Below are 54,913 nucleotides of genomic sequence, written 5' to 3' on the forward strand. Positions count from 1 at the left end.
GTCCAGTGCCTGGACACCTACATATATATATAAACAGTGAGCTAAAACCCAGTGAACAACAAATGCATAAAGAGGTTAAGAATGAATGTCCTTTCAGTAACATATCAGTCATATTAGTTATATGTGGTACATCCAATAACAAACAGTATAGTAGGTCTTAACAGACCAACAGTCAGTTGATGGCCATTATAACAGTAAACAGTAGTGGTTCCAAACGTGGGAACCGACAGAGATCTCTGTGACAGTAGCAATAACAGTGCAGTAACAATAAGTTGCTAAAAATACCACGAATTCAGTTTACAAATAAGACAAACATTCGTTCATTAAACAATAACGTTTCAGTAAACAAATCAGTTGATCATTCAGAAAATATTCATAATTAAATATATCTTTACAACATTGTTACTCACAGAGCACTGGGCTATAAGCAGCTAATGAGCGTCCTCGGATGCCAACCCTACACAGTTACAGAACGAACGCACACTAAGTTACACACTTGGGAATCAACAACTTAGTCCCTATCTTGAATCGGTGTAGTTCTACATCGATATCCTCATTAAGATGCCTTAAACATGGCCTAGGAATGCCTAGGATGGAAAGATGATGCAAAGATGCACTCTAAAACACTTTTCAAAATTTTCAGAAAACAGGGGTCTCGCTGGAATGTGGCTTTCTACGCTTGAGCGGACATGCAGACAAAGGATCTCTGCTAGAGCATGACTTCCTTCACTCGAGTGGACTATAAACTTCATGAAAAGTACTGGATGCATGCAATTCACGCTCGACGGACGCTCGACCTCCGCTCGAGCGTGAGACTCAGGTCCTCGCTCGAGCGTGAACTCTCTCGCTCGAACGGACTGCAAAACACGTGAACTTCTGGGCATATGCATTTCACGCTCGAGCGCGACTTTCCACGCTTGAGTGGAAGTGCACGACTCAAAGGGTACGCTCGAGCGTGAAGTACTATGCTCGAGCGTGGGTCCAAAATCTAGAATTTCCAGATTCATCCCCAAGCATAAAACTCAAGCATTTAAGCCTCAAACTCGATCCTTTTGGGCTAATTTTCTGGAAAACACTTAAAAACCCATAATACATGTTTCAAAGATCAATTTTGTAAAATCAAGCCCAAAGGTAAACCAATTGAACACCAATTCAAATGTAAGTATGAAGAACAATGCAAAATCATACATGCATGAGTTCCCATGAACTCTTATGCCTCAAAACATAGCCAAATGTAAGATTGAGCTCAAAATCATGGTGAATTCATGAACTATAACAAAAATGTGGACATGCATGTGGAGATTCATGAAGAACAACTCCAAAATTCAAGAATATGTGCATGCATGCATGAATTAGCTCACAATTCAACTCTTACAAATTAATTATTGACTTAGATCACCAATTTACCATGGACCATGCAATTAATAACTTAAATACACAATTGAGAGGTTGAATTCCTTACCTAGGTCTTGAATTCTAAGTATGGAGATCTAATTTTGCAATCACTCATCAAGTCTTCTAATTTTCCAAGCTAATTCTTGTTGAAACCAAACTTCTCCTACTTTTCCTCTCTTGCTCACGGTTTTGGGGTCAAGAAGATGAATAAAAGTGGTGCATCAACAAATATAGGGTGTGAGGAGTGTTGGTGAATTAGGCCACTAAGTGGCAAAAGTGTAATTAACTTGAACTAATGTAATTTAGCTTTATTTAATCTAATTCAATCATACCAAACCACATTTCAATTAAATCCACCATAAAATCACATGAATTCTAATTTAACATGAAATACTAATCAATTTCAGATTCAGCCGCCAATAAGGCCTTTAATTTATAGTATAAAACTTAAAATATGAACAGATCAATCAAATGACAAATAGATAGAAATGCAAATAAAGCGATATAATCATGCATTCAGTTCAGAATTTCAGTCTGTTCGATTACTTATCATGCGCAATCAAAGATTAGCACTAATCAAAGGTGAGGGTTGTCACAGTCTTCCCTCCTTAAAAAGAGTTTGGTCCTCCAAACTCGGATTACCTTCATTCTGGAAGAACACTGGGTCCAGTGGGAACAGTTCAGGATATCTCGTCAACATATCGTCTTCTCTTTCCCAAGTGGCATAAGTGCCACCGTGGTTTTTCCAATCCATTTTCACTAACGGAATTTCTTTGTTTCTCAACTTCTTGATTCGTCAGTTTACAACCTGAATAGGCCGTTCTTCATAAGTGTAGTCATCACTTAGCACTACACGGGTAGGCTCAATCATATGGAAGGGATCCCAAAGGTAGTCCATCAACATTGAGATGTGGAAAACATTATGCATATGCTCCATTTCAGGAGGAAGCGCTACTTGATACGCCACTGGATTAATCTTTTCAATGATCTCATACGGCCCGACATATCTCAACGCTAGCTTACCCTTGACTCCAAAACAAGTCTGCCCTTTCATTGGTGTCACTTTAACAAAAACGTGATCACCCACTTCATATTCCCGGTCTCGCCTTCGGACATCCGCATAACTTTTCTATCGGCTTTGTGCGGTTTTCAATCTTTGTTGAATCAGTTTCACTTTTTCGGTAGTCTCATGTATAATTTCGGGCCCAAGCAAAGGCCCATCTCCAACTTCTGCCCAGCAGATAGGAGATCGACATTTTCTGCCATACAAAGCCTCGAAAGGCGCCATACCAATGCTCGAGTGAAAACTGTTGTTGTAGGCAAACTCAGCTAAAGGTAAATGGCTTTCCCAATTTCCTTAGAAATCAAGAACACACATCCGTAGTAAATCTTCTAGAGTCTGAATGGTTCTTTCTGACTGACCATCTGTCTGAGGATGATATACACTACTCAGTCTCAGTTCAGTACCCAATGCAGTTTGCCGACTTTGCCAAAATCTCGAGGTAAACTTCGAGTCCCTGTCAGAAACAATAGATACAGGCACTCCATGCAATCTAACAATCTCATCAATATAAATTATAGCCAATTTGTCCGCATTATAGATTGTTTTGACAGGTAAGAAGTGAGTAGATTTAGTCAATCTATCAACAATAACCCAAATTGAGTCCATACATTTACTGGAGCGAGGTAAACCAACAATGAAATCCATAGTGATATGTTCCCATTTCCACTCCGGTATCGGTAAGGGCTGCAGTAAGCCTGCGGGTCGTAGATGTTCAGCTTTAACTTGCTGGCAATGAAGACATTTCGATACAAAGTCAACAATCTCTTTCTTCATTCTCGGCCACCAGAAATTTAGTTTCAAGTCTTGGTACATTTTCGTATTTCCTGGATGGATAGACAGTTTCGAATTATGGTCCTCTTGCAAAATTCGTCTTTTCAGTTCAGAATCATTCGGTACACACAACCTTCCCTAGAATTTCAACACATTGTTCTCAAATTTAAAGTCCGGCCTCGGTTTGGACTCCCGTTCATGAATGACCTTTTTCAAAAAGTCATCCTGTTGTTGTTTCTCTTTAATCTCCTCAATCAGTGCCGGTTGAGCAAAAATAGCGGCTAAGGTTCCACCTTGTTCACGCAAAATAATTTCAACTTCAAATTTTTCAAGGTCACATAGCAATTCTTTCTGCCCAGTGAGTAAACAGGCTAAATTTCCAACTGATTTCCGACTCAGTGCATCGGCAACGGTGTTAGCTTTCCCCGGATAGTACTAAATTTGCAAGTCATAATCTTTTATCAGTTCTAACCATCTCCGCTGCCTCATGTTCAATTCTTTCTGTGTGAAGAAATATTTCAAGCTCCTGTGATCTGTATACACTTCACATGTTGCCCCATAAAGGTAGTAACGCCAGATTTTCAATGCAAATACCACTGTGGCAAGTTCTAAGCCATGGGTCGGGTAGTTCTTCATGCGGTCTCAGTTGTCGGGAAGCATATGCAATAACTTTACCATTCTGCATCAAAACACATCCCAAACCCTTATAAGAAGCATCACTAAATATGGTAAATCCATCTATACCTGAGGGTAAGGTGAGAATCGGTGCAGTCACAAGTCGTGTTTTCAATTCTTGAAAAGCTGATTCTCTCTGATCGGTCCAGTCAAATGATATTCCTTTTTGAGTCAACTGAGTCAACGGTAGGGCAATTTTGGAGAAGTCCTTCACAAATCTTCTGTAGTATCCGGCTAAGCCTAAGAAACTTCGGACTTCAGTAACATTAGACGGTCTGGGCCAATTCACTACTGCTTCAATCTTCTGTGGGTCAACTGAAATGCCATCCTTACTGATCACATGACCCAAAAACATTACATTGTCTAGCCAAAATTCACACTTCGTTAGTTTTGCATACAGTTTCTGTTCTCTTAAGGTCTGTAAGGCAACGTTCAAATGATGTTCATGTTCTTCTGTGCTTTTGGAATAAATCAAAATGTCATCTATGAAAACAACTACAAATTCATCGAGGAATGGTTTGAAAATTCTATTCATAAGGTCCATAAATGCAGCAGGTGCATTAGTAACTCCGAAAGGCATAACAAGGAATTCGTAATGTCCATACCTCGTTTGAAAGGCAGTCTTTTCAATGTCCTCTGGTTTGACTTTCAACTGGTGGTATCTGGATCTAAGGTCAATTTTTGAAAAAACCTGAGCACCCTGTAACTGGTCAAATAAATCATCAATACGAGGCTGTGGGTACTTGTTTTTCACTGTTACCTTGTTCAGTTCACGGTAGTCAATGCAGAGTCTCAATGAGCCGTCTTTCTTTTTCACAAACAAAACTGGAGCACCCCATGGCGAAGTACTAGGCCTGATGAACTTCTTATCCAATAGTTCTTGCAGCTGAATTTTCAATTCTTTCAGTTCGATAGGTGTCATTCTGTACAGAGCTTTGGAAACTGGTTATGTACCCGAAATCACATCAATGGTGAACTCAATGTCCCTGTCAATCAAATCCCCTGGCAAATCATCTGGAAAAATATCTGGGAATTCTCTGACTATAGGAATACTGTCCACATTAGCTTTAGCATCAGTAGGTACAGTCAATATACAACATAGATACCCTTTATATCCCTTCTTAATCAGTTTAAAAGCTTTCTTAGACGAAACCAGATATGGGGGAGGCACTACACCAACTCCGTTAAATACAAATTTAGGCAATCTAGGTGGACAGAAAACAACTTGTTTTGTTACACAGTCTATGGTAGCATGATATTTTGTTAACCAGTCCATTCCCAATATCACATCGAAATGATCGATATTCAAAGGTAGTAAATCAATATACAAATGCACATCCCCAACAATAATTTCACATGCAGGGTACATATAAGCACAAGTCATGGATCCCCCAATAGGTGAAGATACAGCTAACAAATAATTCATGGGTTCCAATGGTGTATTTAGTTTTCGCGAAAAAAGCATGCGAGACATATGAATGTGTAGACCCCGAATCAATCAGAACATAAGTATTTTGAGCACAAATTGAGAGTATACTTGACACAACGGTCTCGGTATTCTGCACATCTCCCGGCACAAGTGCAAATACCTGACCTTGCCTTAGAGGCTCCTTTCTGGTAGCTTTGGGGTTGGGTTTCGGTGGAGCAGTTGATGCTGCGGCGCTTGCTGCAGCTTTACTATTGCCTTGAGAAGTGGAAGGGCAATCTTTAACCATACGGCCTACCTTGCCACACCTGTAACAAGCATCAGAAATTTTATAACAAACCCCTTTATGTCTTTTCCCACATTCGGAGCAGGGTGGTATGGAACCACTTCCCTGACTAGAACTGGTCGTTGACCTTGTATTTTGCTTCTTATTCGATGAGTTATTTCGGCCTTTCTTAAACTTAAAACCCCGTCTCTTACCACGCCATTCAGACGTTGGTGTTTCGGTCTGTTTTAATGCCTCGATGTTCGACTTAGCTATTATCGCCCGGTCAAGAACATCCACATATTTCAGTAACTTCAGCACATTGATTCTGTCAAGTATCTCTACATTAAGGCCACCTTCAAACTTCCTGGCCCTTTTGTAATCAGTGTCCACCATATGTGGTGCATATCTGGCGAGTTCGGTAAATTTTGATTCATACTCTGCCACCGACATAGTACCTTGTTTCAACTGTTCAAACTCAATCACTTTACGATCCCTAACACACTGAGGAAAGTATTTTTCAAAGAAGGCTTCTTTAAATTAAGCCCAAGTCAAAGCAGTATTGGTGTCACGAACAAGCATCCACCACCTTCTGGCCTCTTCTTGTAAAGTAAAAGTAGCCAGCAATACCTTGTGTGCTTCGAAACACGGAAACACTTCAAATAATTTCTCTGTTTCTAGAACCCATGCTTCGGCCTTTAACGGTTCAAGGCCTCTTTGAAAGGATGGTGGTTTCATTTTACTGAACTTCTGTGTCAAGGCAATTATATCCTCATTAACATTTTGCTCCGGGTAAACTGGAGGAGGTGAGGGCTGTTGGTTTTGTTGCAGCCTCAAGGCCTCAGTCAACAGTTCAACTGTTCTTTCTAATCTTGCCATTCTGGCATCAGATGATTCCGTTTCATCGGCATTCCTTGCATTGTCCATTTCACTATATGCAATACAGTAATAATAAACATAGGAATTGCTTACTTAAACATATTAGCACATTAGCACATATACCCATGTCATGGCCACACATACTTTTTCAATGCTCATGCAATGCCCTATTCACTTTTCTAGGACATCCTATAGCTCATTTGGACACATGTGTGCGGTACAACTCGTGGTTTGATATCGCTCTGATACCACTCTGTCACGACCCAAACCCGCCCCTATGAGTTTAGCACCGTAACCGGCCAGAAATCCGTGATTACCAAAGGCCTGCTTAACAGTAATGACAGCAATACAGAGTAAGGGGCTGGCAGAAGTCAAAACAGTAAATAAAAGATGTCCAATGAGCTGCGACAGTCTGAATGCAAAAAGACTTTTTCGAACATATTCACATTCAAAACCAAAACAGTATATACATACATCATATACAGACATTCAGGTTAGGGACCAAATCCCTACCATAACGGTACCGTGCAAGTCTTAAACAGTCAATACAAAACAGAGACAAAAAGGGGGTGGATCTAAAACACCCCAACACAGTCTTGGCTTGGTAGCACTTGGAACCTCGAGGTGAGGCACGATGGTTGACTTGACAAAACAAGAGCTAACCCGATGCTCCTAGCTCCGGTCTGGTGCCTGGACACCTACATATATATATATATATATATAAACAGTGAGCTAAAGCCCAGTGAACAACAAATGCTTAAAGAGGTTAAGAATGAATGTCCTTTCAGTAACATATTAGTCATATCAGTTATATGTGGTACATCTAATAACAAACAGTACATTAGGTCTTAACAGACCGAACAGTTAGTTGATGGCCATCATAACAGTAAACAGTAGTGGTTCCAAACGTGAGAACCGACAGAGATCTCTGTGACAGTAGCAGTAACAGTGCAGTAACAGTAAGTTGCTAATGCCACGAATTCAGTTTACAAATAGGACAAACATTCGTTCATTAAACAATAATGTTTCAGTAAACAGAACAGTTGATCATTCAGAAAATATTCATAATTGAACATATCTTTACAACATTGTTACTCACAGAGCACTGGGCTATAAGCAACTAATGAGCGTCCTCGGATGCTAACCCTACATAGTTACAGAATGAACGCATACTAAGTTACACACTTGGGAATCAACAACTTAGTCCCTATCTTGACTCGGTGTGGTTCTACATCAATATCCTCATTAAGATGCCTTAAACATGGCCTAGGAATGCCTAGGATGGAAAGAGGATGCAAAGATGCACTCTAAAACACTTTTCAAAATTTTCAGAAAACAGGGGTCTCGCTGGAGCGTGGCTTTCTACGCTCGAGCGGACATGCAGACAAAGGATCTCCGCTCGAGCGTGACTTCCTTCGCTCGAGCGGACTGTAAACTTCATGAAAAGTACTGGATGCATGCAATTCACGCTCGACAGACGCTTGACCTCCGCTCGAGCGTGAGACTCAGGTCCTCGCTCGAGCGTGAACTCTCTCGCTCGAGCGGACTGCAAAATACATGAACTTTTGGGCATATGCATTTCACGCTCGAGCGCGACTTTCCACGCTCGAGCGGAAGTGCACGACTCAAAAGGTACGCTCGAGCGTGAAGTACTATGCTCGAGCGTGGGTCCAAAATCTAGAATTTCCAAATTCATCCCCAAGCACAAAACTCAAGCATTTAAGCCTCAAACTCGATCCTTTTGGGCTAATTTTCTGGAAAACACTTAAAAACTCATAATACAACATTTTTCAAAGATCAATTTTGTAAAATCAAGCCCAAAGGTAAACCAATTGAACACCAATTCAAATGTAAGTATGAAGAACAATGCAAAATCATACATGCATGAGTTCCCATGAACTCTTATGCCTCAAAACATAACCAAATGTAAGATTGAGCTCAAAATCATGGTGAATTCATGAACTATAACAAAAATGTGGACATGCATGTGGAGATTCATGAAGAACAACTCCAAAATTCAAGAATATGTGCATGCATGCATGAATTAACTCACAATTCAACTCTTACAAATTAATTCTTGACTTAGATCACCAATTTACCATGGACCATGCAAGTAACAACTTTAATACACAATTGAGAGGTTGAATTCCTTACCTAGGTCTTGAATTCCAAGTATGGAGATCTAATTTTGCAATCACTCATCAAGTCTTCTAATTTTCCAAGCTAATTCTTGTTGAAACCAAACTTCTCCTACTCTCCCTCTCTTGCTCACGGTTTTGGGGTCAAGAAGATGAATAAAAGTGGTGCATCAACAAATATAGGGTGTGAGGAGTGTTGGTGAATTAGGCCACTAAGTGGCAAAAGTGTAATTAACTTGAACTAATGTAATTTACCTTTATTTAATCTAATTTAATTATACCAAATCACATTTCAATTAAATCCACCATAAAATTACATAAATTCTAATTTAACATGAAATACTAATCAATTTCAGATTCAGCCGCCGATAAGGCCCTCAATTTATAGTTCAAAACTTAAAACATGAACAGATCAATCAAATGACAAACAGATAGAAATGCAAATAAAGCGATATACTCATGCATTCAGTTCAGAATTTTAGTCTGTTCGATTACTTATCATGCTCAATCAGAGATTGGCACTAATCAGAGGTGAGGGTTGTCACAAGTTTATAGCATGCTTTGAAGCAATATCACAGGTTATTTGGTTAAGGAATTTTATCACAGAGCTTCGAATTGTGGATTCAGTTTCTAAGCCATTAAAGGTTTACTGTGATAATTCGGCTGCAGTTTTCTTCTCTAACAACAACAAAAGTGGCAGCCGAAGCAAGCATATTGACATAAAGTATCTTGCTGTTCGAGACCGTGTTAAGAAGCAAGAAATCAGCATTGAGCATATTAGTACCGATATGATGGTTGCAGATCCCATGACCAAAGGTCTTTCTGTAAAGGTGTTTTCAAAACACGTTGAAGGCATGGGACTGATTGGTTAGCTCAATAATTTTTGTAGTTGTTGTTTTGTTTTGTTTTATTTTTTCATGAAATTTTGATTATTGTTAGTGAAAAGTATCATTTGTGCACCTAAAGTATTTGTGATTCTATGCAGTCCATTGGGACTATTGATCCATAGGGATTATCAGACCCAGAATAACTTATTATAAGTTATTCATAAAAAATGGCACTACATAAAGTTGAGAGTATCATATAATGTAAAACATGAAAGAAAATACTCATTTGATAGAGTATACCCGCCATGATTCGTATATTATGACTCTTATAAGGCTTGGGTATTTTTTTTAATGGGCATAATTAGTTTGTTGGTTACCCAAAAGTTAGCAAAATGTGGCACATGTGCCAAGTAGGAAAATATAAGTATGTCTTCATAAAGTGGCCCACATGCCACATTAGTTTTATTTATTATTATTATAGAAATATTATTTATATTTTTATATATATATTTAATCAGTATTATTTGAGGAACTAACGTGATACCCATTATCCAATATGGTGGAGTCATGGGAGTTACAACTTCCCTGATAGTGAGAAGTTATTAGGAGTTACAATGGATTATGGGTCCAAGCCTATCTATATATATATATCTGTGATTGTCATCAAATACAGACATTGTTTTGGTAAATAGAATAGGCTTGAAACTCTTTTCTCATATGATTCTGTGAAAGTGTTCTGCGAGTGTATTTTGCATTCAAGATTTGACCATTTAAAAACAAGATTCAAAGACTTAAACATCATAGCAGGAAATATTCTTCTTTACGAATTAAAATAATTTTAATTCTCACATTAGTTTGTATGCAATTTCAGAAAGCATATCAGTAAAAATGAATATGCCGTTTTGGTATCTAATCTATTCCCATGTTCCGAAACTTTGTCCCAACCAAGTGAAATTATCGGTCTTCTTATCTCTCTACGTTTAAGAATTCCTTCATGAACCACTGGAATGGCGCAAAAATGCACTTTTTCTATGCATCCAATTACTTCAATTGATTAGTTGTTATCACGAAAATCACATCGCCCGGTAATAGAAGAGCATGCATGATGTACATCTTAAAAGGGATATCTGTTAGATAATGTCTCAATGGGACCACATAATTAAATGTGGTGTTATCATTTATAAGAAGCCTACAATTTAAGTGATTCAATTTAGTTAATAGGCTTAAGGGTATATGTGTTATGGACCTAATGTGTAGATACTAGTTGTATAATTTCTATTTCTATGAGGGGCAGAAATAGAAATTAAAACATATTGGTTAAAGTTGGTTTTCATTCCTTTTGAACTTTCACAACCTTTCAGTTTTGAAAACCAATAAATATAAATTAAAACCAATAATGGTTAAAGTTGGTTTTCATTCCTTTTGAACTTCCACAACCTTTCAGTTTTGAAAACCAATTACAACCTTTAAAAGGTTATGGTCCCTACTCCTTCCCAGGTGGAAAAATAAGAACACTGCCATTTTTTTCTAAATCCTCTCAAGGAGAAACATAAGGCACCAAAGGGGAAAGGATTAGAAGGCAATAACATAATCAATAACAAAGAGTTCATTGATAATCACGCTTCCGTTTAACCGTTCATCAATGGATTCAGGTATGTCATTTTGTCTTGATTTCTTGATAATACACATGGTAAATGATCCAAAGTGTAAGGTTTATGTTCTGAAATTTATGTTGACAATTGGTATCAGAGCATGCATATCATGTGTCTTATCAGAATTGATATGCTATATTCATTCTATATAGTTTCCTGGAATCAGATTCTGAATTTTCTTATGGATGTAAATTCTATTTTTTCCTGTTTTGTTCTGTGAAAATGGCAATCTGTTTTCTGGAATTGTAAAATGATTCGGTGGGCAGTTTTTTTTTTTTCTCTCAAATGGATGAACATCATGTATTTATATATATAGATATATCTTTCGATTTGATCGGTTTAATTTTGAACTTCATAAAAAAAAAACTATTTGTTTTTGGACCCGTCAATTCTATTTATATATGTATATATATAATTGGAATTGCTGCAGATTATATAACATATACGGGGTCACAAATTTAGAAATCTTTAAATTTAATGTAATTTCATACAACGTCTACAGAAATTTAATTTTCTAACATTCTCAATATATGTCAATTCAAACAAGATGTCACAAAAGCGATCTCTCTTGTCTAGATTGTTTTATATGGAATGTTTTGAAGTTCATGTCTGTGTATCTGATGCGGGTATTTATCGGTCCAAAGATATGATTAAGACTTGGTAGAATTACACACACATTTTGTGGTGATAAACATGTGCCAATTGTCAAGAAAACCTAATGTGAATAATAAATCCATCAAAAGATAGATTTGTTATTTGACATAACTTATTGTCAATGTTTGATCATTACAACAAGAATACCACTTACAGTTAATATCACTACGCAAAGGCTTGGTATTAATGTTGTGCTAGGTATCTTGAGATGTTGTCATTAAATTAATTTATTTAGAGATTATCTGTTTGGTAACTTAATGTGAACATGAGGTAATTGCAAAATTTTTTTGAGGATGTTGAGTTTGGGGGGAGAAATCCAGTTAGAGGCATTGTCTTTGAGGAGGAAGCAGGAGTAATCCCACTTCCTACTACTACTTTTGACCAATCACAGGTTCCTATGCCTGTCATTGCTCGAGAAGTAATTTCGGATCCTCAACCAGACAATGTTGTTCAAGATAATATAGTTCAAACCCCCGTTCAAGATGAGGTAATTGTTCTTGAGGAACAAACTCTACAACCTCAACCTCAAGAATCTGTGCCATTAAGGCGATCCACCAGAGAAAGGAGATTTGCATTTTCAGATGATTATATTGTATATCTCCAGGAACATGAGGTAGAAAATGGAATGTCGAAAGATGATCCAATCAACTTTCGTCAAGCCATGGAAAGTTCCAACTCTCATAAGTGGATAGAAGCCATGAATGAAGAATATAAGTCTATGCAAGACCACTTCAGTTATATTGTGACAATAAGTCTGCAGTTTTATATTCCAATAACAACGGGAGCTCAACAAAATCAAAGCATATTGATATCAAGTTCCTAGTTGTAAAAGAAAAAGTGCAGAGTGGACAGATTTCCATAGAGCACATTGGGACAAACTCCATGATAGCGGATCCACTTACGAAGGGACTACCACCCAAGGTCTTTCATGAGCACACTGCTCAGATGGGTGTTGTTCTATTTGAGAACATTCTAGTTTAGTGGGAGTTTGTATTTATATTACTGCCTTATGTCAGCCTTGAGTTTTATCTATGTAATTAGATTAATTTCTGCAGAAATGAAATATTCAGTTTATTATGCTCTGTTACGTATTGTGAAGTATTGATCTCAATAAAGTTAAGTAGGACCAGTTGGAAATAGGCATGTATAGATCACATCACATGTAATTTCCATGCTACGCATCCATGATTGATCTATGTCATTTAGCTGTATTAGTATGCGTGACCATTGGTGGGTCGAGTTACGATTGATGTAACGAAGACCGCTTTGATTCTATATTAATATAGTTAATGGATAAGATTGTTTGGATACCCTCAAGTTATGATAACAAATTTCTGAGCTCACTAAAGTTAAGCACATTTTTTAGGATACATATGTGGTCTAGTGGGAGATTGTTAGATAATGTCTCAATGGGACCACATAATTAAATGTGGTATTATCATTTATAAGAAGCCTACAATTTAAGTGATTCAATTTAGTTAATAGGCTTAAGGGTATATGTGTTATGGACCTAATGTGTAGATACTAGTTGTATAATTTCTATTTCATGAGGGGCAGAAATAGAAATTAAAGCATATTGGTTAAAGTTGGTTTTCATTCTTTTTGAACTTCCACAACCTTTCAGTTTTGAAAACCAATAAATAGAAATTAAAACCAATAATGGTTAAAGTTGGTTTTCATTCCTTTTGAACTTCCACAACCTTTCAGTTTTGAAAACCAATTACAACCTTTAAAAGGTTATGGTCCCTATTCGTTCCTAGGTGAAAAAATAAAAACACTGCCATTTTTTTCTAAATCCTCTCAAGGAGAAACATAAGGCACCAAAGGGGAAAGGATTAGAAGGCAATAACATAATCAATAACAAAGAGTTCATTGATAATCACGCTTCCGTTTAGCCGTTCATCAATGGATTCGGGTATGTCATTTTGTCTTGATTTCTTGATAATACACATGGTAAATGATCCAAAGTGTAAGGTTTATATTCTGAAATTTATGTTTACAATATCAACCACATACTAACATGTTTGGTAATTCTTTGATTGATTGACTAACTTGAGGTCTTATTTGATAATTCTTTGTCAAGTTCTTGCATAGAAATTTAAGCCGAAACCAAATGATGTGTATAGTTTATCACACTGTACGATTCAAAGAGAACACATTAGTCACGCCTCGTTTGGTAATTTTTTAATTAAAAAATTAAAAAATCATTATAAATTCATCTTTTAATAAAAAATTAAAAAATTATTAAAATAATTTATTTTCAAATGATTTCAAATGAGATCTTAGTTTAAATTTTAAATGTGGCCTTAAAACTAGTATTCTATTACCAATCCATCTTTTTTTTTTTTGGTTATCCACCCGGTATCCGACCCACTTTGGGCCGACTAATCCGGATTCGGGGGAGCAGTTCTGGATGGTTAGACTCTAACCCCCTCCCAATTGGCGTTGCGGGGGATCGAACCGTAGTCCTCCCTACCAAGTCGAGCTCCAATCGCCACTCGACCAACAACCAATTGGTATTACCAATCCATCTACCATTGCAGATGAAGACATTTTTGGTTGGTGCAACCATGTTGTCTCTGGACTAAATCAAGATATGACTTGACTACCAATTTAAAAAGTCTGGATTGCCATTTTGTTAGGGTGCCTTTTTGTTTTCTTGAAGGAAGATGACATAGATGACAAAGTTCTCATAATAAATTTGACTAAAGAGCACCCCTAGCTAGCAATTCTCAAAGTGAATAAACTAACCTCTATGAAGTGTCCAAAACCCATGAACCTAATAGACCTCTACATTAGATGCGAATTATAACGTTGCTCATGCCAACGTCACTAGGTGATTACAACCTACCAATATGGCTTCATTTTTGTTAGATAAAAATTGGACAAAATAAATAAATAAATACAAATTAGATTGTCAAAAAAAGAAAAAAAAAAAAAAAAAGAAGAAAGATTCTTACTAATCTATGTAAGTGTTTTCGATCTTCCATGCTAAAACGTTGTTTTCTCTTTATTTTTTACTAAAAGGACAATGTTGTAGTCTATAAGTGACATTCTCAATTAATGCTATTTGCGAAATAAGTAGTTAGAAAATTCTAGAAAAATAGAGTGAAAAATTATCAGAAAAAGTGTGGCTTATTTTCAAAATTAGTTTGATGTGAATACTCCCAAAATAAATATAATCCACATACTTCAATTTGACTAAATTTTGACTAATTATTTGAAGTGAAAAATATTACATACATTAATAAATCTTATAAATTTTTCTCCCTTTTTTTTTTTAATGTCATGCAATAATAAAATTTTAAAATTTAAAACAATAAGCACTTTAATGATGTGATTATAATATTACTCAATTTAAACATCTATCATCCCTTCTATGAAAAAATAAATTTATTCGCACATTTTTTTAATATATAAATAATATCTGTGGGGATATATTTTCTGAGTACCAACACGTGGCAAGGTGACGCCGACGTGTCAGCCGAGGTGCCATGTGTCTTGATCGTTGTGCCGAGGTCATCTCGGCTAGGCCGAGGTTGCCTCCGAAGATATCGGAATCCGAGATAAGCGGATAAGGGACAAGAGTCCTAGAATGAAGAGGGAACTCAACTTGGATATGGACAAGAGTCCTAGATTGGGAGAAGACTTCAGTTTGGGTAAAGATAAGACTCTTAGAGAGTTTATCCTAATCCCACTGGGAGTCCTAGATTAGCAGTAATCCTAAGTCCATTAGGGTCAGGCTCCTATTGGGACTAGGATTGTATTGGCTATAAAAGAGAGGCACCCCCATGGGTCTAAGGTATGCTTTTGATACTCAAACTTGTGAGTTTAGTACTTGATTTATTTTTGAGAGATATACTGACTTGATCGTCGGAGTGTCCCGGGTGGTTAAAACCACCGCGGGATTCTTATATTTCTGTTGCAGGTCAGTCAGATGCCATCTATTCTGCCAGTGCTCTCCAGCTGATTACTAAACGGATAGTGTGATCGGAAAATTACCTACACAATACCCAAAATAAAATGTGATTAATCTAAATGTACTGCCCCATATCCAAAAAGTGAATGCTGAACATCAACACTTAGCCAACCAACGGTGGTCCACCACTTCACAAAACCAAAACAAAATAAGGTCACTTTAATCACTCCAACAACTACACTCATCATTTTGTTAGTAATTTGCTTCTAATTTCCAACTCACATTCACACTTGGTAGTCTTCCGCTACAAATCCATGGCCTACACGAAAGAAATGGGTTATCATAAATTCCACCACACCTCCCTTCCATGAGTATTTAAATTAAAGTCACTCCTCGCCCCCCTTATCTCTCTCTTCCTTCCTTGGGACAAGAAACTATTAAACTAGTGCCCCTTCCTAGAAAAATAGGAGTCCTAAATCTGTAGCTTTCTTTTTCCAGATAGTCCTTAAATGCTGACCCGCATGTCAGGTTCGCTTCCATTTAATGCCTTAATTTATAGAGAAAAATGAGTAAGAGTATTAATTAGTGCTATTATTAATGATGTGGTAATGGGTTTCACTATGAATGATTTGATATTTTGACCTTGGTGTTGTATTTTTTTTCTTTTTTTATTGAGTGTCATGTCATTAGTTGTCTTTTTAGAACTCCAAAATTAATGGTCTCTATCATTGTTGATTTATAGAGTAAGTTGCTTTTTTTTTTTTTTTTTTTACAGCAATAATTTATTTTTTTAAAATTAAAATTTTAATTGAACTCTAGTAAATTAAAAAGTAAAAATAAATAAATAAAAGATCAAAATATCATATCAAATAAATCTTATATGCACAATAAAATTATTAAAACTTTCAAATTAAAACTCTAAAACATTTTTGCTTGTTTTTATAACCCATACCTATTGCCTACTATCTTGTCTCGTAGTGTAGTTTTATACAAACAAAACAGAGATTAATTATGTTATATTTATTAAATTTTATAGGAAGTTTTTTTTATAAATTCCGTTTTTAGCACTTTTATATCATAAAATTTAAATTATTTTTAATTATTCTATTAGCTCTCATTCAGTGTAGTAAGATCAAAGTACCCTCCCTCCATTCGAAAAAACAAAACCATTCCTATTCTCTATATCTTCACTCTAAAAAAATGCATTATACCACTAAAAAAAAGAACATATTGCAACGTTTGTTTTGTGGTGTTTATGGAAACGCCATTATAGATTCATTAAATTACATAATGACAATTAGTACAGATAACATTTGGATGCATGAGAACTATTAAAATATAATGACAATCAATAAAGAATCATGTTTAATTTTTTATATGTAATGTATATCAACATTAAATAGTAGTGTGTAGTTAATGCATATCAACATCAAATATAAGGGTATAAGAGTCTAAAAAATAGTGTAAATCAAAAAAAAATGACCTTATGGAATAAATATATAAATACACAGGACTAAGTATGTTATAAATTTCTATCATAAACTTTTTGAGTTAGAACACTCCTAAATAGTATAATGCATTTTATCATCTCACTTGTTACCATCTCACTTGTTACCATAATATTGATCTAATGAATTTTATCATTAATATCTTCTTTATTGTAGTCTTGAAATCTAGACCAGATAATTACAGATAATCGTTTTAGCATTACTAACAAAGAGATTTTACATAATTATTATACAAAATTGTGTCTTATATGGTAACTAGTGTATACTCGTGCTTGAAGGCACGGTACAATTAATGATGAAATTAAAATATAAATGAAAATAGAATTATTAAATTAAAATGTAATTTATTAAATGTGTTACTAAAAATTTTGCAATCAAACTATAAATACTGATCCAGTTTCGACTTTAATGAACAATTGAGATTAATAGTAAACAGATCAATTACCAAACAAATTATCAAATTTTTTACCACTCGCATTACAACCACGGAAATAGCCTCTCTGTCTCTCCACCTTAGGAAAATGGTAAACAATGTATGTTTTTATAAGTTATTTGCTACATTAAGTGGGGTTGCCAGTATCATCTTGAATTGGCTCTGCTTCCCCTAATGAAATTCTAAACAAATCCCAAAAATTCTATAACTAAACCTTTGGATCATACAGAAAAGTAAAATTTTTCATAAACTACAGACTATCTCAAGATGCATTATGGTCCAAAATGAATTAAAATCGATGAACTTTTTTTTGCTTTTTTATTTTTTCTTTTCAAAGAGTAGGGAGTGAATTCACAAGAAGGAAAAAAAACTCCTAAATAAAGACATGAAATTCAAAATGAATACAATACACCAATTTATTAGTAACCTAAATAAACTCCAAATTCAAAAAATTTATTAACCGATAAAAAAAAATTATGTGATTATCAAATCCACCTTCAAACCCTAATAAAAAAAAAAAAAAAAAACTCAACCTAACAATGCTAAAGATCAATTTATTATAAATCAATCAACTTAAATTTAACTTGTATAACAATAAATTAATCACACCTACATCAAACCCAACAGAGCTCTTTTTCTCATCATCTAATTCTGGAAATTACAGAGCTCTCCTTCCACTATCCACTGCAGTGACTGTCAACACAAACAAAACAAACCCATTGACACATTTAATCAAACACTTGATGTGCATGAAAATGGATGCGAAAAAACCAACTTTATCAGCACTTCAACTAAACCCTCAATTTTGCCAACAACTCCACTCAAAAACTTCATAAAAAAACTATCTAATTCTAACCCAAAAATAGAACATTTCACAACACCAATATTTCAAACATTTCCAAAAAAAATAAAAATAAAAAAAATAAATCATGAAATTGATCAAAGAAAATCATACATATACAAATAAAATATCATGAAATTGAACAATGAATTTGAAAAAAGAAGTCAATGAACTTCATACCAAAATCGTCACTCAATTACTCAATTACTCTTTTTTTTTTTTACTTTCTTTCTCTCTCCAAAAAATGTGAACATAGCTAGGCTTTAGAAATATGGAAAAGGAGAGACAAAAACAAATAGAGATAGAGAGAAATGGAGAGAAAGAGAAATCAAACTACCTGGTGGTCGTGTTGATTGAACGGTGGTGGCCACTTCCAGCGGTACAAATGAAGAGTATCAGAACAAAAGAGAATTCAGTCTCGAAGAATCATAAGATTTGTCAAACTTGAACATGAAACGAATAATGAATTTATTGTAAATAAAATGGAGCATCGATCAATCCTTCAAACATTGGCATTCACCGACACACAGATCTAACATACAATAAACAAAATTCACCAATTAATCGACGTCAAAACACACATTCAAATGTATCTAGGGTTTTTCAAATTCTAACAACACAGATGCAAAAGAAAATGCATGCATAGATACATACACACACACACAGGGGAATTTACCTGAGGGAGGAAAGAAGCGAATTGGGGTGTGAGGATAAGAGAAAAGCAAATCTGTGTAACTTGTTCTGGGTCTCTCTCAACTTTGTCTCAAACTCTTTCTCTCTCTTCTTCACCCTCCCTCCTCAGAATGGCAATAGGTTTGTCCTTCACTCCAGACCTCAACCCAACAAACAACAACGGTAGAGGAAAATAAGGGACTGATACAATACACCAATTTATTACTAACCCAAATAGACTCCAAATTCAGAAAAATTGAAATCAAAACAAACAAAACTAACAATCGAAATCAAAACAAACAAAAATCGTACCTTGCCAAACGTCGGTAACAAAGAGGCTGGTAAGATATCAACTATATCAGATAAGGATAGCTGCAGCATTACTTCTACTACAGATGCACACACAGTATGTCATCCATCAGTCAGTTAGAGTTTGTTAGAGTGTATACCAGATTTAGTTTCTAACTCTGTTAGTTGTAACTGATTGTAACTGGCTCTAAAGGTGTATATATACACCTTGTAAATGTGTTTACAGTATTGTGGATTTGAATAAAATAATACAATCTTTCATCATGGTATCAGAGCTTTGAGCTCCTCCGAGCACAGGCATCCATGGCTGCTTCGAATTCTGACTTTACACTTCCTCCAGATCTTTCTTTGCTTCTTTCCAATCTATCCTCTTTTGTTACAGTTAAACTTGATACATTAAATTTCGTGATTTGGAAATCACAATGGCAGAAAATTCTGCGAGCTACAGAACTTCTTGGATATGTTGATGATCCAAGCTCATGTCCACCATTAACTGTTCTTGATGATTCAGGTAAGAGTGTTTCCAATCTGGATCGAGTGAAATAGAATCGTGTTGATGCACATCTGTTGAGTTGCATGACTGCTACTCTTTCTCCATTAATCTACTCCACGGTTTTACACTGTAATCATTGTTCTGAAGTATGGTCTGCCTTGCATCAGCGTTACACTTCATTTTCTCGGTCTCATGTTCATCAATTGAAGAACAAATTGAATAGTATTTCTAAGAAAAATGATTCAATGACTGTATATCTTGCAAAAATCAGAGAAGTAATTGATCAGTTAGCTCTTGCTTCGGTGTTGATTGACGATGAAGATTTAGTGTTGATAACTCTCAACAGATTACCAGATAAGTTTGATGCATTCACTACTTCCATTCGAGCCAGATCTGGTTTTATTACTATGGAAGAGGTGTCTTCTTTTCTTTGTTCTGAAGAAATCCATATGGAGGCTAAACTCCAGAAGTCTTCTTCTGATCTAGCAGTTGCCTTCTCCTCTATTAAAGGCAACTCTTCATCTCGTGGTTCTGGTTACAGAGGAAGCAGATCTCAGTCTCGAGGTAATAAAGGTGGACGGTTTCAGTCTGGAGGCTATCATTATAATGGTAGAGGTGGTGCTAATCGCGGATGAGGCAAATCGTTTTTTCCTCAATCTCAATGCCAAATCTGTGGAGGTTTTGGTCACATAGCCATTGATTGCTGGTATAGAATGGATTCTCAATTCCATTCTTCTGCTAGTTCCTCTTCCTCACCATCTTCTCAACACTCCAAAGCATTTGTGGCTTCTTCTAATGCTTCGGTTACAGATTCATCTACTGCACCAGTGCCCTGGTATCTTGATTCTGCGGCCACTGATCACATTACCAATGATATGAGTAATTTGAGTTGCTACCAACCTTACCAAGGTTCTGATCAAATTACTATTGGCAATGGTAATTCTATACCAATTCACCACACTGGTAAAGGGCTTTTACCTACTCCTCACCATTCTTTCAAATTAAACACTCTTCTTCACACTTCTTCTATTTCTTCAAATTTGCTTTCTGTTCACGAATTAGCCAGAGATAACAATTGTTTTATTACATTTGATGATGCTAACTTTGTGATTCAGGACAAGCATTCGAAGAGAGTGCTTCACAAATTAACTAACATCAATGGTCTCTACCATTTCCTTCCATCTTCATCTGCTGCTGCATGTTGTCCACAAGCTCATCTTAGTTCTAAGAATTCCTCAACCTCTGCTACTGAGGACATTTGGCATAATAGACTTGGTCATCCAAGTTCACTAAAATTGTCTCATCTTAGGAAGCATTTGAATTTTGTTTCTAATAATGTTGCATATAAGACAGTCTCTTCAAATTGTGTTGACTGCTGTGTTGCTAAAAGCCATAGGCTTCCATTTCATTTGTCTAATTCCACTAGCAATCAACCTCTTTCCTTAATTCATAGTGATGTATGGGGGCCTTTTCAATCTGCTTCTTCTTACAAATTTTATGTGCTTTTTGTGGATGATTTTTCCAAATTCGCTTGGATTTATCCTTTATCTTTTAAGAGTGAGGTTTATTCCAAATTCATTGTTTAAAGCATATGTGGAAAAACAATTTCAGACTTCTTTACAAATTCTAAAAACAGATGGTGGAACTGAGTTTTTTAATAACAAAATGACTCATTTTCTTGCTTTAGATGGTATTGTTCATTAGCATTCTTGTCTTTACACACCATCTCAGAATGGTGTTGCCGAGAGAAAGCATAGGCATATAGTTGATACCACTATTGTATTATTACATCATGCTTCTATGCCTCTTAAGTACTGGTTTGATGCCATTGCTGTGGCTACTTTTTTAATCAACAGGTTGCCTTCTTCTCAGCTAGCTCATAAATCTCCTTTTGAGTTGTTGTTTCACTCCATTCCTGATTACTCTCAACTTCGGGTTTTTGGATGTCAATGTTTCCCTTGGCTCAAGCCTTATGTGACTCATAAACTTCAACCTCGATCTGTGTCTTGTGTCTTCTTAGGGTATCATCCATTTGCAAAAGGATACAGGTGTTTAGACCATCTTACAGGTCGTGTGTATCTTTCTAGGCATGTTCATTTTAATGAATCTTGTTTCCCTTTTCATACTCTTTCTCAGTCTGCACCTAAGCCTTCTTCTTTGTCTTCTTTACATCAATTTTTTTGGTCTTCTCCTACTTTGCCTTCTAGGCAGCTTAGTTCTGTTTCTCATCAAACCAGGTCTGCTTCTCTGCCTTCTGTTATTTTACAGCACAGGTCTGCACCCATCCAGCCTAGTTATGTTCTTCTACTTTCTCCTACTCTGCAGTCTGGCCATGCTGCTTCTCTCTTACTGCCACACAGGTCTGCTGCCCAGCCTAGCTTTGCTTCTCTGCATTCTCCTGTTCTGCAGCCTCACACTGCTGCTCCTCCTACTGCCTTTCCTATGCAGCCCAGTTCTGTTCCTCTGTTTTCTGCTGGTCTGCAGTCCAGGTCTGCATCAGGACAGCATCATGCTGCCCTAGGTTCACATGTTTCCTCTGTTCCTTTGCAGCAACCTATTCCTATCCAGTCTATTGCCATTCAACTTCCTTTGCATCATCCCCCTAAAACTCTTAATTCTCATCCTATGATCACTCGATCTAAAGCTTCTTTTTCGGCCTTCACACCAGCCTCAAAGCTTACTTTTTTTTTTTCCTTTGACGATACTGAACCACCCTCCTATAAAGAGGCTCTTTTATCCCCCATTTGGCTTCAAGCTATGCAAGAAGAAATGAATGCCATGCATGCTCAACATACTTGGTCTTTTGTGTCTTTGCCTTCTAAAAAACAAGCTATCGGTTACAGATGGGTCTTTAAAGTTAAGAGAAATTCAGATGGTAGTATTGCCCGACACAAAGCTCGGTTGATGGCTAAGGGTTATCTTCAGCAACATGGTATTGATTTTCAAGAGACTTTCAGTCCCTGTCACGACCCAAATCCGGCCCTATGGGTTTAGCACCATAACCGGCCAGTAATCCGAGATTACCGAAGGCCTGCAGATCAGTGGTACAGTAAAACAGAGTACAGGGCCTGGCGGAAGCCAATACAGTAAAGAAGCAATGCCCAATGAGCTGTGATAATCTGTATGCAAAAAGACTTTTCATACATTCATACATAAACGGTACAGAACAATATGCACAATATTTACAATCATTCAGACTAGGGACTTAATCCCTGCATAACAGAACGGTAAACATTCAGTCTATACAAAACAGTAAGACGGTACAGAAGGGGGAATCTAAAACACCCCTAAGCCTTGGCAAAATAGGCTTGGAACCTCGCAGTGAGGCACATAGGCTGGCTTGACAAAACTGGAGTAACCTTGACGTTTCTAGCCGCGGTCTGGTGCCTGCACACCTACATATATATATGAGCAGTGAGCTAAAGTCCAGTGAATAACATAATGCATAAAGAGGTTAAGAATGAAATGTCCTTACAGTAATGAAAGCAGTTCATTAAACAATACTTCAGTCTTTCAGTCAGAACAGTTATTCAGTCGTATGTGGTACATCCATTAGCATAGCAGTAAACAGTAGGTCTTAAAGACCAAACAGTAATGATGGCCATCAGTCAGTAAACAGTAGCGGTTCCGCGAGGGAACCGACAGAGATCTTTGTAACAGTAACAGTAACAGTAACAGTAGATGCCAAGGATGCCACAGTACAGTTTAGAATATAGGACATACATTCATTCGGTAAACAATATCAGTTCAGTAAACAGTTCAGTTCAGTATCCAGAAGATAATCATTTGAACATATCTTTACACAATTGTTACTCACAGAGTTCGGGCTACAGTATGCTAGAGCGTGTCTCCCCAGTCGCCAACCCTACACAGTTCACAGATTGAACACACACTAAGTTACACAGTTGGGAAATATCATAACTTAATCCCTAATTTGCCTTGGTGTGTTCTACATCTATATCCTCAATAAGATGTCTTAAACTAGGTCTAAAAATTCCTAGAATGAGATGAGGATGCAAAGATGCACTCAAACAGCAGTTTCAGAAAAAAAGAGTCCCGCTCGAGCTCAGGTTTCCCCGCTCGAGCGGACATGCAACAAAGGTACACGCTCGAGCGTCAACTTTTCCGCTCGAGCGTACTGTAAAAGTACTGGATAGATGAAATCTCCGCTCGACTCCCGCTCGAGCTTGAGACACAAAACTCCGCTCGAGCGCCCAGTCCTCCGCTCGAGCGGATAATAAAACAGTGCAAAGATGCTGGATGCTCAAATTCCACGCTCGAGCGGAACTTCCCCCGCTCGAGCGGAAGTGCAAAATCTGGGAATTCCAGATTGCACCTCCAAGCCAAAACTCAAGTTTAAAAGCATCAAAACCGATCCTCTTGGGCTGAATTTCCAGGAAACACTTGTAAACGTATAGAATATCATGGTTCAAAGCTCAATTTTGAGAAATCAAAGCCCAAGGGTGTTTAATTGAAACTCAATTTTAAACCATTTTCATGAACAATATGAACATGCAAACATGCATGAATTCAAATCATTTTGAAGCTCCAATTTGATGCTCTAAGGAGCCAATTGATCCAAAAACAAGTTGAAAGCATGGACCATTACAAAATTATGAACATGCATGTACCATTTTACCATGAATTCAACTCAAAACTCAACAATTCAAACATGCAAGCATGAAATGAGCTCTATATCAACATGTATGAACTAAAACAAGACTTAACTCTACAATTGAAGCATGAATCATGCAAGAATCAATTCTATGACAACAACAAGAAGATGAATGTCCTACCTTAGTCTTGTATTCAAGGTTTGGGAGCTCAAAGTAGCAATCTACACTTCAATTACCAAGCAATTCACAAGCAAATTTGAGATGAAATCAACTCCTCAAGTCTCTCTCTCTCTCTCTCTCTCTCTCTCTCTCTCTCTCTCTCTCTCTCTCTAAGGTCGGTTGTAGGCTCAAATGTGGCTGAAGAAGTGTTTTGATTCAAGTATGCAAAGGCTCTAATATGTTATAATAAGAGGCCCACTAACAATGGCAATATGGTGAATAAATCAACTCATGCACTCTAACTCATTTTAACCTAATTTAATCATACCTAATCAGTTTTCAGATAATTATACCATAAAATCCTATAAATTCTAATGAACACAGAACATTAATCGATTCTAGGTCCGGCCGCCGACAAGGCCTTCGATCAGCAATTTAAACATAAAATGTGAACAGATCAAATAAACAATCAAATAGATAGAATACAGATTAACACTCATACTCAGTCAATTCAGTTCCAGTTTTCAGTCAGTCTGTTCAGTACTTTAATCAGCTCAGTTTAGCGATAATCAATGTTTCTCGGTAATCAATCGGTCATTAATCGGTAAACAGTATGAGGGTTGTTACAGTCCCGTTGCCAAACAGCCTACTATTCGCATTCTCTTGTGTTTGGCCCTTCATAATCACTGGCCTTTGAAACAATTGGATATTTCTAATGCCTTTCTCCATGGTTTGCTTGAAGAAGAGCTGTTTATGCTTCAACCCCCTGGTTTTGTGTCTTCTTCTGCACCAACTCATGTTTGTAAGCTTCACAAGGCTTTATATGGCCTCAAGTAAGCCCCCCGGACTTGATACTCCAGTTTTTCAGCATTTCTCTTATCTCAGGGGTTTTTCAACAGTAAATGTGATTCTTCTTTGTTTATTCAGAAGACTCCTACCACTATCACTATTCTTCTGGTTTATGTAGATGACATTTTGCGTACTGGCAATGATTCTTCTCATCTTCAATCCCTTATTACAAAGATGCATTAAGCCTTTTCCATGAAAGAATTAGGGAATATCTCCTATTTCCTTGGTATTTCTATCCAAGGTTCTCCATCTTCTGGCTATTTTTTATCTCAGCAAAAATATGCTCAAGACATTCTTACTAAGGCTGGTTTATCTGATTGCAAACCGTGTTCTTCTCCTCTTGCTGTTAAACCTACTTCTTAGCCTCATTCTACAGCCCCTTATTCTAATCATACACTCTATCGAAGTTTGGTGGGTGCTTTGCAATATCTTACCATTACTAGGCCAGATTTATCTCTTGCAGTTAATCAATGTTGCCAATATATGCATGCCCCTACCAATGGCCATTTCTCTGCTGTTAAGCGCCTTCTTCGCTTTGTCAAAGGCATCCTTCATCATGGTTTACAGTTTTCTCCTAGCACGTTTGATGTTCATGCCTTTTCTGACTCCAATTGGGCCGGGGATGTTCTTGACCGCAAGTCTACCTCTGGGTATTGTATTTTCTTGGGTTCCAATCTTATTTCGTGGTCTGCCAAGAAACAGGCTACTGTTTCTCGAAGTTCTACTGAGGCAGAATACCGCGCCCTTGCTCACACCACTACTGAGCTCACCTGGATACTTATGCTGCTACATGATCGTGGCATTACTCTTCCTACTCTTCCTATCCTTTGGTGTGATAATGTCTCAGCCATTGCTCTAGCAACTAATCCGGTGTTTCATTCTCGGTCCAAGCATATTGAAGTTGATTGTCACTTCATTCGTGACAAAGTTCTTGCTAAACAGTTGCATTTGCAATACATTCATACCACCGATCGGTTAGCTGATATCTTCACTAAACCCTTGTCTGTTGGCTGGTTTTCTTATCTCAAATCCAAGCTCATGGAGTTTCGTCACCCCATCAGCTTGCCGGGGCCTGATAAGATATCAACTATATCAGATAAGGATAGCTGCAGCATTATTTCTACTACAGATGCACACACAGTATCTCATCCATCAGTCAGTTAGAGTTTGTTAGAGTGTATACCAGATTTAGTTTCTAACTCTATTAGTTGTAACTGATTGTAACTGGTTCTAAAGGTGTATATATACACCTTGTAAATGTGTTTACTGTATTGTGGATTTGAATAAAATAATACAATCTTTCATCAAAGAGGGTTTCGGCTAGATCTGTGCGAAGAGTGGAGGACTGAAGTGATGAAGAGGGATGAGGGAGAGGCTGTCGCAATGGCGGTGGTCGAGGGTTCTGCTGAAGAAGGAGAAACATAGAGGGTCTTGCGAGGGAGAAGAGAGTTGGTCGCGATGGCGGTGGTCGAGAAGGTTCTGTTGAAGAAGAAATAGAGAGGGAGAGAGAGATAAGAAGGAAGGAAGGAAGAGACGTGGGTGAAAATAGAAAGGGAGAGGGAGAGAGAGAGATAAATAGGGAATGAGGAGGAGACGTGCGTAGGTGGGAAGGTTAAGGAAGAGAAGTGTTTGGGCGAAAAATAAATATATCGGAGCCGTTGATATATATTAAAGATTGATCTGAGCCATTAAAATGAAATATATTTTTAATAAATTTTGACATATTTTCAAAAACCGTTCTACTTTACTATATAGATTTCATTTAAAAATATATGGCCTATCATTATAATTATAAGATTTTGTCAATGAGCGAAAAAATTATACATTCTATATAATAATCAGTGTTATAAATAATATATAATTTTGTTAAACCTAAAGACACAAGTCAACAAAATTCTTTATAAACCTATCACATCTTCAAATTAAGAAAATATTTGAGACTTAAAAAAAAAATTATAATTTGGCCAACAATAATTTGATATTATAAGTATTAATTTTTAATTTTTACACTTGTCATATAGAGCCCAACTCTTTTATCACATTATTATTATTGTGAACAAATTTAAGAAATTTAAATTGTAATCTGAAACATTTCTTTTAAATTATGTATCATAATTTTGATAGTACACATAACTGTTGTGATAAGTAAATCAACAATGTTAGAGGGTCACAATTTTTGTGGTCACAATGGCTCAAAATTGTCAAAACGACGTCATTTTGACATATTTTACACCCAAAACGACATCGTTTTGACAATTTTAAATCATTGTAACCACAAAAATTGTACTCCTCAAACATTTTCCCAAGTAAATCATGGGTTACCAGGACCACAAGTTATGCCACTTGGCAGTCCCACAGGATTGCAGTCCACCACCAAACTTTTGGACATCAAGAAAAGCAAGAAGTAAAAATTATCAAAAATTGGGTTGTGCAGGGGGTCTATATAAAGTGGTGGGGCTTGGTAGTTGGAACTGTGAGGGTAGTCCCTTATTTTTCTTTCAAGTACTAGTTGGGTTTTTGGGTGTGTTTTGAGTATTGGTGAAGATGAGCTATCTTGGTGTTGGTGTGGGTCCTGGGAATGTTCCAGTGTATCATGAGAGCAATCTAAAGGTAGTTGATCGGAGGTTGAGGATTGCAGAGCTGGTTTTGAGGTGTTTGATCTGTGGTCTAGGTGTTCTTGCTGCTGTTCTTGTTGGGTCTGATACTCAGGTCAAAGAGATCTTCTCAATTCAAAAGAAAGCCAAGTTCACAGACATGAAAGCTCTTGTGTAAGTCTCTCTCTCTCTCTCTCTCTCAGATCAAAGGTTTTTCTACACACTATATCGGGTTTTAAATATCAGTTGTATATATGTTAGAATTTTGAACTTTCAACACTGATCTTTACTAATATATCAGTTTGATATGGGCTCATACATGACTATATAACTGACAAGATACACATACAATACCGTTCTTTAAAATCGTACACCATATAAGCTTGTTTGGTAGAGATTCTTGAAAGATGAAAATTGATAATCAGAAAATAAAAATTAAAAACACTTCTTTTGTATTTTTCAATAGTCAAGTTTCTTTTAACTCATTTAAGTTACTTATATTAAACTTTAATCAGAAGCTGAATAAAAGACAAATTATACACAAAAAAAAAAAAAAAAAGAAGAAGAAGTTATTAACCCTATAGGATCATAACTTTGTATTTTAGTAAATTTTGATGCAAATGTCTTCGTTGCAGCTTTTTGGTAGTGGCCAATGGGTTAGTTGCAGCCTACTCATTGGTCCAAGGGTTGAGGTGTGTGGTGAGTATGGTTAAAGGGACTGTGCTCTTCAACAAGTCCTTGGCTTGGGCTATTTTCTCTTGTGATCAGGTATACACTACTAGTTCTTTCTTAGTGATATCATTGTGACAGTGATAAATTTTTTTAAAAAAATAATCGATGGGCCTTCTTTCTTGTAAGTGATAAAATTTAAACAACAATGATAGAGACTACTAATTTTAGAGTTCTAAAAAGACCACTAAAGATATGGTACTCAATAAAAAATAAAAAAAATACAACACCAAGGTCAAAACATCAAATCATTTATGGTGGAGCCCACTGCCACATCATTAGTGGTAGCACTAATTAGTGCTCTCACTCATTTTTCAAATTTAAATTTGTCACTTCATCGCACTACAAAAAAATTAAGGTTTTAAAAATTGAAATTTGACAAAATTATTTTTTAGCGACCAAATATTTTTATTACTAAAAGTGTTGTTAATATATTTTTAGTAACAAAAATTAGACATTAGTGATGAATTATTATTTTTTAGAGCTAAATTTTTTTGTCTTAAAAAGTAGACTTAGACCAAATTATTTTGTTATTTATTAGTAATATTTTTAAAATTTTGTCACTAAAAACTTTGTTTTAATTTTTTGAGACGATCTTTTAGTGACTATTTTCAGGACAATAGAAATTAATCTCTAAATATCTTTTGTAACAAAATTTTCACTTTTAAAGGCTAAGAAGTTTAATTTTTAAAACTCTTATATGTTATAGTATATGTTATAGTGTCATGTATTGATTTTCTTTTGCACAAGTCTTCTGTTTGTATAGACCTACTCAGATTATCTGAGGATGTCTGCTTATTATGGTTGGAATCAACGAATTAAACTAGTGAATTACATTTAATGAAACCCTTAATTGCTCATTGCATGTGTGTGCTAGGTAGGTAAGAGTATTTATTAAAGAAGATGTGCTTGATGGTCTAATTCCTAATTCCTAACACTATTTATTGCACTTCTAAAAGAATAAAATAAAACTAGAAGAGTACATGGCTGCTGGAAGGCATGAGATCTTCTATCCTCAAATCTCTCCGTCCCTCTTTGTTAAAACACTCACCATTAAATCATGAATTCATATTATTACATCTCGAAATTTTCAATGATTCAATGGTTAAGAACAAATTGGGAGAGAAAGATAGGGAGATTTACGGACATAGGATTTTGGGCTTGGCTACCAATTTTATGTTGGTTTGTTTTGTTCTTTTGTGAACTTCTAAATTTAAGCCGATTTTTCACTTCTTAGGTCTGTCTAGACTAGAATTGCCCAAAATTAAACAAAATGAAAATTTTAATAAAAATCTACTAAAGAAGAAAAAATTTAAAATTTATCCAAAAATACCTTTGAAATCATTTTTTTGACTTCAGTTTAAATTTTTTATTTTCAGGATAATCTAGCCCAGTTAAATCTAAAGGATAAAAAATAATAATAATAAATTATTAACATAATTTTGAAAAATCACTGAAAAAAAACATAGAAAAGGTCAGCCAAATGTCAACAAAACTAAAATATTGTAAACAGAAGTAAAGAGCAGTAACGGCTAGTGGTCAGGGTAGGTCCGAAAAGGATCCATTCTGATATGCAGAGGTACTTGGTTTCCTAATTGATCACACTAGGTTGGCTACATTTACAACACTCCTAACCTTCTCTGGCCCAACCCCCACCTAACCCTTTTCCCAGACATCTATAAGCATTGCACATATGGAGATAGGGCTTTCTTATTCTCACGAATCTTTAGGGCTTTCTTATAAGCATTGCACATTGTGGGGATTGCTTTCTTCCCAGCACGACACGGTATTCGTTGTATACTTTCTTAACATTTATCAGACTCACGTCCAAACATGACCTACTAGTTGTAATGATTTTTTTAACACTACAAATGTTTTGTTTTAACAAACATAAAATACATTACAAGTCTGAATAAATGAACTTCAAATTCAATGGTAAAAGGAAACAACATGAATTTACACCTCTTCTCATCATTTTAACAATTATTATCTTTGAACATGTGTCCTCCACGCGTTGTGTCTCACATTTTTTAAAATTTTCGTGTTGACATGTCCATGTCATATCCCATGTTCATGTCCATGGTTCTTAGTTTGGACAGATCATGGACCTGCAAGAACTATAGGTGATCCTAGTAAATTCAGAGTTATTGACCAAAGTAGCAGCTGATAAACCAAGTAACCAACTCAATAAGTAAATCATCATGAATCGTAATAACCCAAACAATTACTAGATCATGTGAAAATTGCGATATACAGAAATCTAGAGACATGATCATGAGTTTTTTAGACGGAGAGATTTCAGACAGATGATCCCATGCCTCCATAATACCTCGTAGATCATCAGAAAATGAACCCATGACTTGTTGATTTAATTAGCAATTTGATGGGTCGGGATAGGGACCCCATTTTAGAGAAGTTCAGAGCTAGAAGCTCCTAGGAACAATGTTACATGAATTTGTGACAAGGTAATAGGAAATTATACCAATTTTTCCATCTAATTTGTCATATTGTCACGTTACAAGAAGTGTTTGAATCTTCATAATGCATGCCTTCGGCACTTCCCATCTAGGCATGATTTAACAGAGTTCTTTAAGCCAAGACGAGGATTTGACGAGTTGGGTATGATCAAATACAAGATTTCATGTCAAATGAATATGGGCTTAGGCAGATCCATCTTGGAATTGAGATACGTGTAAAATTTAACTAGTTTCTTGTTTGATTCAAATATGAGCTCCATATGTATTAACTCTCTTCTACAGCTTATGGCATACTTGACTTTGGCCGCGGTGGCAGCGGCTGCACAGTCTTCAGTGTTCGCTAAGTTTGGGGAGTCAGAGCTGCAATGGATGAAGATATGCAACATGTACGGAAAATTCTGCAACCAAGTAGGAGAGGGATTAGCCAGTGCAGTAATTGCTAGCCTTAGCATGGTGGTCCTCTCTGGTGTTTCTGCTTTTAGTCTCTTCCGATTATACGATGGCGACAAAGGTGGTAAGAGCAGTGCAAGATGGTAGGCCTCTAAAGGTCATTAATGTCATTCTAGCAATGTTTCCAACTCAAAACTACCCTCTTTGGTGTCTCTTGACCATGAAGATTTGTTGTCATGTATGATATGACAGAGAGTGCACTTTGTTACTTAACCAGTTTGTAAAAAATAAAACAAGGCTAGTGTTTGTGGAATTTGTCACTAGATTTGTCTTTTACTACATTTTGTAGGATTTGAGATATGGTAATTAACTTGACTACATGTGATTCCGGTGCAGTAGAAAAACATTGGACCTTTAGAGTCGGTAGCTCACAAGACTCAAGACCCATCAGGTTGATCACTGGGATTCCCTTCACCCCCTCTTCCTCGAGCACCAATAATCTGTATCATTATTTGTCTCATTTTCTATCTTATATATATCATATATTGTTACGCTACTAAAATCAATTAAGAAGAATGACGGACAAATAATGAATGGTATAGAGAGCAAGACTTACGATTCCACTCTCATCTCAAGCACAAGTCATTTGTCCTAGTCTCTATCTTATGCTTTGTGCTATATTCATCATATAGTCATGTTACTAAAATCAATACTAGAAGAACATGGGATAGGCAATTATACAGAAAGTGAGACAAATAATCTCATACCCTCCCCCTCCCCGGACCAAAAAAGAGAGAAGAGAGATGGTAATAATTTGGGAAAATTATAATATAATATTCGAATCCAAGCTGTCAGTTTTTTCTTTGTGTGTGTGCGCGCGCGGGTGTGTAATAAATCCCCACAGCACAAGGAACAAGCAGTGTCATGAAAGCAAGATGTAGAAAGAGAACTTGTGCTGTATGTTTTTTTTGTGTATGTGTCACGACCCAAACTTGCCTCTAAAAGTTTAGACTATGATTGACCAGTATTTAGGTCTCAAAGATAAAATTTCAAAATATTTAAATGATATCGAGGCCTAAAGCGGAGGTAAATCCAATAGTAATGTCCATTGAGCTTGTGCATACATGATAACTGAAATAATTAAAACAATATAAACACACTGACATACATATATATCTACGTCTTATACGCATATACATAAAACTTAAGTAAATACAAAAATTCTAACAATACAAGGTTAAAACATCAACACAGAGGCGCATCTTGGGTGGCTTGACTTAGCAGGTTCACAAAGAACTCCAGAGGCTAACCTAAGGATGGTCTCCAGATTGATCACCTACATACAGATAAAATACGGAGTGAGCGAAACTCAATGAGTAATAATAAAGAGAAGTGAATCAAGTAAATAATCTAGATCCAAAAAAAGCATAACACCATACTCTTCCACATTTACGTCATTCACAACATTATTTATAATCGTATTTACAAGACGGCCTCAGGCCCACATGTATCAAAACGGCCTCGGACCCAATCGAATATCATAACGGCCTCAGGCCCAATCATTCATCAAAACGACCTTGGGGCCAATCATATATTAAAACGGCCTCGAGTCCGATTCATGTATGTATGGACCCAAGAGGTGTCTCGTACGGATTCTAGAGGTGACTCTCACTGGAGCACTTAGTTCCGTACAGCACTTTGTTCCATACCAAAGTCAATAGGTTTTAAAGACCGAACAATTCATATCATGCCATAGCTTAAGCGGAACGGATAAACAGAATGGCCTTAGGCCCATTTCATATGACATTGTTCATACTTGTACCATTGCTCAATCATTTCCATTCACTTATAATTAGGGCTGTGCAACGGATTGCCCGACCCGCCAAGCCCGACCTGCCCGACCCGACCCGACCCGACCCGCATTTTTATGGATGTGTGACACGTGGCGGGCGGATGCGGGCCCATTTTTTGAGTTTTGCGGGTTTGGGTCGGATGGCGATTGATCCGTCATTACACCCGTGAAACCCGACTCGCCCGTATTGCCTCCATTTTTTTTATTTTTTATTTTTTTTTTTACCCTCCTTTACCTATTACCTAAAGGCGAAAGCCATTCATCTTCTTTGATTCAAGAGATACACAACACACAGACACACTCACTCTCTTCTCTCTCTCTCTCTTCCCCCTGAAACCCTAACGATAGACGACGACGATCGACGATCCCTAAAGTCGATCGGCGATCTTCTTTCCAACTGAAGATCTGAGTTGTTTTTATTTTTTTATTTTTATGCCCTTTTCTTCGACTGAAACCTTAACCCTAACCCATTCTTCGACTGAAAGAGGATCGGCGATCGTTGTGGTGGTGGTGAGATCTTCTTTCCTCTTCATCTTCTATTCTTCTTTTCAATCTCTAATCTTATTTATTTTATTTTTTTTGGGTTCCATTCCAGTTCTTCGACTAAAACCTTGATCTGTTTTTCAATTTTTTTTCCTGCTCTTGTTTTGTAATTTGATATTCGATAATCTTCTTTCCTCTTCTTCTTCTATTCTTCTCCTCAATCTCTAATCTGATTTTTTTTTTTTTCCGTTCCAGTTCTTCGACTGAAAGCTTAATCTGTTTTTCAATTTTTTTTTTCCTGCTCTTGTTTTGTTGATATTCGATAATCTGTCTAACCAAAAATCTAGTTTTTGTTTTGTTACAATTTTGTTGCAGTTCTAATGCTGCCATTGATGTAATCTTGAACTGGGTTTGGGTTTTCCTCTCTCTCTGTCTATCAACTTCAGCTTCATAGGAAAGCTGTTGTTTGATTTGAGGTAATGTAATGCCACTAAGAAACTTTTGATTTTTTTTCTTTTTTAATATAAAGATTTGTGTAAATCAGTTGCTACTGTCTTGAATTTGAGGTAATGTAATGTAATGCCACTGTCTTGAATTTGTTTGCTTATAAAGAAATTCTAATAATTATTTAGCACAACCCATTTGTTACAAAGTGTTTCATTGATTCTATTATAATGTGAAAGTGATTCATGTTACTTCCATAGAGACATTCAACCCTATTTTCTTGTTTGTTTGCTTAGTTTTATAACTCTGATAATAATTTGTTTGGTTGATTCTATTTGGGCTTTGTATTTTTGGGACTTGTATTGAATGCTTTGGAGTAACAAAATGATTTTTTTTTGTCCTCTCTTGGTGTTTATGAATTCATATATGATTTTTTTTGTCATCTCTTGTATTTCTGGGAATTGATTTAGTTGTTCATATATGTATTTGTTCATGTAGTTGTTCTGGGAATTCTGGGAATTAATTTAGTTGTTCATGTATTCTACTAAGCATATTTGATAATCGTAAGGAAAAACCATTCTGGGATTTGTTCATCTTGTTTGAAATCATAAGGAAAAACATACCATGGATTTAAAAAGAATATTTTGAATGATTTTTTATTTATTTTTGGCAGTATATTTGATAATCTTTTGGTCATGGATCCTTCAAGCGAAGAAATATGTTTTGTGACTCCTAATGTTGAGCCTGAATCATCTTCTATTGACCCCCTCTACCCAACCTAATGCTCCCCTTCCTAGACCACCCCTAGCCAAAACTAGTAGTAATGGAAAAACAACATCAAAGGCTTGGGATCATTTTGAAAAGATTAAGGGTATTGATGGGAAAGATTGGGCTATGTACAAGTATTGTAAGAAAGAATATATGGCAGGATCTAAGAGTCATGGAACAAGTAATTTGTTAAGTCATTTAAAAAATTGTACAAAGTATCCGTATAGGGATACTCATGGGCAACAAACATTGGGGTTTCAACCTAGAGAAGTTGGTGGGGAGGGTGTTGTTGATGTTGTGGCTATGTCATTTTCTACTGAAGTTGCTAGGAGGTATCTTGTTGAGATAATAGTAATTGATGAATTGCCCTTTAGATTTGCTGAGGGGATTGGTTTTAAGAGGTTTTGTAATGTCATGCAATCCAAGTTTAAGATCCCCTCTTGATATACCATTGCTAGGGACATTGTAGACATATACACCAATGAAAGGGAGAAGTTGAAGCAAATTATGAAGGGGCGTAGAATTTGCTTTACCACAGACACATGGGCTTCTATACAAAACTTGTGTTATATGTGTCTAACTGCATATTTCATTGATGATGATTGGAAGTTACAAAAGAGGATCATAAAATTTTGTCAAGTTGAAGACCACAAAGAAGAAACTCTTGGTAAAAAAATTGAGGCACTCTTAAAAGAGTGGGACATTGATGGCCTTTTTACCTTAACTGTTGATAATACGAGTTCCAATAATCTAACCATTAGATTCTTGAAACGAACCACAAACTATGGAAAGGAACAATCTTGGGCCATGAATTTTTACATATGCGTTGTTGTGCACATATTCTAAATCTCATCGTTAGTGATGGATTGAAGGATCTTGAGTCTTGTATAGTGAATATAAGGCATGCAGTGAGGTATGTGAGGTCTTCTCCAAACCGCCTTGACTCTTTTAAAAAGTATATGGAAAGTTTAAAAATTGAGAGTAAGAGTCTCTTGTGCCTAGATGTGCCAACACGGTGGAATTCCACATATCTTATGTTGGAGGCGGCAGAAAAATTTGAGAGTGCTTTTTAAAGAATGGGTGAGGAGAACTACAATTATAAACACTACTTTTTGGATAATGAAGGGGGTGAGAGGAGAGAGATGCCTACAGCCGAGGATTGGGATAATTGTAGGGTGTTTTTGAAATTTCTTAGAATGTTCTACAATGCAACAAAGAGATTTTCTGGGTCTTTGTTTGTTACTTCAAATATATTCTACACTGAAATTTTTGTCATTGAAAATATGATTGAACAATTAATCAAAGACAATGATCCTATTTTGTCTTCAATGGCAAAGAAAATGAAAGAGAAGTTTGACAAGTATTGGGGAAATGGGGATAAAATCAATCTCCTTTTGCATGTTGTGGTTGTGCTTGATCCTCGAAGAAAAATGACATACTTGCAATTTTGTTTTTCAACAATTTTTGGTAGAGATGTGGTGAAAGTGAAAGAAATGTTAGACAAGGTGAAAAATTGTTTGAGTCAATTGTATGACCATTATGCCACACATGATTCAGCAAATGTGCATGCCTCCAATGTAAATGAAACAACAAATATGGTGATAGATGAAAATGACCCACACTTTATTGTGAACTCTCAATTTAACTCATTTTTGGAGGGGCAATTTTCTAGTGGTGGGAGTATGTCGGAGTTGGACAAGTACTTGGGTGATGTTGAGAAAGATGGGAAGAATGCTCAATTTGACATCTTAGAGTGGTGGAAGGTTAATGAAACAAAATATAGAGTATTATCACTTATAACACAAAATGTGTTGGCAATGCCTATTTCCACTATTGCTTTTGAGTCGGCTTTTAGTACAGGAGGTCGTATACTTGATCCATTTCGTAATTCACTTGCTCCCAAGATGGTGGAGGTTCTTGTTTGTACACAAAATTGGCTTCGAAGTAACATTCCAATATGCCTTCGACAATCAATGGAAGATGTTAAAGAATTTGAACAACAATATGATTCGGGTAATATATCCATTTCATTTATTTTGTTTTTGGAAAATTCGTTATCTTCATTATACATGTTTTTGTTGTGTTATGTTTTATGTATAGTTGTTTCGAAATCAAGTTCATGTTCAAGCCTAAGTCCGACGAGTAATTTTATTGAGGTTTAATATCCTTGGTAAAATACTACCCCTTTGTTAAATGTTATTAACATATATTTACTTGTTTTAAGTTTAAGAGTTTTTAGTGTTTTCCTTATTAAATAATTTCATTTTTTTGTTATGCAGGTTTAGATGGCTCTGGGTTTGGTGAATTTTTTGTTTCTTTTTGGATGAATGTAACTTTTTTTTTTTGGATGCACAATGTTAGATGACTGTAACTTTTTTTTTATTATTATTGCACAATATTTGTTGGATAACTGTAACTTTATTGTTTTTGAAACTCTTGGATGACTGTCACTTGGATGGACAATGTTTTCCTTATGTTTTATGTGGAAGTTAGATGATTTATGCCATTGGAATGAATGAATACTATTTTCCCAGGTTGAACTACCCAGCTTGTTTCATAGATGTGAATGAACCAATATTTTGAATTATGCCCATTGCAATGAATGAATACTATTTTGCATTGCCCAAGTTGCATTGCCCAGGTTGTTTAAGAGATGTAAATGAATAAATATTGCATTGTCTAGGGATTTTTTTTTTTTTGTATGTTGAAAATTTGTAAAATTTCAAATTGCCAAACCGATTCGTATCCATCCGCCAATCCGCTAATCCGCATCCGCCGGATTGGCGGACAGATGCGGATTGATTTTTTCCAATCTGCCAATTTGGCGAACGAATGGCAGATTGGAGGTTTCATGGCCGCAACCGATCTGTGCCCACCCCTACTTATAATTTATTTAATGCATGCCACTCACAAGCTAAAATACATGAATCATAGCACCATTTACCCCAAAATATGCCATTCTCAATCATAATACATAAACCATAGCATAATTTATCTCAAACATGCCAAGCGCAATCGAAGTACAATAATTCATAATCAGAAATACGGAAATAAATATATCATTACACTATTATTACTCACAGTGATGCAGTGAACGATAGTCCCCTCCTGTATGTGCCCTACACATAATGTGACAACCCTCACCTCTAATTAGTACCAATCTCTGATTAAGCATGATAAGTGATTGATCGGACTGAAATTCTGAACTGATTGCATGAGTGTATTGTTTAAACACATCTCTATCTGTTTGATTACTTAATTGATCTATTCATGTTTTAATTTCGAATTGCAAATTGAAGGCCTTATCGGCAGTCGAATCTGAAATTGATTAATGTTTTATGCTAATTAGAATTTATGTGATTTTATGGTAAATTTAATTTAAATTTGATTTGGAATGATTAAATTAGATTAATGAATGTCAAATTACATTAGTTAGAGTTATTTGCATGATTGCCATTAGTGGGCCACTTTCATATAATACTTTCAGACTTAATGCATATCAGCCTCGGTGCATTTTTGTGTTCACCTTCTAGTCCAAAACCGAGAGAGAGAGTGAGAGAGTAGGAGAAAAGCTTGAGTTCATCAAAATTGGCTTGAAACCTAGAAGATTTGAAAGAGAATTGCACATTTGAGCTTCTAGACTTGGAATTCAAGGTTTAAGGTAGGAGTTTCCCCCATTTAATTGTGAATTTAAGTTAGTTCTTGCATGGTTCATGGAAGATTAGAGTTTTAAAGTCATAAATTGGTTTAAAATGTTGAATTGAGAGCTAGATCATGCATGCATGTGCACATTCTTGAGTTTTGAAGTTATTTCATGAGAATTTATACATGCATGTTCATATTTTGGGTCTTGATCCATGAATTCACCATGATTTTGACCTTAAACTTGCATTTGATTGTAGTTTGGAGCATTGGAATTCAAAGGAACACATGCATGTTACATATACACCTTGCTCTTAAAGTTTTGTTTGAAATAGGTGTTTAATTGATCTACCTTTGGGCTTTGATTTTGCAAATTGATCTTTGAAACATGTCATATTATGGGTTTTAAAGTGTTTTTCAGAAAATTAGCCCAAAAGAATCAAATTTGATGTTTTAAAAGTTGAGTTTGTGCTTGGAGGTTCAATCTGGAAATTTCAGATTTTGAACCCACGCTCGAGCGTAGGACTTCACGCTCGAGAGTACACTCTGAGTCTTGCACTTCCGCTCGAGCGTAGGAATCCACGCTCGAGCGTGAAATGCGTATACCCAGAAGTTCATTTGTTTTGCAGTTCGCTCAAGCGTGGACCTGAGTCTTACGCTCGAGCGTGGATTGAGCGCCCATCGAGCGTGATTTTTGTGCATCCAGTACTTTTACCTGAGTTTGCAGTCCGTTCAAGTGGGAAAAGTCACGCTCGAGCGGAGCTCCTTTGTCTGCATGTCCGCTCGAGCGTAGAAAGCCACGTTCGAGCGTGGACCCCTATTTCAACAAATTTTGAAAAGTGTTTTAAAGTGCATCTTTGCATCCTATTTCCATCCTAGGCATTCCTAGGGCATGTTTAAGGCATCTTAATGAGGATATTGATGTAGAAACACACCAAGACAAGATAGGGGTTAAGTTATCAAACCCAAGTGTGTAACTTAGTGTGTGTTCATTCTGTAACTGTGTAGGGTTGGCATCCGAGGACGCTCATTAGCTGTTTATAGCCCAGTGCTCTGTGAGTAACAATGTTGTAAAGATATGTTCAATCATGAATATTTTCTGAATGATCTACTGTACTGCTTTCTGAAATGATATTTCTTACTAAATGAATGTTTGCCCTATTTGTGAACTGTATTCGTGGCATCCATAGCAATCTACTATTACTTTACTGTACTGTTACTGCTACTGTTACAGAGATCTCTGTCGGTTCCCATGTTCGGAACCATTACTGTTTACTGTTATGATGGCCATCAACTGACTGTTCGGTCTGTTAAGACCTACTGTACTGTTTTGCTATTGGATATACCACATATGACCATTATGGTTTCTAAATGACTGTTTTAAATACTGAAAGGACATTCATTCTTAACCCCTTTACGCATATGTTATTCACTGGGCTTTAGCTCACTATTTATATTTATATGTAGGTGTCCAGGCACTAAACCAGAGCTAGGAGCATCGGGTTAACTCCCTTTTTGTCAAGCCAACCATTGTACCTCACCTCGAGGTTCCAAGTCTGACCAAGCTAAGGTTGTTTTAGGGTGTCTTAGTTTCACCCTTCCGTCGCTGTTTTATAATACTGTTTAAGACTTGTACTGTACTGTGCTAATTAGGGATTTGGTCCCTAACCTAAATATTTGTACATATGGTATATATATGTTTTGCTTATGAATGTGAATATGTTCGGAAAAGTCTTTTTGCATACAGACTGTCACAGCTCATTGGACATCTATTATTACTGTTTTGGCTTCCGCCAGCGCCTGTACTCTGTATTACTGTCTTTACTGTTAAGCAGGCCTTCGGTAATCACGGATTACTGGCCAGTTACGGTGCTAAACCCATAGGGACGGGTTTGGGTCGTGACACAGTGGTATCAGAGCGATACTAAAGCACGAGTTATACCACACACACGTGTCCAAGTGAGCTATAGAATGTCCTAGAAAGTAAATAAGGACATTGTATGAGCATTGAAAAAGTGTTTGTGGCCATGACATGAATATATGTGCTAATATGCTAATGTGTTTAAGTAAGCAATTACTATGTTTATTATTACTGTATTGCATATAATGAAATGGACAATGCAAGGAATGCCGATGAAACGGAATCATCTGATACCAGAATGACAAGATTAGAAAGAACAGTTAAACTGTTAACTGAAGCTTTGAGGCTACAACAGAACCAACAGCCCCCACCTCCTCCAGTACAACCCGAACAGAATGTTAATGAGGATATAATTGCCTTGACACTGAAGTTCAGTAAAATGAAACCACCATCCTTTCAGGGAGGCCTTGAACCGTTGAAGGCCGAAGCATGGGTTCTAGAAATAGAGAAATTATTTGAAGTGTTTCCATGTTCCGAAGCACATAAGGTGTTATTGGTTACCTTTACTTTGCAAGAGTAAGCTACACGGTGGTGGATGCTCATCCGTGACACCGATACTGTTATGACTTGGGCTCAGTTCAAGGGAGCCTTCTTTGAGAAATACTTCCCTCAGTGTGTCAGGGATCGCAAGGTGACTGAGTTTGAACAGTTGAAACAAGGTACCATGTCCGTGGCTGAGTATGAATCTAAGTTCACTGAACTCGCTCGTTATGCACCGCACATGGTGGATACCGATTATAAAAAGGCCAGGAAGTTTGAAGGCGGCCTCAATGTAGAAATACTAGATCGAATTAATGTTCTGAAGTTACTGAAATATGTGGATGTTCTTGACCGAACCATAATGGCTGAGTCGAATATCGAAGCATTGAAACAGACCGAAACACCGGCGACTGAATGGCGCGGTAAGAGACGGGGTTTTAAGTTTAGGAAAGGCCGAAACAGTTCATCGAACAAAAAGCAAAATATAGGGTCAACAACCAGTTCTAGTCAGGGAAACAGTTCCATACCACCCTGCCCTGAATGTGGAAAGAGGCACAAGGGACTTTGCTATAAAATTTCTGGTGCTTGTTACTGGTGTGGTGAGGTGGGCCACATGGTCAAAGATTTCCCTTCCACTTCCCAAGGCAATAGTAAAGCTGCAACTAGCGTCGCAGCATCAACTATTACACCAAAACCTAACCCCAAAGCCACCGGAAAAGAGCCTCTAAGGTAAGGCCGAGTGTTTGCACTCGTACCGGGAGACGTGCAGAATACCGAAACCGTTGTGTCAGGTATACTCTCAATCTGTGCTCAAAATGCTTATGTTCTGATTGATTCAGGGTCTACACATTCATATGTCTCGCATGCTTTTTCACGGAAATTGAATAGACCATTGGAACCCATGAACTATTTGTTAGCTATATCTTCACCCGTCGAGTGATCCATGACTTGTGCTTATATGTACCCTGCATGTGAAATTATTGTTGGGGATGTGCATTTGTATATTGATTTACTGCCTTTGAATACCGATCATTTCGATGTGATATTGGAAATGGACTGGTTAACAAAATATCATACTACCATAAACTGTGTAACAAAACAAGTTGTTTTCCGTCCACCTGGATTGCCTGAATTTGTATTTAGTGGAATTGGTGTAGTACCTCCCCCATACCTGATTTCATCCATGAAAGCAATTAAACTGATTAAAAAGGGGTGTAAAGGGTATCTATGTTGCATATTGACTGTACCTACTGATGCTAAAGCTAATGTGGACAGTATTCCTATAGTCAGAGAATTTTCAGATGTTTTTCCAGATGATTTGCCAGGGAATTTGATCGACAGGAACATTGAGTTCACCATTGATGTGATTCCGGGTACACAGCCAGTTTCCAAAGTTCCTTACAGGATGGTACCTACTGAATTGAAAGAACTGAAAGTGCAGCTGCAAGAATTGTTAGATAAGAAGTTCATCAGGCCCAGTACTTCACCGTGGGGCGCACCAGTCTTGTTTGTGAAAAAGAAAGACAGCTCATTGAGACTCTGCATTGACTACCGTGAACTGAACAAGGTAACAGTGAAAAACAAATATCCATTGCCTCGAATTGACGATTTGTTTGACCAGTTACAGGGTGCCCAGGTTTTCTCTAAAATTGACCTTAGATCTGGATACCACCAATTGAAAGTCAAACCCGAGGACATTGAAAAGACTGCCTTCGAACGAGGTATAGACATTACGAATTTCTTGTTATGCCTTTCGGAGTTACTAATGCACCTGTTGCATTTATGGACCTTATGAACATAATTTTCAAACCATTCCTCGATGAATTTGTAGTTGTATTCATAGATGACATTTTGATTTATTCCAAAAGCAAAGAAGAACATGAACGTCATTTGAACATTGCCTTACAGACCTTAAGAGAACATAAACTCTATGCAAAACTAACTAAATGTGAATTTTGGCTTGATAACGTGATGTTTTTGGGACATGTGATTAGTAAAGATGGCATTTCAGTGGACCCACAGAAAATTGAAGCAGTAGTAAGTTGGCCTAGACCGACAAACGTTACTGAAGTTCAAAGTTTCTTAGGCTTGGCCGGGTAGTACAAAAGGTTTGTGAAAGACTTCTCCAAAATTCCCCTACCATTGATTCAGTTGACTCAAAAGGGGATATCATTTGACTGGACCGACCAGAGAGAATCGACTTTTCAAGAGTTAAAGACTCGACTTGTGACTGCACCGATTCTTACCCTACCCTCAGGTATGGATGGTTTTACTATATTTAGTGATGCTTCTCATAAGGGTTTGGGATGTGTATTAATGCAGAATGGTAAGGTGATTGCGTATGCTTCCCGACAACTGAGACCGCATGAAAAGAACTACCCCACTCATGATCTGGAACTTACTGCAGTAGTGTTTGCACTGAAAATTTGAAGTCACTACCTTTATGGGGCAACATGTGACGTGTATACAGACCACAAGAGCTTGAAATACTTCTTCACACAGAAAGAATTGAACATGAGGCAGCGGAGATGGTTAGAATTGATAAAAGATTACAACTTGCAAATTTTGTACCATCTGGGGAAAACTAACACCGTTGCCGATGCACTGAGTCGGAAATCGATTGGAAATTTAGCCTGTTTACTCAGCGGAAAAAAAGAATTGCTATGTGACCTTGAAAAGTTCGAAGTTGAGATTGTTTTGCGTGAACAAAGTGGAACGTTAGCGGCTATTTCTGCTCAACCGGTACTTATTGAAGAAATCAAAGAGAAACAACAACAAGATGACTTTCTGAGAAAGGTCATTGATGAACAGGAATCGAAACTGAGGCCGAACTTTAAATTTGAGAACAATGTATTAAAATTTTAGGGAAGGTTGTGTGTACCGAATGATTCTGAAATGAAAAGACGAATTCTACAAGAGGGCCATAATTCGAAACTGTCTATCCATCCAGGAAATACGAAAATGTACCAAGATTTGAAACTGAATCTCTGGTGGCTGGGAATGAAGAAAGAGATTGCTGACTTTGTATCGAAATGTCTTCATTGCCAACAAGTTAAAGCTGAACATCAACGACCCGCAGGCTTACTGCAACCCTTACCAATACTGGAGTGGAAGTGGGAGTATATCACTATGGATTTTATTGTTGGTTTACCTCTCTCCAATAAAGGTATGGACTCAATTTGGGTTATTGTTGATAGATTGACTAAATCTGCTCACTTCTTACCTGTCAAAACAATTTATAATGCAGACAAATTGGCCATAATTTGTATTGATAAGATTGTTAGATTGCATGGAGTGCCTGTGTCCATTGTTTCTGATAGGGACTCGAAGTTTACATCGAGATTTTGGCAAAGCCTACAGACAGCATTGGGTACTGAACTAAGACTAAGTAGTGCATACCATCCTCAGACAGATGGCCAGTTAGAAAGAACCATTCAGACTCTGGAAGATTTACTGCGAATGTGTGTTCTTGATTTCTAGGGAAACTGGGAAAGCCACTTACCTTTAGCTGAGTTTGTTTATAACAACAATTTTCACTCGAGCATTGGTATGGCGTCTTTCGAGGCTTTATATGGCAGAAAATTTCAATCTCCTATTTGCTGGGCAGAAGTTGGAGATGGGCCTTTGCTTGGGTCCGAGATTGTATAAGAAACCACAAAAAAGGTGAAACAGATTCAACAAAGATTGAAAACCGCTCAAAACCGACAGAAAAGTTATGCGGATGTTTGAAGGCGAGACAGAGAATATGAAATAGGTGATCATGTTTTTGTTAAAGTGACACCAATGAAAGGCCAAACCCATTTTGGGGTCAAGGGTAAGCTAGCACCGAGATATGTCGGGTTGTATGAAATCATTGAGAAGATAAATCCAGTGGCGTATCAAGTAGCACTTCCTCCTGAAATGGAGCATATGTACAGTGTCTTCCATATTTCTATGCTGAGGGATTATCTTCGGGATCCCTTCCATGTTATTGAGCCTACACGTGTGGTATTGAGTGATGACTACACTTATGAAGAACGGCCTATTCAAATTGTGAACCGACGGATCAAGAAGTTGAGGAACAAAGAGATCCCACTAGTGAAAGTTGATTGGCAAAACCATGGTGGTGTTTATGCCACTTGGGAAAGGGAAGATGATATGATGAAAAGATATCCTGAACTGTTCCCTCTGGACCCGGTATTCTTCCAAAAAGAAAGGTAATTTGAGTTTGGAGGACCAAACTCTTTATAAGGAGAGGAGACTGTGACAACCATCACCTTTGATTAGTGCCAATCTCTGATTAAGCATGATAAGTGATTGATCGGACTGAAATTTTGAACTGATTACATGAGTGTATTGTTTAAACACATCTCTATCTGTTTGATTACTTAATTGATCTGTTCATGTTTTAATTTCGAATTGCAAATTGAAGGCCTTATCGGCGGCCGAATCTGAAATTGATTAATGTTTTATGCTAATTAGAATTTATGTGATTTTATGGTAAATTTAATTTAAATTTGATTTGGAATGATTAAATTAGATTAATGAATGTCAAATTACATTAGTTAGAGTTATTTGCATGATTGCCATTAGTAGGCCACTTTCATATAATACTTTCAGACATAATGCATATCAGCCTCGATGCATTTTTGTGTTCACCTTCTAGTCCAAAACCGAGAGAGAAAGTGAGAGAGTAGGAGAAAAGCTTGAGTTCATCAAAATTGGCTTGAAACCTAGAAGATTTGAAAGAGAATTGCACATTTGAGCTTCTAGACTTGGAATCAAGGTTTAAGGTAAGAGTTTTCCCCATTTAAATGTGAATTTAAGTTAGTTCTTGCATGGTTCATGGAAGATTAGAGTTTTGAAGTCATAAATTGTTTTAAAATGTTGAATTGAGAGCTAAATCATGCATGCATGTGCACATTCTTGAGTTTTGAAGTTGTTTCATGAGAATTTCTGCATGCATGTTCATATTTTGGGTCTTGATCCATGAATTCACCATGATTTTGAGCTTAGACTTGCATTTGATTGTAGTTTGGAGCATTGGAATTCAATTACACATGCATGTTATATGTACACCTTGCTCTTGAAGTTTTGTTTGAAATTGGTGTTGAATTAATCTACCTTTGGGCTTTGATTTTGCAAATTGATCTTTGAAACATGTCATATTATGGGTTTTAAAGTGTTTTCCAGAAAATTAGCCCAAAAGGATCAGATTTGATGTTTTAAAAGTTGAGTTCGTGCTTGGAGGTTCAATCTGGAAATTCCAGTTTTTCGACCCACGCTCGAGCGTAGGACTTCACGCTCGAGTGTACACTTTGAGTCTTGCACTTCCGCTCGAGCGTAGGAATCCACGCTCGAGCGTGAAATGCTTATACCCAGAAGTTCATTTGTTTTGCAGTCCGCTCGAGCGTGGACCTGAGTCTTACGCTCGAGCGTGGATCGAGCGCCCATCGAGCGTGATTTTTGTGCATCCAGTACTTTTGCCTGAGCTTGCAATCCGCTCCAGCGGGGAAAGTCACGCTCGAGCGGAGCTCCTTTGTCTGCATGTCCGCTCGAGCGTAGAAACCCACGTTCGAGCGCGGACCCCTATTTCAACAAATTTTGAAAAGTGTTTTAAAGTGCATCTTTGCATCCTCTTTGCATCCTCTTTCCATCCTAGGCATTCCTAGGGCATGTTTAAGGCATCTTAAGGAGGATATTAATGTAGAACCACACCAAGACAAGATAGGGGTTAAGTTATCAAATCCAAGTGTGTAACTTAGTGTGTGTTCATTCTGTAACTGTGTAGGGTTGGCATCCGAGGACGTTCATTAGCTGCTTATAGCCCAGTGCTCTGTGAGTAACAATGTTGTAAAGATATGTTCAATCATGATTATTTTCTGAATGATCTACTGTACTGCTTTCTGAAATGATATTTCTTACTAAATGAATGTTTGTCCTATTTGTGAACTATATTCGTGGCATCCATAGCAATCTACTGTTACTGTACTGTACTGTCACTGCTACTGTTACAGAGATCTCTGTCGGTTCCCATGTTCGGAACCATTACCGTTTACTGTTACGATGGCCATCAACTGACTGTTCGGTCTATTAAGACCTACTGTACTGTTTTGCTATTGGATGTACCACATATGACCATTATGGTTTCTAAATGATTGTTTTAAATACTGAAAGGACATTCATTCTTAACCCTTTTACGCATATGTTATTCACTGGGCTTTAGCTCACTGTTTATATTTATATGTAGGTGTCCAGGCACCAAACCGGAGCTAGGAGCATCGGGTTAACTCCCTTTTTGTCAAGCCAACCATTGTGCCTCACCTCAAGGTTCCAAGTCTGACTGAGCTAAGGCTGTTTTAGGGTGTCTCAGTTTCACCCTTCCGTCTCTGTTTTGTAATACTGTTTAAGACTTGTACTGTACTGTGCTAATTAAGGATTTGGTCTCTAACCTGAATGTTTGTACATATAGTGTATATATGTTTTGCTTATGAATGTGAATATGTTTGAAAAAGTCTTTTTGCATACAGACTGTCACAGCTTATTGGGCATCTATTATTATTGTTTTGGCTTCTGTCAGCCCCTGTACTCTGTATTATTGTCTTTACTGTTAAGCAGGCCTTCGGTAATCACGGATTACTGGCCGGTTACGGTGCTAAACCCATAAGGACAGGTTTGGGTCGTAACACATAGCATACGATTTGTAAGTATATCATCTTTCCTTAGTTTCTTCTTATTTCTCAATTATCTAATCCGTTAGGTTTCATGTAATTAAATGCATTATAAGAGCATCGAATGGACATAATAACACATTCAAATGGTCAAAAAGAACGACAAAAAATTTCAGAATATCCTAGCTTAGGCCGCATGTACAGAAGTCCCCACCGCACGTACGGGTATGTGCGCCGCACGTGCAGGCCGCACATGCTTTTATTGTAGTGTAGCCCAATCTTCCTTCCCTGTTTTCTGCACGTGTGGCTGTGAGCCTCGCACGTGCGGTTGTGCCTCCCACACGTGCGATCGTGTACCCTATTTGGCAGTCTGAAATTACAGTAAATTCAAGCCTTTTTCAAAGCATTCTCAAGGCTTGATTCAACAATTTTACTTCCATAATATAACATATAAATATGGCAAACATGAAATCTATACTCAAATGGGTCATAACTCATTTTACTTTGACATTTACAATTCCAATTTCCATAATTCCTTCATCTTCTTCATCTTGATATATACAAACATATACATACATATATGTGTGAGTTCAAAACATGCCAAAAAAACAAAGATGAAAAGGTAGTGACCCACACCCTAACTCAAAACAACCCAAAACACAAGAATCAACCCTTAAATTAGCCAAATCCAATGACTATCTCTTCAATTTCATGAAATTGGTTAAGTTGAGATCATAACCCAAAACCCTAACTCCCATACATATAGAAAACTTCATTTTAAGGTTTGATTCTAACCAATTAAAGAAAGATTTAGGGCATTTAAGACTTACTTTGAGCTATCTTCTTGATTTTCCCTTCCAATTTCTCAAATCCACAAGCTTTAAGGTAAGCTCTCTCATTCTCTCTCTTTTCTTTTCTTCTCTCTCTTTTCTAGGAGATGTTTTTGGTGTTTGGTTGAGTCTATACAACATATAAGGCTCAAAAATATATATAAATAAGTCTATGTATCTATATGGCCAACCAAACCTAACTTAGCGAATTAGACAAAATTAATTTTCAATTAAACTTCATAGATGACTTTAAAAATTATACTGATCATAATTATGTATTCCGTTCTGGTTTCTGAAGCCTCCAAGACCTTCAATTTGCAGTGCAAAGTTAACAACCCAAATATACCTTAACGAATCAGACAAATCAAATTTTCAATTAACTTTCCCAAATGGCTCTAAAAATTCCCATTAACATATCCATGTATTCAATTTCGGTTTCTGAATCCATGTAGGTCGGCAATTTTAGTTTTAAAGTCATAACTCAATAGATAATTCCTCAATCCAAACAGATATCATTAAATTAAAGCACATTAACCCATAATTAAATAAAGATAATTTGTTATACGCATTTTGGGATTGTTACATTCTCCCCACCTTAAGAAGTTTGGTCCACCAAACTTGATTACTCTGTTACAAGTCCAATTCGTCTCAACTATACAACATCCCACAATCATTTAACAGTTTACACTCCTATGCTGTTAATCTCAATAAGGTTTGTTCCACGAATCACAATTAATTTGTCATTTACTGGCCAATTGGTAACCCAAGTGATAATAATACTCAGAGACATCAAAACATCATCTTATTATTCACAATCCTCATACATTTTAATTTATTGATCCATAAGCCATATACCCCAAATGGTAAAACCTTAAACTCAAGGTGTTCATAATCTAAGTCTCTTCAAATATTCGTTTTCATGGAACTCGCATGCTATCAATCAAAATTCAAATTCTTTAGTTCCACCAACAGTCCCAAATACTACAATTCTTCGAAGAATAAAAAAATATTCATTACTCAATCGTGTTCCCCATGACACATTCATTCTACAACAATTGAACCAAAATGAACAAAGGGGTTTTGAATCAATAATTTTAGGGCTCTTTGCTCACTATTGATTGAGATATCTAGATAACTCAAAACAAAGGGGTTTTTAAGCACACTGTCTAGGAATTCATATAGTTTTGTGTTACTATCTATATTTTCCAATTCATATAATTCCCAATAATCACAGCTCAATTGTAAATGCCATCCATGCTTACACTCTTTTATTTTCCACAACCTCAAAGTAGGCTAAACATCTTACATAACCTTAATATCAGATGCTGCCTTGGTCTGCAAACTTCTTCACTACATTAGTCCAAACAATAGTTCCCGTATAGCTTATATGTCTTATTGATAACCAATTAGGTGGGTCCGAAAGTCGAAAGTCACAAATAACTCACTTAGGCAAGCTAATAACGTTTATTCATCATTTATTTCAACATTTTACATAAAGGCATTAAATCAAATCCATATAACATTTCCCATAAAATTGATCCTTCGAGTAATAAAGAGACTTTTAACAGATACTATTAGCCTGATGATCAACTCATCCTATAACTAAATGAGTCAAATAAACGAATGGGTTCTAAACTAACATTTTGCTCACAAATAGCTCAAACACATGTAATACTGATCTTATTACATCAAATTGTCCTTAATTATCTTAGCATTTTAGCTCCAGTTTCAATTATTCACTCAAAAGAAATTTAAACTCCCCAATAGGCGATCGAGCATACATAGGAACACTAATTCCAACATAAGACTTTGTATATTCAGTAAATTTCTTATCATTGACCTTTTGTACCACAACACGTCCTAACACATTCTTTGATTCATTTATTGAATTCACACTTAAATTTTTCTTTTGGTTTCATTGCCTCTCATGACATGTTCATATAGGTTCTGTCATATTCGTAAATCGTCCTTCTACTTTATCCAATTGCCGCAACAAGGACTCAACTTTCATTCATCTCTACTTCTCATCATCTTCTTCCAAGGTCACAAGCTACAGGCCGATGACACGTGGGGTTATCAGTTACTAACTACAATATTGCACATAGTATCACATATTTAATCATGAAACATAGAATCATACAAAGATATGGGTGGAACAAGTTCTTCATCTCATATCAAACCATTTCCTACCACTTACTTATCTAGTCCCATACTCATTATCTATCATCACGTCTCTTAATTGTCATCGTTCCTTATACTTAATCGATGAACAATAGCCTCAGCTTCCCAAAATTTCTCATAGTCTAATTCCGCATGTAACCCATATAGAAGTCAAGATTTAATCTCTTTCATAACATGTTCCTACAAACAAGCTTATACTACCAATTTTAATATCCTTGTAACACCAATATTCCATCTCTTTCACAACCTTAGCCTCAATATTATACTCAACACATAAACCCATTCTCAAAATTCTACATATGGAGTATTTCACATTATACAATCAAGTTTAAAGTCTAATAAGCTTCTAAGTTTAGTCAGTACGTCCCCAAGTTTTATCGAATGTTCAATTCCCATTCTAATTACTATGTAATCATTGTGCTCATAATCTATGTCAATTGTTTCATTTATGCTCATAGTCATATCAATAGGCATCATAATAACTTGCCAATTACAGTGTAAGGGCTAATCCACCTATTCTACATACCCACAAAGTCAAACATAAAAGTTGTCAATCAGTAGAGGTTCAAAAGTGTGCAATTCTAATAACATTTCACATCAGTAATATCAAAGTGTCAAACGTAAAATCAATCATCTTATTACCATCGCATTTCATGTCGAGGAATATACGATTTTTTTTTTTGACACATAAACATCGCATATAGACAAGAGGTTAATCCTATGGGGCTAACCAATCTAATACACGTGTCATAGATATCCGTATCCAATAATATCCGAAACAAAAATTATACACATACCTTAGCCTAGAATCAATCAACATATAGGCATTCAGTTATGAACAGTATAAATACCTAGAAAAACGAGTTCTGTGCTCTGAGTGGTTTTTGACATAGATGTAGTCCCTTCATCCTGATTAGCAATCCGAAGACAATTCCTTACTATTTGGTCCATTGCACCACACCTATAACAAGCCCCTTGGTGTTTCTTACCACATTCATCATACGGTGTTGTATTCCTTGTAAAGTTTGAAGTGCTTGATGATCCCACCTTTTCTCTTTTAGATGGTCTTTTCCTTGTGACTTTCGACATATTCACTTGGTGCTCTTGTCGTGATGGTGACAAAGATTCTTGTCGTAACGGTAACTGATGTGGTTGTCTTAGAATCTCTGTCATTTCTTGTACTATACCTTCCAGTCTATCAAGTCGGGCTATGGAAGAGTCTTCTAACTCATTTGCCTTTGTTTCCTTCATAATCTAAACAAACTCTTATCACACCATACCAAGTATAGAAATAACCATAGCTACACACCGGTAAATGTGCACATAGCCACACATTTTATATATTGACAAAGCATAATAAGCGTATGCATAACAGATAATTGCATATCTAGTAGATATCGCATGTTGATTACGTATGAGATAAGTGCACACCTAACCATATTCGTAGTCCACATATTCACCTGATTATGACAAAAAAATTTGCATATGCTCAACCAATTATACTTCGTAGGTTCATATACTTGCGTTATAACAATAACAGCACTTGCTTGTACACACTCACATGACAATTCAAAACTCATATTCACATACTTGATAAGACCAGAATCATACAAGCGGCTACATAGCCTCCGTCTTCATACCGAAGCAATAATTATACTTCTACATATAACACAAGTGCATATAACTTTCATTCTCATAGTTTCCGTTCTTATTTCATTTTCCGATATCTTCACACACACATATATGCCAATGCAATGTCCCTAAGTCTTTCTAGAGCACCCTACAGCTCAAATGGACCCATGTGTGTCGAAGTAACTCATGCTCTGATACCAACTATCACAACCCAAACCTGCCCCTAAAAGTTTAGGCCATGACCGACCTGTACTTAGGTCTCAAAGACAAAATTTCAAAATATTTAAATGACATCGGGGCCTAAAGCGGAAACAAATCCAATAGTAATGTCCATTGAGCTTGTGCATATATGATAACTGAAATAATTAAAACAATGTAAACACACTAATATACATATCTATATATATATATATATACATCTTATACATATATACATAAAACTTAAGTAAATACAAAAATTCTAACAATACAAGGTTAAAGCATCAACACAGAGACACATCTTGGGTGGCTTGACTTAGCAGGTTCACAAAGAACTCCTACGGCTAACCTAAGGATGGTCTCCGGATTGATCACCTACATACAGATAAAATACGAAGTAAGCGAAACTCAATGAGTAATAATAAAGTGAAGTGAATCAAGTAAATAATCTAGATCTAAAAGAAGCATAACACTATACTCTTCCATATTTACATCATTCACAACATTATTCATAATCGTATTTACAAGACGACCTCGGGCCCACATGTATCAAAACGGTCTCGGACCCAATCGAATATCATAACGGCCTCAGGCCCAATCATTCATCAAAACGGCCTCGGGCCAAATCATATATCAAAATGGCCTCGGGCCCAATTCATGTATGTATGGACCCAAGAGGTGTCTCGTACGGATTCTAGAGGTGACTCTCGTTGTAATACTTAGTTTCGTACAACACTTTGTTCCATACCAAAGTCAATAGGTCTTAAAGACCGAACAATTCATATCATGTCATAGCTTAAGCGAAACGGATAAACAGAACGGCCTTAGGCCCATTTCATATGCCATTGTTCATACTTGTACCATTGCTTAATCATTTCCATTCACTTATAATTTATTTAGCGCATGCCACTCACAAGCTAAAATACATGAATCATACCTCCATTTACCCCAAAATGTGCCATTCTCAATCATAATACATAAACCATAACATAATTTATCTTGAACATGCCAAGCGTAATCGAAGTACAATAATTCATAGTCAGAAATACGAAAATAAATATATCATTACACTATTATTACTCACAGTGATGCAGTGAACGATAGTCCCCTCCTGTATGTGCCCTACACATAGCATACAATTCGTAAGTATATCATCTTTCCTTAGTTTCTTCTTATTTCTCAATTATCTGATTCGTTAGGTTTCATGTAATTAAATGCATTATAGGAGCATCGAATGGACATAATAACACATTTAGAGGGTCAAAAAGAACAAAAGAAAATTTCAGAATATCCTAGCTTGGGCCGCACGTGCGGAAGTCCCTAGCACGTGCTTTTATTGTAATGTGGACCAATCTTCCTTCCCTGAATTCCGCACGTGCGGTTGTGCCTCCCGCACATGCAGTCGTGTACCCTATTTGGTAGTCCGAAACTACTGTAAATTCAAGCCTTTTTCAAGGCATTCTCAAGGCTTGATTCAACAATTTCACTTCCATAATATAACATATAAATATGACAAACATGAAATCTATACTCAAATGGGTCATAACTCATTTTACTTTGACATTTACAATTCTAATTTCCATAATTCCTTCATCTTCTTCATCTTGATATATGCAAACATATACATACATATATGTGTGAGTTTAAAACATGCCAAAAAAACAAAGATAAAAAGGTAGTGACCCACACCCTAACTCAAAACAACCCAAAACACAAGAATCAATCCTTAAATTAGCCAAATCCAATGACTACCTCTTCAATTTCATGAAATTGGTTAAGTTGAGATCATAACCCAAAACCCTAACTCCCATACATATAGAAAACTTCATTTTAAGGTTTGATTCTAACCAATTAAAGAAAGATTTAGGGTATTTAAGACTTACTTTGAGCTATCTTCTTGATTTCCACATCCAATTTCTCAAATCCATAAGCTTTAAGGTGAGCTCTCTCCTTCTCTCTCTTTTCTTTTCTTCTCTCTCTTTTCTATGAGATGTTTTTGGTGTTTGGTTAAGTCTATACAACATATAAGGCTCAAAAATATATATAAACAAGTCTATGTATCTATATGGCCAACCAAACCTAACTTAGCGAATTAGAC

At 36.6% G+C, this 54,913-nt stretch overlaps 2 protein-coding genes and 1 long non-coding RNA gene across 3 annotated transcripts; all 3 read left to right on the forward strand.

Moving 5' to 3' along the window:
- Positions 1 to 27,909: 27,909 nt before the first annotated feature.
- Positions 27,910 to 32,047, forward strand: LOC114267560 (CASP-like protein 2B1). Its single transcript, XM_028208599.2, has 3 exons — positions 27,910 to 28,312; positions 28,774 to 28,906; positions 31,627 to 32,047. The coding sequence occupies exons 1-3, from the start codon at positions 28,089 to 28,091 to the stop codon at positions 31,879 to 31,881; spliced, it is 612 nt and encodes a 203-aa protein (XP_028064400.2). The 5' UTR covers positions 27,910 to 28,088; the 3' UTR covers positions 31,882 to 32,047.
- A 1,792-nt stretch (positions 32,048 to 33,839) lies between these two features.
- Positions 33,840 to 34,700, forward strand: LOC145798954 (uncharacterized). Its single transcript, XR_014340882.1, has 2 exons — positions 33,840 to 34,096; positions 34,445 to 34,700. It is a non-coding gene; the product is annotated as an uncharacterized LOC145798954 (long non-coding RNA).
- Positions 34,701 to 36,357: 1,657 nt separating this feature from the next.
- LOC114316306 (zinc finger BED domain-containing protein RICESLEEPER 3-like) lies at positions 36,358 to 37,566 on the forward strand. The gene is made up of 3 exons (XM_082889702.1): positions 36,358 to 37,294; positions 37,382 to 37,437; positions 37,561 to 37,566. Exons 1-3 carry the CDS (start codon positions 36,358 to 36,360, stop codon positions 37,564 to 37,566), a joined length of 999 nt encoding a protein of 332 aa, XP_082745828.1.
- Positions 37,567 to 54,913: the final 17,347 nt, after the last annotated feature.

This window comes from Camellia sinensis, chromosome 9, assembly GCF_055761805.1.
Source record: "Camellia sinensis isolate YWXY chromosome 9, ASM5576180v1, whole genome shotgun sequence".
NCBI lineage: Eukaryota > Viridiplantae > Streptophyta > Magnoliopsida > Ericales > Theaceae > Camellia > Camellia sinensis.

What these genes read in the sequence shown, in the direction of transcription:
- LOC114267560 (XM_028208599.2), top strand. Translation starts at nt 28,089, where the DNA reads ATGAGCTATCTTGGTGTTGGTGTGGGTCCTGGGAATGTTCCAGTGTAT. An exon ending in ACAGACATGAAAGCTCTTGT is followed by an intron (nt 28,313 to 28,773) that starts GTAAGTCTCTCT and finishes TCTTCGTTGCAG; the next exon opens with CTTTTTGGTAGTGGCCAATG. An exon ending in CTATTTTCTCTTGTGATCAG is followed by an intron (nt 28,907 to 31,626) that starts GTATACACTACT and finishes TCTCTTCTACAG; the next exon opens with CTTATGGCATACTTGACTTT.
- LOC114316306 (XM_082889702.1), top strand. Translation starts at nt 36,358, where the DNA reads ATGGGTGAGGAGAACTACAATTATAAACACTACTTTTTGGATAATGAA. An exon ending in TGAACAACAATATGATTCGG is followed by an intron (nt 37,295 to 37,381) that starts GTAATATATCCA and finishes TTTTATGTATAG; the next exon opens with TTGTTTCGAAATCAAGTTCA.